The sequence below is a fragment of the Theobroma umbraticum genome, unplaced genomic scaffold (assembly GCF_002168275.2).
Source record: "Theobroma umbraticum cultivar Fairchild unplaced genomic scaffold, ASM216827v3 scaffold_56.0, whole genome shotgun sequence".
Taxonomy (NCBI): Eukaryota; Viridiplantae; Streptophyta; class Magnoliopsida; order Malvales; family Malvaceae; genus Theobroma; species Theobroma umbraticum.
In genome coordinates, this window is record NW_018397256.1 from 2,393,681 (window position 1) to 2,465,769 (window position 72,089).

Consider the following 72,089-nt stretch of genomic DNA (forward strand, 5'->3'; position numbering starts at 1 on the left):
AGTGAAATAGTGTGCAAGATAGAGAAGAATTAATCAATTAAGAAGTATGGTTAACCACCTAAAAGCTCACTGTCAAAAATTTGAATTTAAGCACAAGATAACAAAATAATCGCTAGAAACAACTAGTTTCTGTCTCCAACAGCCATAAGTGATTTTGCAAGTATTCAAAGCCTCTCCAATAGTCAATTAAATATAGAAAAGTTATCCAAAGTGATTTTGAGCTTAGAAGACCAAAAATCTTCTCTTTACACTTGTATTTCATTCTCATCATTTGGAAAAGTGTTTGAGCTTAATTTTATACATCTTAGATCAGCTAAGTGATCATTTGCACTTTATCTTTTCTTCATTTTTTTATTACTTAGAGTCTGCAAGATACTCTAAGGGGTTGATCAAGCTTAGGTTAGCTTGGTTGTTGTTCTAGTTTCTAACTTAGCCTTAGAAAAGTTAGTTTTGGATTTTGGTTGATCTCAGGAAAAATCATTGTTAAAGGTTGTAGCTGAGCTTGTGAAAAGCCATTGTAAAAGCTTGGTAGAAGCTTGAGAATTCCATTAATTTTAGTGCATTCGTTTGAAAATCCTTGATTAAGAGATCAAGGTAAAGGATATAGGTCAAGAGGACCGAACCATTATAAATCATTCTGTTTTGTCTACTTTCTTTTATTTGCTTCTTTTCTTAGCACTTAAATCATCTCTCCAACAAGCTTTAAACTTCTATTTTCAAATCCCTTTAATCAGCTCTTTACTTGGAGAGAATTTTCATGTTATTTCAAAAGTGCTATTCACCCCCCTTTTCACACGCTCTTTGGGACCAACAAAAAAGAGTAAAACAAACTCTAGATCTACCAACCAACTTCATAAAAAACTACAATGCTACAAGTAGAGGATTATATGCTTTTTGGAAGGTTTTGGGAATGGTTTTTTAAGTTTAGATTAGACCTAAGTTTTGGGCGGGTTTAGATGATGCAGCAAAGCAGAAAGGTGGGTTATTGGTAGCAATAGTACAGCGGCCTTACAGTGTTTCAGTTAAGGTTTTGCATTGAAAAAGAAAATTTTGAAAAAAGGAATGGTGGGTGAAAGAGAGGAAAAAGGAGAGAAAAGAAGGCTTAAATACTTAAGGATCCAAGCCTTGTGGGAGTAGGCAGTTGCTACCCATATCTTGGTTAGTCCATTTTTGTGTCTTGGCACATGTGGAAGAGAAAAGAGCCCGTTGAGCTCGTGTTTTCAAACCTTGGTGAGCCTAAGCGAGTATGATTTCATGGGTTTTCATTTTTATTACTTTGTTGGGGATTTAGTTTTAGAAATATGCATTAATTAAATGTGCTTTTAGTGTGGTTTTTTTAATAATAAAATTAATATATTTTACATATATGTGCATAACATATTACCATATTGTTGGCCTTGTTGGTGTGATAGAGGAGGGATGAATAGCTCTAAAAACTTTAAGGTTAGCCCTTTTTTGAATTGAAGATCAACTAATCAATTAATGGATGAAAGATGCAAAACTTATTGTAGTTAAAAGACACCAAGTAAAGATAGGTAGAGAGAAGTGGACAATGCATTAGGATTTATAGTGGTTTAGTTCTTTTGACCTATATCCATTACGTTGATCTCCTAATCAAGGATTTCAACCCAACTTCACAGTACTAGCGAAATTAACAGCTTCCAACAAGCTTTTACAAGGTGAGCTTCTAACCCAAGCTCTAATCCCTTACAATACTTTTTAGAATGCTTCCCATACTCCAAGTTCCCAAGAAAAGAAGAGAAAAAAGTACAGCTAGAAATCTTTACAAATATAAAACGATTACAAGCAAGCTCAAACACTTTTTCTGGAATAAAAGTGAAGAACAAGTGTTTTTGGTGAAGGTTTTTTGGCTTTTTACTCAAAATGGCTTTTCTGTGCTTCAATCTTCCTTCTTTGATCGTTGGAGCTTCAATTTATACTTGGGGAGTTAGATTTTGCTATTTAGGATAGCTTCTACCGTTAGAAACAACTATGATGCCATTCTAGCCATTATTTTGACTTTTAGTGTTTAAATTCAAATAGGCAGATAAAATTCAGCTAGCTAGTTACCGGCAAGCTTTAACCAATTACAACTTTTCTATCTTGCACTGTCTTGTGGCTATGTACACTGTGTTAATTGATTAGAGAAAACTCTAACTGATTACAAATTTTCTATTTTCATTTTCCTCCACATAGCAGTTTTTCTTTAATTGGTTAGCTTTTCCTTAATTGGTTAAGGCTTCACTTCATTCAACATTAACTGATAAAAATCAGATATAATCAATTAGAGAATCTTCAAATTTTGAACCTTTTCCCTTTTGGCTCCCTTCAATTATCAACTTTCTTTCAAATTTGATTTTTGTGCTTGAAAGTACTAGGGCCTTGTGTTCTAACCGATTAACCAAGCTCCTTAACCGATTAACATGACTTTGTTTTTAGCCTCCAGCACCTCTTTAATCAGGTAAGCCTAGCACTAATTCATTAAGAATCCTTTGTTTTGTTTTAATCCAGTGCTCAGTTATGCCTTAACTGGTTAAGGCTTCCCGTTAATCAATTACTAAAGTTTTGTCTTCACTAACCCTTTTCTTCTTTCTCACTTTAACTGATTAACTTTTCTTCAAACTAAGCAAGATCTTGCCTTGCCTTTAATTATCAATTTTGTTAAGGAAATTAAACTATATTTTGCACACTCAAATAATAAGATTGGCTATTAAGGAATAAGAAATGTTTTGTTATCGTCAAAAACATATGGAGTCAGCATTTTTTCCTTTTTTTGATGATGTCAAAACACTTCTAGATTAAAAGTGCAATGTTTATATAAGAAAATAGCTTTATGTGCAGATTTTGGGATTTCTCCCCCCAAATATATGCTCCCCTTAAATATGTGCATTAAGAAAAATAAAAATATTCAATATAAAAGCATGAAATATAAATGTATTCAATCATGAAAAGATATATGTATAAGCATTGTTCAACCATTCAACACAAGTTCAACATAAAAACATAAAACTCAATATAGCATCAAGCACATAAACATTGTTCAACATAAAACTCAACCATAGTTCCCCCTAGCCTATCCTTTTGTTTTCTCCCTTTTTTGTCATCATGCAAAAAAATGATCCTTCTAATTAGAATTAAAAGAAGACTCATTTAGTGAGGATTCATTAGTTCTTATGTGAACATTAAGAGGTTCAACATGGAAGGAATGAAGGGATTTAGGTTCAGAAATGAAGAGAAACCATAAGAGATAACTTAATGTGATGCAAGTTTGAGAGTTGGCTTGGCAATGTACTTGGTTATCCTGGCAGATTTTCTTCTTCTGAAGACCTTGGTTTTTGTGGCCATTGTTTCTTTTGCCCTTCTAGTTATTTTCTTTGCTATATGCCCAATGTCCGTTGCTTTTCCTTTATCTTGATTTACGTTTCGTCCAAATTATTCTTTGTCTTGTTAGATTGACTAAGCTTTTTATTCCATTTTTTCTTTTGTTTGGCCTGATCAGCTTTAGCTTCCTTGAAAATTTCTTTGATAAAGTTTGAGAGCAACATGCCTTTAGATTCTTCAGGGGGACTTTCATAAGTGTTTACAGTAGCTAAGTGTCCTTCATTCAAGTTTTCTTCCTCACCTCGAGTTTCCTTCTCCACTTCTCTTTCTTGATCATTTTCCTTTTTCATTTCTTCATCCCTTTTTTCTTTTTCAATTTCTTAGGTTGATTTTGCATTAGGAATTATGTCAGTATCCTTCTCTTTTTCATTATCTGACAAAAGGAGTAAATCAACCAAAGATGGAGTGAAGAAGCCATGATCATGCTTCCTATGCAACAGTCCATATTAGGTGAAGCATTGTCCAAAAAGGGTAAAGCTAGTGGCCATTTCTCAAAAGAAGGATGTCAAGACCCAAAGCCAAGAGCCATGACAAGTGCACGAGCCTAGTAGGCAAGCCCACTAGACCGAAGCAAGCCTCAAAGTCTAAAATCATATAACACAAGCCAAAGGATTTAATAATCAAATATTCATATTAAATTCAAACACAAATACATTATCCCAAGCACATAGTTTATACAAATTGTCAAAGGCCATACATTGACCAATCAAGGAGGTTTCGTACATAACAACCCTTATGCACAATATAACATGGCACTCAGTGCCTACAAACATTATCCATAGTGGAAGGCTTTAACCAACTTAATGGGATGACCAAAATGAAGAGCCTACTACATGCCAAAATTGGTCTATCACTGAACAACCTTTACCATATAGCTCTGTAGCCTATTTATCTGCACATGGTATATATATGGGTGAGTACTATAATAATCAATGAGTGGTGTAGATAAACAAAATCGTATGTCTTTATATAAAATACATATATAAAATATATGCACCTTCCATGCATCTAGATGTTCTAGCAAACATCTCCAAGTATAAGGCATATCATTCTCCCTAAATTTCCAATATAAGGGCATATCATCATCCTCAATGTCTCCAAAAATCATCACACATATTATTAGGCATATCCTTCAAACTAATCAAAATTATTCAAATCATTCTTCACGGTACACTTTAGTTGTCGGAGTATCACATCAAAATCATATCATATTTATCTAAGCCTTTCCATGGCTATCTGACATCATATACAAATCAAATCAACAAGTGGTCCTCCCTTGGACATAGTCCGATCATGCTCTGTGGCCAACTAGCGAAGAGACATATCATACACATGCTAAAGCAATGGGTGGAGATCTGCACATGCCAAAGCAACGGGCGGAGAATAGATCACACACAATGCCGAAGCAGCTGGTGGAGAACAAACCATCGACTCGGGTATTCTCCTAACTTCAGCATCACTAGAAGTAATCTTAAGGGATGGTATCAAAGCACTACAGGTGAAAATCACAAGTAGGATTAGTGCCACTGTCCTTGTTTACCACTATCCCTATAAGCACACAAATAGTCATAAAACAAGAGAAATCCACTTAACCTCAAATCAAATCAACATCCGAAGTTCATTCCTCACACAGAAACACAAATCTACAAATAAGGCCATTATGCCTTTGTCATTCACAATTTCCTTATCAAACCTCAATTCACATTTATCAAGCTTTAATCATCTTAAGCTTGATTAGGTTTTAAAAGCCTCTAAGTCTCCAAGGCATCATTCAATCAAATCATCTCAACATATCATTTACCTAGGGTAATCTACTCCTAGGGGTTTATCATAGCCTCTAGACATTCTAGTCTAGGCACACACAACATGGGCCACCCATGTGGCTCACATCACAACATAATCACACAAAATTCACATATATATATATACACACATTTATTGTTTTCTAGCCTAGATTCATTCATCTAGGCATACATATTTCATTCTAATACCAATATGGCGCATCTTTCATGTGTCATGCATTAAATGCATATTAAACTAAACCCACTCATAGTGACAATAGGAGACACTCCCAACCAAGTTCTGATCCTTAACCACAATCATTGTCTAGCTTGCCAATGAGTTAATATAACTCTGTTTCCCCCTTCAAATGCATCAGAACATCAAAAGATTAATTATTCCTAGCTTTCAAAAAATGCCAATGTGTCACACGATTAACTAAATCTTAGCAATCCAACTATTGAAGTTTAAATCCTTCATTAATGAGCTAAACACATACCTTCGAAGTCGAATTGCAGAAGTCTTAGCTCTAAATTCCCCAATCCAAGCCAAAGAGGAAAATCACCAGAATTGGAGAAAATAGAATTTCTTAGCATTTAACTGATTAAATTAGAAAATAATCAATAAAAACATTAAAATGGCTCTAGAATGGTTTTCCAAGCTCCAAATACCCTCAAATCACTTCAAAAATCCATTTAGGGCCTTAGGGTTTTGGGTTTCTAAAGAGAGAGAAAGAGAAAGAGGTGAGAGAAAAGGTTGGGCGAAATGGCTTGAAATCCCTTTTTATTTTTGTCTTTCCTCTATGATGTATTGATACATTTTAGCAATATATTGATACATTTGTCTTAAAATTTGAATGAATGTATCGATACATTGGGGCAATGTATCGATACATTTTGAAAAAAATGGCCTTGGGTGCTTTCTGTTTCAAATGTATCGATATATGTAGACAATGTATCAATACATTTGAAAATGTATCGATAAAACATTTTTGCTAGGTTTTTGTTGTTCATCCTGCCATGAATGTATCGATACAGACTTTCACCCCCGTAGGCAGTTTTAAGTTCCTAAAAACTCCAAAAGTTTAAATTTAACATTCCAATATTATTCTTGGTTGATATTACACCTCAAATCATCCATTTAAATTAAGCCCATGCACAAACTTATAAACATAACATCAAATCTTAATAAAAACCTCAAATTATGGGATTTATCATATATTTCCTCAAAGTTTTGCCTACGTGTCAATATGTACACTCTTATACACTAGGCATTAATATCCTATCATTAAAGTCCTTAAGACTCCACATATTTAATAAATCATTCTTAGTTTACATAAAAAAATTTAGAGTGTTACATTCTCCCTTCTTTATAAGAAATACGTCCTCAAATTTCAAATCATTTACCTCAAGGTAAATTACATATATCAAACTACAAAAAGGTGAAAATAGTTCTTTTGCATTTCCTCATCGAGTTCCCATGTGGCTTCCTTAATCGAATGGCTTTGCCATAATACTTTCACCATAGCAATGTCCTTAAAGCAAAGCTGTTTCACTTGCCAATCTAAGATGGCTACGAATTGTTCTTCATAAGTAAGTCTATCTCATAACTAGACTTCATCATGTTGTATCACATGCGAAGGATCCAGGACATACTTTCAACACATGAAAAATCAGATAAACATTAGACAAATCAAGCGATAACGCCAAATGATACGCAACTGCACCTTTGCGCCTTAATACCTCAAAAAGTTTGATGTATTCATGGCTTAACTTTCCCACTCTTTCCAAATCTTTTACCACTTTTAGTTAGCGAAATCGTCAAAAACACATAGTCACTAACTTCAAACTCTAAAGGCCTTCACCTACTATCTACATAAGATTTCTAGCGACTTTGAGCTAGTAGCATCCTATCTTTAATCACATGGATGTATCGCTCCGCTTCTTAGACCATCTCCAATCCTAAAGTTTTTGTTCTCCAACTTCAAGCCAACCAATAGGTGATCTACATCTTCACCCATACAAAGCCTCATATGAAGCCATACCAATCATGGCTTGATAGCTATTATTATAAGAAAACTCAGCCAAAACCAAATCATAGTTCCAGGAGACTCCAAAGCATAGCACAATCGCTCTCAACATATGCTTGAACATCTAAATGGTGCGCTTGGATTGACCATCCATCTATGGGTGGAAGGTTATACTAAAATCCAATCTCATGCCTATGGCTTCTTGTAATTTCCTTCAAAAGCAACTCATGAATTATGGTCCTTTATCGAACACTATCGTTATGGAACACCATGTAACTTCATAATCTCATTAATGTAAATTTAAGCATACCAAGCTACTCCATACTTAGTCTTGACCTGCAAAAAGTGAATTGACTTAGTTAGCTTATCAATTATCACCCAAATAGCAGTATAGCCACCTCTAGGTTGTGATAAGCCCGTCATAAAGTCCATTGGTACATGTTCTTATTTTCATTCGGGTATCGATAATGGTTGCAGCAGTCCCAATGGCCTCTAATGTTCAGCTTTCACTTGTTGACAAGTCATGATACATCTGGGTATCTCCAAGGTATATCACAGAGGCTGTTACATATGCCTCTTCCAAAATCTCAGTCTTCAAATTATCCATATTCGACATTTAGACTCAAAATTTATATCTCTTCAAACCATCTATGTCGTACACAAAGTCTCAAGTTCTATCCTCACTCTTGTCCCCAAATATTTTTACCAAATATTCATCTTAATCTTGGGCAACTTTAATTCGATCTAATATCATTGGTTAAACTCTAAAGCATGCCAACAAGGCGTTCAAGTGGTTAATCTCCAAATGCGCTTCCATATTTCCTAGATCATAAAAACTTTACACCAAAGATCGACTCTCTACTGTCACAATGCCAAACTCCCTATCAACTTCTAGCGTAAAGCATCCGCTACCACATTTGCCTTGCCAGGATGGTAAAGTATGGAAGAATCATAATCTTTCAAAAACTCTAACCACCTACGCTACCATAAATTCAAATCTCTCTACTGACATATATACTTCAAGCTCTTGTGGTCAGTATATATTTCACAAGGCTTTTTATACAAGTAATGTCTCTAATTCTTTAAGGAAAATATGATCGGTGCCATCTTTAGATCGTGCATAGAGTAATTTTGCTCATGCCTCTTTAATTATTGTCAAGCATATGCTATGACTTTCTAGTGTTGCATTAATACACAACTTAATCCAACTCGTGCTGCGTCATAGTACATGGTATAGCCTCCTGATCAACACGGCAGGCTTAAATAGGTGCAGAAGTGAGGTAGGCTTTAAGCCTTTGAAAACTAGCCTCACAAACATCAAACCAATCAAAGTTGACCCATTTTTGAGTCAATCTTGTCAAAAGGGGTGCGATCTTAGAGAAATCTTGCACAAATCATCTGTAATATCTAGCTAAGTATAGAAAACTTCAAACTTCAGTTACAAACGTCAGCCTTGGCTAATTTTTCACAACTTCCACCTTATTAAGATCCACTTGCACCCCTTGTTCAGACACAATGTGTCCCAAAGAACTGATCTTACTCAACCAAAACTCACATTTTGAAAACTTAGCATACAATCGATGCTCCCTAAAAGTATAAAGCACAATTCTTAAATGTAGTGCTTGTCTTTATGGGCTCTTAGAATACACTAATATATTGTCTATGAATACAACCACAAATTTATCTAAATACTCCCAAAAGACCTTGTTCATCAAATTCATTAACGTTGTAGGTGCATTAGTGAGTCCAAACAACATCATTAAAAATTCATGTTGTCCATATTGTGTGCAAAACACTACCTTGGGTATACCACATTCTCTTATTCTCATTTGGTGATACCTTGATCGTAAGTCAATCTTAAAAAATCACATGGCACCCTACAACTGATCAAACAAATCATCAATTCTAAGGAGTGGATATTTATTCTTCACTATGACCTTATTCAATTGGTCGTAGTTAATAAATAAAAGAAGGCTACCACCCTTCTTCTTTATGAATGGCATTGGAGCTCCCCCAGGTGAGACACTAGGATGAATAAAACCCTTACCAATAAATCCTCTAATGGCCCTTTAAATTCTCTTAGCTCAACTAATGCCATTCAATAAAGAGGCATCAAAATTGGTTGCATACCCAGAATCAAGTCAATACAAAATTCAATCTCCCTTTCAGGAGGCAATCCAAGCAATTTATCTGGAAATACATCCAGATACTCACCCACTATCGGTATGAAATCCACACTTTTTTTTTTCATCGAAGCATCTCTTGTCATCACTAGATATCCTTGTCCTTCTTGCCTTGTTATAGGTCTAGCGGCTACACCTGACACAACTTCCACAAACACTAGGCTATCCTACCCATGTATCACAAATTAGGATTCCCTTGAGAATTTAAACTTCACCAATTTACGATAACAATCTACCTTAGCAAAACCGGACACTAACCAATCCATGCCTAAAATCACATAAAAGTTCAAAGTTAACAGCAATACCAAATCTACTAACGTATCCTTGTCCCTTATGTGGAGTACATAGGATTTATACACATACTTCGCCAAAATGTCTCCTTTAAAGAATTAGTCACAATCAGAGGCTTTTCCATGTTATTACAAAATCGACATACTTTCAGCTCAAAATGCAAAGACACAAGGGAATGTATTGATTTGGGATCAAACAGAAGTAATGATTCGGTATCACATATAGGACGTGTACTTGTGACCACTGCAGTGGAAGTTTGAGCATCTTGCAGTGTCAAAGCAAATACACATAATTGACTTCCATTTTCATTACTTGGTTATGTTAATCTATCACAACATAATGAGGCCACACCCTTGCTTTTGTCACCTTTGACATTCCTCTCAGTCTGCGTCATTCTAGACAAGGTAGTCTCCATTTGTCTCACATAACTGTGGTCACCCTTTACAGAGTGCTTCTGCATTAGACAATCTCTCATTAAATGCCTAATCTAATCACATTTAAAGCATAATCCTACTACCTTATGGCACAGTCCACCATGCGCCTTACCATAAAAATTACACAAAACACCCCTATGCTTGCGCCCTAGATTAAATACTTCACTAGACTGCTCGCATCTAGATGGTGGACTAAATGAATCATTATTTCTTGGTGGCTAACATGTGGGAGTAGTCCTCTCATTACTCTGATGGCGTATAAATGTGGGACACCTAGTCACGTTAAAATCTCTTCCACTTTAATGGCCTTGTGTTTGAGCTCTTTGACCCTTACCTCTTTCCATTCTAGATTCTAATCTCCTGGTTTCAATCATTCTTGCCACATCCACCACTATTGCATAGTAGGTAAACCTCTAAGTGGCCAACACCTTAAATAACAGCTCAATTAATTCTCGAATAAATCTCTTGAAATTTTTCTATTCAATTAAGACCAAATCAGGAGCATATCTTGACAATTGAGTGAAATAGACATCTTGTTCCATCACTGACATGTTAAGGGTCTGTCAAGAGTCTTAAACTCTTGTGCCTTTAGGTCTCTCATGCTCTCAAACAAAAAAGGATCTAGAAAAGCTTGGATAAATTCCTCTATGTGATTGGAGATGACCCTGATGGTCTACTTCTCTTAAGCATGATAAACCAGATTCTAGCCACATTTTTAGTCTAAAACACACCAAATCCACTGATCGATGTGTGAAGCATCCCAAAGCTGAACAAATACATTTCATGTCTTTTAAAAATCTCTACGGATCTTCCTCCGCATCAAAACTAGCTTCAACTTCATAAAATCGATCAAAGTAACCTTAATAGTCTTTCTTTGGTGTTTACACTGAAGCACATAATCTGGATCTTGTGAACTAAAATCAACCCATTTCTCATATGTTACCTCACTTCTATTGCGAAACTCAGCAAATTCATGAGCCACACTTTGTAACTCCATTGCCAAATCCTCTAGGGCGACACCTCTTCTTGTAGGGTAGTCATCCCTAATTCCTATATTTTGCTCACTATTGTACATATAGCTTGGTTTCGTATTTCGAATGTGTTTCATTCCAATACTCCTACCACGGTTCTTTGACATGGACACTTGTGGTGATTCCATAAACTTATTCGAGGCATCTAGCTCTTCATTAGCCCTTGAGGTGGCTCTCATCTTAGGAGGCATCCTGTATTAAGACGAAGCAAAACCATGTTCATAGTCAAAATTCCAAAATCCAAAAAGTAGGCTTACTAAAACTTTGGGAGTTCATGCAACCTCTTGTTCATAATTAGTGTTGCAATCACCAACCATGAACAAAACTCTACACAAATCCCTAACACTTTGCTAACAGACACAATTTCACCTAGGACTTTTTAATTTAAATGCTCTAATACTAACTTTGTCACGACCCAAATCCGGGGCCCATGACCAACGCATGAGCCCAGTAGATAAGCCTACTAGAGCCAAGTAAGCCTCATAGTTCAAAATCATATAACGTAAGCCAACGGATTTAAGAATCAAATATTCATATTAAATTCAAACACAAACGCAAATACATTATTCCTGGCATATAGTTTATACAAATGGTTAAAGGCCATACACTGACCAATCAAGGAGGGTTCGTACATAACAACCCTTACGTATGGTATAACATGGTACTTAGTGCCTACACACATTATCTATAGCTAAAAGCTTTAACTGACTCAACGGAGTGACCAAAACGGAGAACCTACCAGATGCCAAAATCGGCCTATTGTTGGATGACCTTTACCACACAACTTTATAGCCTATTTATTTGCACCTGGTATACAAATGAGTGAGTATTATAATACTCAATGAGTGGTGCAGATAAACCAAATTATATGTGTTTATATAAAATATTGATATAAAATATATGCACCTTTTGTGCAACTAAATGTTCTAGCAAACATTTCCAAGTACAAAGCATATCACTATCCCTATATTTCCAACATCAAGGCATATCCTCATCCTCAATGTTTCCAAAAATCATCACATATATCATTAGGCTTACCCTCAAAGCTGAATAAAAATTATTCGAATCATTCTTCATAGCACACTCTAGTCACCAAAGTATCATATCATAATCATATTACATTTATCTAAGCTTTTCCATGGCTATGTTACATTATATACAAATCAAATCAACGAGTGGTCCTCCCTTGGACATAGTCAAACAAGCTTGATGGCCAACCGGTGGAGAAACATATTACTCACATGCTGAAGCAATAGTCAGAGAACAAATCACGCATGAGCTGAAGCAATAGGCGGAGAATAGATCACGCACAATGTCAAAGCAGTTGATGAAGAACAAATCATCGACCAAAGTAAACTCCTGACATCTACATCACCCGCAGTAATCTCAACGGATGGTATCAAAGTACTACAGGTAAGAATCACAGGTGAAATTAGTGCCACTGTCCCTACCTACCACCATCCCTTTAGGCACACAAATTGTCACAAGGGGGACAGAAATACATCAAATAAGATCAACGTCCAAAATTCAGTCCTCAGATAGAAACATAAATCCACAAGTAAAGCCATTATGCCTTTACCATTCACAATTTCCTTACCAAACCTCAGTTCACATTTCTTGAGCTTGAATCGTCTTAAGCTCGATTAGGTTCTAAGAGCCTCTAAGTCTCCAAGGCATCATTCAATCAAACCATTTCAACATATCATTCACCTAGGATAATATATTCCAAGGGTTCATCATAGCCTCTAAACGTCCTAGTCTAGACATAAACAACCCATGTGGCTCACATCATATGGCAATCACACACAATTCACATATACTTATAAATTGTTCTCTAGCCTAGATTCATTTCTCTAGGCATGCATATTTCATTCTAATACCAATGTAACGCATTTTTCATACGTCATGCATTACATGCAGATTAAACTAAACACATTCATAGTGACAATAGGAGGCACTCCCAGCCAAACTCCGATTCTTAACCTTTAATCGTCATCTAGCATGCCAATGAGTTAATTTAACTTTTTCCCCCTTCAAACACGTCAGAACATCAAAAGATTAATTATTCTTGACTTTCAAAAAATGCCAACTTTTCACCAATTAACTAAATCTTAGCAATCCAACTATTTAAGCTCAAATCCTTCATTAATGAGCTAAACCCATACCTTAGAAGTCAGAATGTATGAGTCTTAGCTCTAAATTACTCAATCCTAGCCAAAGAGGAAAATCACCAAATTTGGAGAAAATCGAATTTCTTAGCATTTAATTGATTAAAGTGGAAAATAATCGGTAGAAACTTTAACTCTTACCTCCAAAATAGTTTCCCAAGCTCTAAATACCCTTAAATCACTTCAAAAATCTGTTTAGGGCCTTAAGGCTTCAGGTCTCTAAAGACAAAAAAAGAGAGAAAGAGTTGAAAGAAAGGGTTAGGCGAAATGGCTCGAAATCCCCTTTTTATTTTTGTCGTTCCTCTTTGATGTATCAATACATTTTGGCAATGTGTCAATACATTTTCCCTAATTTCGAATGAATATATCGATACATTTCGAGAAGAATGGCTCTAGGTGTTTTCTACTTCAAATGTATTGATACATTTGGACTATGTATCTATACATGTTCATCTTTGGCCAAATCTATTGATACATTTTCAAATGTATCAATAGAATATTCTTCCTAGGGCCTTAGCTGCTTATCCTACCATAAATGTATCAATACATTTTAGTATGTATCAATACAGTCACCCATGTAGGCAGTTTTAAGTTTCCCAAAAACTGCAAAGTCCAAGTTTAACATTCCAATATTATTCTTGGTTGATATTACACCTTAAATCATCCATTTAAGTTAATCCCATCCACAAACTCATAAACATAACGTCAAATGTTAATAAAAACCTCAAATTATGGAATTTATCACATATTTCCTCAAAGTTTTGCTTAAGTGTCAATATGTACACTCTTAAACACTAGGCATTCATATCCTATCATCAAAGTCCTTAAGACTCTACATATTTCATAAATCATTCTTAATTTACATCAAAAAATTGAGAATGTTACAAAGGATGACCAAGATATGAAAGCTACAAAGCTTGGATTTGTGGTGTTAGGCACAATCAATGTTGTTAGCTTCACCTTGATTTTGAAATGACAAAATTGATTGATTTAAATATGCTTTGGAAATGCTAGAAAATGTTTTTAAACTTGAAGAAAACCCTTAGGAGTTTTGAATTTGTAAAGGTTGTACTTGATCCTTGAAAGGCAGTTGCTTGTAAAGGTTGTGCTTTAACCTATGTTGAAAGGTAGTTGATAGTGGATTCAAATTCCTTGTGCTATCAAAGGAGAAAATGTAAGCATCAAAGGGTTGAACCTCTATAAAACTTGGCTGAGTACTTTTTACTTTATGCAATTTCTTTGCTTGGCTGAGTGCTCCTTACTTTATGCATTTTCTTTGCTTAGTTTATAATCTACTTTGAGAATTCTGTTTTCAAATATTCATATTATTTTGCTTTAAAAAGGGATTTTATTTGATAACCAATTCAACCCCTTCCCCCCCCCCCCCCTAGTCAATTTCCTTTAAGCTTATTTATCTAACAAATACCTAATGATTAGCTCGAGTAAGGACTCATGTTCACTGACATAGTGGTAATTGTGAACAGATAGTGGAGGCTCTTGTTAACACTATGGCTTCAAATTTGCTCATGGTAGAGGGCACTGCCAAGAAACTAGCACATGGAGTGGTTTAGTCAAGTTTACTCCCAAATGAACTTTGTTGTGAACCCATAGGAGGTTGCATGCTGGCATAAACATGGGCATGTCTTGTAATAGAAGGCATTGTTTGGAGACATACACCTTGGGATGATTGTGCATGAAGCGAAGAAAATCTGAGCAGATATGGTAGTTCTTCTGTCAAACTTTTGTTTTATTATGGTTGGTGACTCTTTCGAGCGAGGGATTCTCCCATAACTCCCTTGATTTTGTTCACATTCATCATTAACTCGATCATCTTGGTCAATCGTTCTCTCATTTCCCTTTGAACTTTCTCCATTTTATCCACTAAAGTTGATTGATCATCATCATTTTGGCTCGTAAACGGGTGCTATATGAGTGATGAGTGGACTATACTTTGATTTTTTGGTGACTAAGCTATTTTTGGAGCCTTAGATTACCATAAATATCAATAGGATGTCCCATTATTACATGCATTACAAAATAGAAAGTTCTTAAAATCCTTCCAACACATTGACGAGGATTCAAGAGCCTTTCCATGATGATTTTTCACTAACAAATCTCTTCTCAATTGAATATGCACGAATGATTATGTTGTATGGACATGAAACAAAGAAAGCAAGTTAGTGGAAGCATAAATTTTTCTCTTTGCTCTTTAACAAAACAACATAGTTATGGGGCTTTAAGGGTTCCCCTGAAACAATGTCATTATGATTAATGCATAAAAAGCAATCCTTTTCCCTCTTTCCCTCATTTTTTTTGCCCTCTCTTTAACCGGGACCATTGCTTATGTTTGTGTTGACCACCACTCCACACTCATCAACATTATATTTTGCCAAAAATACACTAGTGTCTTCCTTTCTATCCCCCTTTTACTTTAATGGGAACCATTTTTTCAACAAAAACAAAAAGGCCTAAATCTCTCTAGATCTAACAAAACCAAAACACTCAAAAATTTCAAAATGAAAAAAGCTTGTTTTTTCCTTTGTACTGATTTCGTCAATTTTTCTTCGCTTTTCCTTTTGTTGTTCTCTGTCCTTGGGAGGGGGTTTTATGCCTTTTGAACTTGTAGATTTAGATAGAAAACTTTTAAGATGAATGTTGATCAAGATTAGGGGAGAAGAGGGACGGGTTTGAACCGGGTTAGAATGGGATAGAACTTCAACCTCAATTAGCAATTTAACCTACTAATCCAATTAAAGAATTGAGCCTCCAGCTCAATTAATGAAGTGGACTTCAAGCTCAATCAGTTAATTAAGCTTTAAGGCTCGAGTTAGAAATAATCCTAAATAAGGATAAGTTGGAAAAGTTAAAAATGAAAATCAATTGAGTTAAATTCTATGAGCTGCTTTGCTCTTTCAAGTTTTTTCTTTTTTTTTTTGAAAAGCAGTAATCTTTTGCAAATGAAATCACATTGGTACTGCAGAATTGAAGTCAAGTCTCACTGTTTTATCCAGGATAGATTTTAAAGTCAGCACGTTGTGATTTTTCCTTCCATGAAACCTAATAGCATACACTTGTTTCTATTCCTTGCAAACCAAGTTTATATAATTAGGTGGTCATGCCTTGAGACCCTTTTGAACATACAAAAATGTGTTTTATGCTTTTGCATTTGACTATTTTGGGAAGAAATCAACAATGTGAGTTGTTGACTTAATTTAATCTGATGAGAATTTATATTTTGATTTTTAATGTTTTTGTTTATTGTACTGAGCAAAATATGTTTTCCATTGCTTGATATCTTGGAAAGGCACTATATGACTTCATTGTCAACTTTTAGAAACCTTAAAAATTCAAATGTCTTGTTTAAAATATCAATTTTTCTACACTATACATATTTTACTCCACTAAGTAATTGTAATTATACAAAGCGGCATCCTTTTATCTGTGTTAATAACAAAGTTTGAATAAGATTATATACCATTACCTTAAAACAAATCGTCAAATAACCGAAAAACCCCGTAACCAAGCATGGGAAGCAGTCTAGGTCGCATTAATCACAAACAAAGATAGACCCCATATTTTGTCCCGTCTAGGTAACAATCTTGCTCAAATATCAATACAAATGCCAAATCATTGAGATAATGTTTGGTACAAAAGAAGTGAGAATGCATTCCTTACAATGTGCGTGATTAAATTATATTACAATATTTGTTTTGTAATAAATCACTGTAATGTAACTTTGCAATACAATCATGTTACAACCAATAAAGCTAATATAATTATAATTCAAAATCAATGCAATTAAATTACATTGTACTATGTGATATAATTAAACATTTTTACCTTTCAACTTTTATTATTCTGTTAAAAACATTTTATAATGCTATAATTTATTTTTTTATATAGATTTTGAAAATGTATTTTTATTATTCTCAATAGTCATAATTACTGTCAATAAAATTTATATTATCTTTTAAAAAATTAAAATAAAATATATAATATAAAAAATTATATTAAAAAATAAAATATATAAAATTAAATTAAAAATAAAAAATATATAATATTAAAAATATATTTAAAAATAATATTGTATAAAGATTAACAGTAAAAAATACAATTATATTAAACTTACATTTTAATAAATAAAACTAATTTTAAAAAATTAACATTACATTTCTAGTAAATACTTGTAAACTAAATACTGGAATGTTATTTTCTCTATATTTTAATTATTACTTTACTTATATAACAAACATTACAATGTTATCTTCCTTACACTCATATTGCTTACAATTATATTACTTATAATCACATTGCACAGTAAAATACCAAATACCATTTTAGTCCATGCCAACCCCATAAAACCATTCAATCTCAATTGGCTTTCCAATTAAAATTAGTAAAGTTCACTGGAATTCAACAAACTGTGTAAGCTAAACATAAAAATTCAACATGTTAAACCAGAGTAGGAAAAAATCAAATTAAACGACTGTAACTTTATAAATAAACAAAAATACCCAAATTAAGCATTACATTCAGTCCTTAAAATCCTTGGCATATACAATGGGAGTAGATCACAAGTTCTTCCTTGATACCAGCTTTCACCCTTACTACTCCCATCATGTTAATCTCGCCTTATTTCCTAAATTTGGACATGTTTGTTTTACAAATGGCAATCCCTAACCAACTTCTTTCATGCAATAGAAGTACTTAGTTGTCCTTAATATAATCAGCTTCTATATTTCTAAAGGTAATTGCCTTGATCTCTTACATAATCTTGTCATTTGTTATCTATTTATACACTACCACCATCCCCAAATTTTTCACCTACAACTCGATGTACAGCATTCATTGATTCCATTTCAAAATTGACCCATATCAACATTTCTATTGCTTTTTAGATTTACAATTACAATCCCTTGTTCATCCCCCACTACCATACTGTCCTGGCTCTCCTCTTGTCCACCTCCATGATCCTAAACATTTCAAGCCTCCTTTAACCTACCAGAAGCATTTAAATCATCTAATAATACAATCATCTAGCTATTAATACATTTCGGACAATCCAAATTAATTATAATTAAACAGAGCTCTCAACCAAGTACCATTCATTATTTAACCTTCCTCATCTCTAAGTCATCTTCATGGCTACATGGCACTCTCTGACTAAGTCCAAGTTTTCCAAAGGACAAAAGAAAACCAAGGAAGAAGCTCATACCATAACCCATAAAAATTTATCATCCCCAACATAATCATCCACTGCATCTTTGTTCTTCTTTCCAACAGGTTTGCATCATTCATTTACTCCTCAACACTAAATAACCTACACCATGAGAATTATTCCTCTACAATATCAACTGCTTCTACATCTCCTATTAACCCCCCTGCACAATTTGTACATTTTGATTAATCTAATAAAGAGATCTTGTACCTACACCCAAAAAGATGCCCAAGTCATATCAACATAGAAGGTTGCTCCCAACCCATCAACCCCTAGAGCACCAATAACTCTTTCAGCTCCATTGACCACCTTGTAGTCCCTTCCTTTATTTTCCCCAATTTGCATCCCGTCACCATCACCCAACCTCTTCTAATTGTTGTTTCCAGAACACCATGTTAACTTAATAGTGATCCCACCAAACAACTATCTTCTAGCAAAATTCATATTCATTACACATTCCTTCTTAACCTTCACTTTTCCACTTCATCCTCCATTTAAGTCAACTTTCTCCCTAGATCCACCAGTATTTCATCCAGCACAATCAATCTTGACACCATTCGTAATCTAAGAAAGCCCCAAGAAACGAGTAACATATTACTATATTGTGAGGAACTACCTCTTGCACCAAGCAAGGAACACTACCTCCACTAAACCCTTGGCTACAAGGAGGGAAGAAATGATTCTAGTGGAAAAATAGAATGCAAAATAATAAAAAGACAGACGATTAATTATAGTGAGCAACAATCTAATAATATGCTAATAAGCCCAAATGTCACATGGCTAATAATCAATGGTAAGCTAACTCAGGAAAAAGTCACACCGAAGCAAAACAGAAGCTGATTCCATCTAAAATCTAGCAAATTGGTGGAAAGAGTCCAACTGTTGATCATATAATACTAGGAATGCTAGTTCTCTAGTCAACACCGGAATGTAGTTGACAACTCCCCTTAAAGGATGACTATGCAATTTGTAAAATTATTGAAACATCCATGTTATCTTCATAAATGTGTGTATCAACCTGCTCCGACATCTTCATGTCCCAGACATATTTCAGCCAAGCAGATAAATCTGCACTTCAGTGCATACTTCCCCAGCAACAGATTGTGCAAAAGATATAATTAGAATGCTAGCGATCAACCACAAGTCAAAAAATCCAGTACAAATTAAATGATTAAAACTCAATTATATTAGACACGGCATATCGTGGCATGAGCAGTGCAACTCTGATAAACTTCACAAGGCATCACATATAAACTAAGAATTTATGTGGTCCTACACATAGAACTGTTTATTGGCACAGATGTATGTGTTCCTATGTTTCTAAAGATAGATCCTAGAAGGCCGTAGAACTGGTTATTGGCTGATGAGAGTTGACAGAATAAACCATCAGGGTTAGGTACTATTCTCATATCATGGATAAAATACTTGCCCGAAAGAAAGCAGAAAAGTCTGCTTAGTGAAAGTCTTCAGACCCAATAATGATTGGTATTGTCGTATCCAATAAATTATGTTTAGTGGAAAGAAATACACCCAATGGTGTACATGTCCACATCTATGAGATAAATCATGTTGCCAAAAGGTTTAATAAGCCATATATGACCCTTTAAGTCACCTAAAACTTCTATCAGTCAAGACTAATTGCATTTGCACCGATGGTTAATGTAAGTAAAATTAAGGGACAAAAGAACTAAGAATTATTCACTGATAACAGATTTGGTATTTCTACATAACAAAATGATCATAGCTCTAGTTCACATGATATGCAAGGCAGGTAACAGGAGTTCCACAATGCAAGGACTACAAACAAAGAGTGCATTAGTAGCTCACAAGTTTATAAGTACTTGCGACCAAAATTCAAGACAAAATTTACATTCAGAACAATGTTTACCATCACTTCATGAAATTCAATAAGAATTTCAGAAGTAAATCTTTATTACAGTTGTAATACATTTCTTACTATTATCAATGGAGACAAGGTTCCTACTCCAATTCAAGTAACTTTCTACCACAATTTTTCCAAGCAAAAATGAAGAAAAGAAAGAAAGAAAGAAAAATGGAACTATTTATATTAAAAAATGAACTACAAATTTAAAGCATCTATTAGTTCCTTTAGGCTCACTAGATTCACACCCATTACATTTGACATAATAATACAAAATGGCTATAGCACTTTTAAGGGAAAAATTATTTCCAAAAACTTTACATAATTTCTCATTTGGCACCCTGCCATCCTCACTTTTCTACAAACCAAGATGTTCCTTGAAGCCTTATTTCTTCCAGTAATACAGCTTGACTTCACATTAAAGCATACCATGTCAAAGTGATCCATGTCCATTGATTCCTTAAATGAACATGTACATAGATTTAACTTGTCACTACATAAATAAAAAATCATACAACAGTGAAACCAATAAAACAGGATAAAAAAAGACAATTTTGCAGCCTAATATATACACTAATCAAATGAGCAGAGGGGAATACATCCCTTCAACACCTCTCCATCTATTCATTCGAAAAATGGCAAGACAAAAATTGCAAAATGGGAATGAAAAAAAAGGGAATTGTCTAAATGCATGAGTCCAGCAACTAGTTAGGATAGGATGGGCCTTCAGCAGAAACTGAATGCAACAGCTTGAGGTAAGAAATAAGAACATAGGGTATAAGTAGTAGTAGTAGTAGCAGCAGTAGAAGACAGTAAGATTAGATAATTATATAATGTCATAAAACAACCAGCAAAAACAAGACTATTGGTCACAATTTTACTATGGAACAAATAACATACAAGCCAAGTTATTGTGGATACAGAAACAAGGAAAGAACGTTGAACACTGAACAGGGAACCCGAAACATTAAAGAGAAAGTAGAAAAATGAAAAAAGGTCTGTACATAGGGCGGAGCAGGAGAGTTCCTCTAGACAGGGGGAATGTTGGAGAAAGAGAAGCCTTTGTAGCCCTTATAAGCATAATATGCAATCCTTGTGTAATAGAAGCCTGGAATGAACAATATGCATCCCAATATTGCAAAGAAAAGCCCTGAGAAAGAATCATATCCCACAAATTAACTAATTGGTCTTAATCGAAATAAAAGCTTCTTTAATGTTTGTTTTGCAAGAAAGCAAAAGAAAAATACCATGGCCTCGGTCACCGCCGACTTTGTTGTAGGCCATGAAGGTACCCAAGATAATCCCAAGTGTACCAAAGACAAGAAGAGCAACAGCGAGGCCGATCTCCTTGAACGGAGGCCGATTGTTAACGGCGTATGATGTCTCCATCATGATGTCCTCGTCCGATATCGAGAAGGCATGGTCTACGTACGCCATCTGTAACCGCACAGCGTCAAGATCTCTGAAGAATTATTATTGCAGTCCACTCTGCTATGCAATTCCTCTCAGGAAATTGGAGGTTGAATTGATTTTTCTCGGAGGAGGTTGGGAGTTGTCAAAGAATTTTAACCTGAGAGGTGGCTCTCGCTACAAGCAAAGCTACGGTTAAAAGTCAAAATTGGGCTTCTGCCTTCTGATTTGTAGTTGCCACTAACCATCAATTTCCATGGGCTACTTCGCTGCTCATCTTGTCTACTATAATCTCTGATTTATAGTTATAATAATAATAATTTATATCAATATATCTATCTATTTATAACTTATCATTTTATTTTTTATCAATAATAATCATATTTATTTGTTATTTTAAATTATTATCCTAAATGTTTTATTATTAATAATATTAATAAAATTTTATCTAATTTGTAATATATTAAAATTCTAATTACCTTGAATGATTATGGTCATATTTGCTCATTATATTATTAAATTGTTATCTAAAATATTTAATAAGATTTATTCAACATTAATTCTCTTTTTTTATATAACTGTTTTTTATTTATAGTTAATTAATTATGTACTTAAAAATACTTTTATTTTATGTATAGCTATTATTTAAAAATAAATAAAAAACAAGTATTCATACAACACAAGTGATAATAAATATTAGTATTAATATCTATAAAAGTACATATGCTAAAAAGAAACTTCTTAACTGTAAAGGGGTTTTTGTGATAGGGAGAGAAAGTATTGCAAACAAATAAAAAGATGCGTTGAAGGCAACGCAAAGGAACATCAAAGCAATTCTTGAAGTATTGAGTGTCGTAATAAGTGAAAAAGAATAAGTAGAGAATGTAAAAGAGAATTAGAGACAGAAACTCTGGAAAGTGAAGATCTTTCAAATGAATTGTGAAGACTCTATATATATTGCTAAAAGTGAAGGTTAATTAGGAATAAGTTTTAACGCACGTAATAAATGACATTATTATGAAAACTTTTCATGTGAGTAACCACTACTATAACCTATTATGTGGACATTGAAATGGTGATTTTGTTACATAATGAGTAATAGTTAGAAAATCATTATATAACTGTTGAAGTAATTGGGTATAATAGGATTTATATAGAGTAAAAAGTAATAGAGAAGAAGTATAACTAAAAAGCTATATAAAAACAAGTTAATAGAAAAAGGTGCACTTGAATAGTTACAAAAAAACAAGGTAAAAGGAAAAAACACTTGTATTTCAGGAAAAGGTTCAAAAGAAGACCTTTTAATTAGTTTCATATTTGAGCCACCAAGCCAAACTCTCCTGAACATCTTAAGAAGAAAGTAACTTATGAACTTTATCACTTATTTGAAGTGTTTTCACTACTATCCGTGTGAAATGGTTATTTTATATGAAACCATTCTACTTGTATTAGTTGTTCCATTTGGAGTAAGACTCTATTTACTTCAGTTGTTATGCGTGAAATAATACTTCACTTGTTTTAGTTGTTTTTTATGAAGTAGTATGTTTCACTTGTTTTAATTGTTCTACATGAAGTATTGCTTCACTTATTTTTAATTGTTCTTACGTGAAGTAGTGCTTCATTTGTAAAGGTTGTTCTCATTATTATTTGTACAGCACTACATTGTAAAATAATTCTTTAGAAAATAGGTAGTAACCAAAATCAACTATCTATATTTTGCCTCCTGTATAAGAATTCTTATTTTAAAAAATAATTCTTATGCATTAATTTAGGAAAAATTTTATTTTGTCCTATAACGCATTGTACTGTAACACCTTGTGCTGCAACACCTTGGATGGCACCCCTTTAAACAGTGACACCCTAAATAGTAATGCCTTGGATAGTAACACCTTAGGCAATAATGCCTTAGGTAGTACCATGTTATTGTAAGGTGTGATGCCAATATCTTGTCTAATATTTGATTGATTGTGTGATAATATATTTTCTATATAAAATAAGATTTTCAAGATACAAATCATAAAAAGAAAGTTAATTTTTTTGACAAAAAACATTTATTCTATGTGCACTATAAATACGAAGCTATTAAGAACAATTTTCTTTATTCAAATTCAAAGTACAGCAAAATTCAAAACAAAACAAAATTCAAAGCAAAGTTGATTTTTTTGCGAATCTTTTTAGGCAAGTAACTTCTATTCTTTTTTTGATTTCTTACTTGTGTTTTTTCTCATTTGTTGCATCCTGAATGGATTTTCTTTAATTGAAATATGAAACAAGAAATTTTTCAGACATGAGATGAAAGTTTTTTTTGATTGAAAGAGAACTTTTTGTTAGTTCAATTGGCTTAAAGGATAAAGCTCAAGATAGAAGTTGAACTGAATATTTTAAAAATTCTTTCAATCCCCTTTACAAGTTAAAACACTTTTGCAATGTGAAGATTTAAAACCTTTAAGACCAACCAATAAAAAGTTATGAAAAGCCTTTGGTGAGTGATTTAACAAATATTTTGCAAGTTAAAGCACAAAGATAGGAATTTTAGCAAACACAAAGGAAACACGATATTTATAGAGGTTCGGCCTTAATGCCTATGTCCTCTCTCTTAGCTTATCAAGGAATTTGCAATCCAATATATATGAAAATTACTTTTTAAAGCTCAAGTATAATCTTTACAATAATACCTTTTTCTGGGCTCAAGCACAACCCATACAATGCTTGTTAACGGAAGCACACACAACCCTTTACAGTGCCTTTTCAAGAAGCAAGCACAACCTCTTTACCTTTTCATAGGCTAAAGTATAACCTATCAACACTACCCTTTTAAGGGTTAAGATATAACCACTCTAAGCACTCTACCTTTCAATGGCAAGGTAAAACCTTTACAAAGATTACAAAAATGATGAAGTTTAAGCTCACGAATGCCTCTAAGTAGGTTGAATATAATCAATGAATACAAAAAAAGATAAAGTTTTAACAAAGGAGTAGTAGAAATTTCAATGATTAAAGGATGAGAAACACTTGGCTTGAAAAGTAAAGAAGAAGCGATTTTCTCTTTGAAGCTTTAATCTTACTTTGAATATCTTCTCTATGTGTTATTTCTCATGAAAAATGAGTTACAGCCTTCCTTTTATATTTAAGAACTTTGTTCTAGCCGTTTAACCTTTTGAATTCAAAATTATGACATTTAAGTTTATCCTTTTACGACTTGTCTGATGTGAGGTCTCGATACTTACGATTTAGGTCTTGATACTTTGCTTCCAAAATCAACAAATGTCTCGATATTTCAGATGTCTATCTTGATACTTTTTTTCCTTGACGAAGCAGTGTCTCGATACTTCTATGGCCTGGTCTCGATACATAATAGCTTGGTCATTAGAAAATTATTTCTAGAGATATGATCTCAATACTTGACAGGCTAGTCTTGATAATTGTGCACTTGAAACTCTGGAATCTTTAAGCTCTAAAGACAAGGTTTCAATATTATGTCAATGGTGTTTTAATACCTTGACACATCGTCTTTAGAATTGAAGTCTGAAGGTGAAGTCTAGACACTTGGAAATTCAAGTCTCGATACTTTTGGACTTATTCTCTAAAATTTGAAGGTTGAAAGAAAAGTCTCAATACTTAAAGCTCGTGTCTCGATACATTAGGACTTACTTTTCGAAATTCTACTCTTCAGAGGAGATGTCTCGAAATAAACTATTCTGGTCTCAACACTTCAATACTTGCCCTTTAGATTTTGGTTTTTCAATGAATATAGTCTCAATACCCACCAGAGATGTCTTGATACACCTTTTTCCTTAAGCTGTTTCTTAAGGCATTAAAAGCTAAAAGTCTCGATACCCTTATACGATGTCTCAATACGTAAGGTTAGATTAAGCCTCTTTTAAAAACATTTTAATTTTAACATTTAGTTGATTTTCAAACATATGCTCAGGGGATTTGTAAAGTCTTAATGCACTTATAAACTCATATTTTGATCATTAACTTTTTTCATATTAAAACAAGGATCAATTATAAATCTAATACTTTTTTTATATCTATATGCTGAAACAGAAAAACAGATTGATTTTAGAAGAAGAACACAAAACAAACAAACAAAATAAAAAATATTAATTATTTTTTAAAAAAAGAAAAATGTCAAGACTTTTGTGTTTAACGTGCAACATCCTTTGTGCGTCGTTGAGTGCCATTAGTTGTTTTCCTTGTTGCTCATGGCACTTGTGCCGTGAACTTTTTTATTTGATAATCGCTACACTTTTGATGCGAGCTTGTTTATTTGTTACTCGCGACACTTATGTCGTGGGCTTTTTTGTAGTTTTTTTATGCTTAATAAATAAATGAAAAATTATTGTATATGTGTGCTTATCTCTTTTTCCATGATCATGTTTGTAGGCTTCTTTTTCCATATTCCTTAATACTTAAGATGTGTTTGATTCCAAAGATCCATTGTAGTGAACCTGAAAGGGTTGCAACAAGGAAAAAGATCATTATATATAAAAAGAAGAATATTTCTTCCAAAGTAGTTCCTCCTTAAAAAATTAGAGTATGAAAGACTAGTGAAATCCTTCAGTTCCTGAAAACTAAGAAGATGATGTTATTAAAGAAAAAGGGGAATAGCATTTTTGGGAGGAAGTCTATGCCAGACAGATTGATGAACATCCTTTTGAACCTAATAAATATGATTAGAATTGTCTATTCTCAAAAGCACATTTTCATAAAAGAATTGGTATGCCAGGACGATTAATTCAGAAGTTCAGGTTTGATTGTGGTGAATTTTCACTTTCTGCAACTAATCAAAGCTCCAATTCTCAATTTGTTAATAGTTGGGATGACTGGGTAAACAAGGTGTTGAAGAATCCTACTTATGTTAAACTTCTTTCAACTGTTGGAATACTTAATGTAGTACGTGTCACCTTGAAGCTCAACATTTGTAGAGAGAAAAATATGGATGTACGTCATGCTATTCTTGTAAGGTGGAGCACTTTCTCTCATTCTATGATTACAACATTAGGGGAATTTACCTCTATTCTAGAAAATGCATTTGTTCTCTTAGAACTTCTTTGTATGGGAAAAAACCCTTTCACTCTATCAAGCTTTCTAAAGAAGAGGTAAGTATTTGAGAATTGTTTCTTAATTTACTCAAGAGTTTAAACAATTCGAAGGTTGCACACTTCTTTAATTGGATAAGGGTATTTTACAAGAAGTTGAATGCTAAAGGAAGTGAGATTGGCCTTGAGTATCCAGACCGTCCTCATGAGTTAGTGGCTTTATTAATTTTTTGGTTGGCATGACATATACTTTTAAGGTATCTAAATGATGGTATATCTTCAACAATCACTTTTTTAGCAATAAAAATTGCCAAAAGGATACGTTTTCCCCTTTCTTTATTGTATTTAGGATCTTTGTATAAGAGGTTGGACTTGTACCAACTCAAGACTATTGAAGCAATTGGGCATTACAAAATTTTGACTTATGTGGATGCTTCCTTTATTTAGATGTGCTTATGGGAAAGGCTTGGTACTTGCACTCATGTGCCTAATGTATATTTGTTTGCATCTTTTTCTATGAATAACCCTTTATCCAAGAATAACTATAAAGTTTGGGCATGGCATGATCAAATCTTAAAAAGTAACATTCCTGAAGTGATAAATGTGACAACGGAATTCAATCCTAGACCTTATGTGTAGCCTAAAAATGGATTCAATGATCCTAGAATTTATTATGATCGCCACCCATTATAGTCTAGAAGAATGAGCTCACTAGGTATTAACATTTGTATATGGGTTCATAGTTTCTAATTGCCTTTTATGATTGAGAGTGTTAGTCCAAGTGGAGATATAAACTCATTCTCTGTAGAAATGCATTCTCCTTATAGAATGCCATGCCAATTTAGGGTTTGATCAGCCAACTCTGCTTGACTCTTATTCATCTATTAGTTTTTCTTCTTGTATTTCTTCATTCCTCATCGTAAGACTTCAACTCTGGTTAGATAAACTAAAAATTGTGTTGTTTTACTTTTGATAGAGTTGGTGTTCACACTTTTAGATCGTTTGCTTATTAGGGAAAATGTCTTGAAAAATCAAAATCTTTTGTTGTGCCATTAGTTAATCCCATAGCTCATATCTACATTCTTCATGTTAGTAATACCTATACATCCTTGTGCTTGATTCCTCTTAAAAGGAAGAAAAATGCACATGAAAAAGATGTTGCTTCTCACACTCCTTCTTATCAAACAAAACATGATCATCAAAAAGTAAGTTCACCCTTTGCTTTTTATTTTACTTTTTCCTTTAAAAATTTATTTCCTTATTTTATGTTGTTTTTTTAGAAAAAAAGAACTGTCAGAGTATAACTTAACTCAATTAAAGAGGAAAAAACTTCTGAAGTTGAGACTGAAAAGGAATCATGTGATTCTCAATGTAGTGATGAATCAAATGACAAACCTGTTGATGTTGATGATGTTGACATGAAGATGTTGGTACTTTTTTTAGAACACCAAATATATTATCAAGTCCTTTTAATGATTTTGTTGATTTGGATGCTTTATTTCCTTTTCATACTCAAAGTTCTAATATAAACCAAGTTAAAACATATTACTGTGCTATTCCAATCGATGTTGTTTCATTTTTTATCAAAACTAATATCATTCTTACTCCTCAAATTACTCAAGACAAGATTATTTTTAGCATTTAGGCTATTTCTGTTGTTGACATTGTTCTTGATGTCAGAGTTGATGCTAGAGGTACTCCAAATGTTGAGCTTATTCATGATGTTGGAGTTAATGCTAGAGCTATTTTGAGTATTGAGGTTGTTCATGATGTTAAAGCTACTACTGATGATGTTAAAGTTACTCTAATTAATCCTCATACTTTTTCCTTTATAATGCCAAAACATAGAGGTGCCAATAATGCTTTTGGTACCCAAGTAGTATGTATTGAGCAAGGTGGTAGAAAAGCCAACTTCCTTGGTTTTCAAGCTTCATCTAAGCATGTGGAATACTTAAAGCATATTTTAGTACATATATAGGGGAAATTTAGAATACCTCTCATTTAAAGAATGTAGATGCCATTTGTTTCATGATGGAGGTGTTGGGAAGAGCTTTAGTGATTTCCCATGCTCCATTAATGAGTTCTTTCCCAAAGAAATTGTAACTAATGTTACAATGTTTTGATGATGCCTATAATGTTGGATTCAAACTTGAATGCCTTAATGATTGTAAATCTAAAGCTAAAGCTTTTCTTGAGATGGAAGGTGACAAGTCTTCTTTAGAAAATGAGTTAGCAGACATTGCAACAAAGATAGCTTCACTAAGAAAGCGTGATGTTGAAGTGCAAGAAAACCTAGATGCTTTTTCCAATATTAAGGATAGTAACTCTACTTTATGGAGTATGTAGTTGGCTAGGCTTTTTCTTCTCTTTTTCTTTTTGAAAACTCCTTAAAGCTAGTACTTTGCTATTAGTATATTGTATCTCTTTTTTTCTTTTGTAGTAATAATAATGTTAAACTCATGTTGCCTATTTATTCAGATTTCATATTATTGTATGCAGTCAAAGAGAAACTCTCAATTTTACATCAAGGAGATTAACTTTAACTTGCAAGCAATATTTTGAGTCATAGGCTAAGGCCAAAAAATGAGCAATAAAGCTTACAGCCAATAGCATAACTTCATTATAGCCAAATTACAAGTGATAAAACTAGTGGCTTGATAACTCTATCACCTAAAGTTATCTTGCAATATTCTAGGTGGTAAAATAACTAAGTTCTCGAGTTTTAGGTGTAGTTTAGATTGTTTTAGTTACTTTTCTTAATGTAATAAAATCATATCAAGTTAATCAAATTTTAGTTATTTTAGTTCAATTATGTATTGAAATGTTTAATTTAGTTGCTAGTGATTTAACCCTGTGTTTTGAAGGTTTATGAATGAAGAAGGGCTAAAGTTGAAAGGAATTGTGCAAGGGTGGAGTGGTGTAGATGTATGTTGACCATGTTGTTGTCTTCTAAGCATAACGAGAGTTACTGATGCTCGATCACTATGATTTTTGAATCAATATAAAGCTAAGTTAAAGACCTAGAACTTTTGTGTTAATCACTTTGACTAGTTCTGATAAGAACATGGTCAAAATTACACGGGAAGTGACTAAATTGCAACAGGGGAAAGCATTGAAGCTAAAGAATTAGGGAATGAAATACCAAGCGTAGCGCTGCAACATAAGGCTCTTAATGTTGCAACACCGTCCAACACCACAGCAAGGCCTTAAGCTAGCTAGCATTGTCTTGGCCACGAAACTCCTCCAAAATAGTAAGCTCGGTGCCGTGATGCCGACATTAAATGAGAAAAAAAATTTTGACCCTCTAATCATTTAGATTAGAGGGCCATTAAGAAGGGTATAAAAAGGGGTCTTTTAGGGCAAAAAGGGGTCTGAGACAACAACAATAGAGTTTTAAAAGAGAGCAACTTTCTAAGGTAAAATAAAAAATGAAAGGTTTCAAAAAAGAGAAAAAAAGAAGAAATCTTGACGAGAAGCTTGACAAAGTTACATAAAAAATATTTTCTCTCACTAGCTTTTTTCTCTCTCTCTTTAAATCTCCTTGTGTAAATGCTTTATTTTGCTGAGATTTTATTGTGGGCTAAGAAAATGTTAGGCTAAACTTTCCTTTCTAGGATTATGGAGAAGATTAATGTATAGTTTGGATGCTTGATTGACTATTGTTTGCCTTTTTGTGGAATATTTAATGTTTCTTTAACTTTGAGTTTTTTTCCCATTTAATTGATTGATCACCATAGGATGTGTTTGGGTTTTAGATAAGACTTGATAAAGTTAGTCTAAAAAGACCATGGCTTGGGTAATATATGATCATTGCAATTAGGAATTAATTGTGTGATTTTTTAATAGGGTAGACATACACTATTAACCATATACAATCAATTATAAGACCCACACTTAAGGAACTTAGCTTAATTAATTAGCTATAGACATATAGAGAATGAAATTAAGTTTGGTCATTGTACGATATCTCGACAGAGAATCGTACATGCTTAAGGATCATAGGCTAGCATTAGTTTCCATAAAAGTAGCTAATTAGTCAATCTTAAGTGCAAATGAAGCATTAGTTAAAACCATAATCCTAGGTTTTCATCCATCGTTTCCAAATCAATATACTTGCATTTCTAGATTAATTTTAGTTGATTAGATTTCATTTTAATCATTTCTCAAAATTTGGTGCTTGGATAAAATTAACTTGTTTTAATTTTAATAATTAGCGGCAACTAGTAAATCAACTCCTCGAGTGATTGACAAACTCAACTTATCACTATATTAGTTGTTGCGATTGTATACACTTGCATGTAGTCTTTGCTTGCATTTTGCATTTAATTTTGAGCACATTTCCCATCACATAAGTAAAGCACACAACATAGTTGGAATATGAATAATGAATTATGGTCAAAGAATGAGTAATACAGCTTGTAACCAATAGAAAAAGATATCATTGCACCCAAAATATGAGTGACAAAGCTCACAACTAAAGTAAGAGTGACAAGTTGTGTCTAAAGAAAAGAGATACAGCTTACAAACTATAGTATAATGCCATTGCAGCCAAAGTATGAGTTGTAATGCTTGTAGCTTAATTAAGAGTGATGAACTATGGTTAAAGAATGAGCGATAAAGCTTGCAACCAATAGTATAATATAATTACAACCAAAATATAAGCAATAAAGTTAGCAGTTGAATATGAATTCCTTTTCTTGTCAAATGTCAAATGGCAGTTCATAAAACAATGAAGAGTCAAAGTCTTAAAAGTATTATATATGAGCAGAAAATGAGTTGTTCTTGACCCTGTTGTTCTTAATTAGTAACTTTCTTTTTAACGTCTTTTAATGGAATATTCTACGTAAGTCTCTACGTTCAAGAATTGAATAACCAACTATTTGGTGATAGCCACAATAGCTCATATTGGACTTGTCCTTTATTGTTGGTGGTTGTGTAACATAAGGCAAGTTCACTTTTCCATCCCTAATTCATTCATGGAAAAGCGCTTTCATTCTATATAATGGAACTGTCCATTTTTTTTGGTAAAACAAAGTATTTCTAATAAGCTTTTACCTAATACAATTACTTTTCTCTAACAGAGTCATCAAAACGTAAAAAAGGTTCTTGAGATAAGGAAAAGAAGCATTGCAAACAAGTAAAAGGAGGCATTCAAGGCAACGAAAAAGAAGATTGGAGTAGTTTCTGAAGTACTGAGTGTTGTGACAACCGAAAGAGAATAAAAAGAGAATAAGTAGAGAATGTAAAGGAGAATTAGAGAGAAAAGTTAAAGGGAGAAGCTCTGGAAAAGTGAAAATCCTTCAAATGAATTGTGAAGGCTTTATATGTAATGCCAGAAGTGGCAATTATTCATGAATAAACTGTAATGCAAGTAATGAATGACATTATTATGAAGAGCTTTAATGTGAGTAACTATTAGTATAGCCCATTATGTGGATATTAAAATGGTGATTTTATTGCATAATGAGTAATAGTTAGAAACTCATTATATAACCACTAAAGTAATTGGGTATAATAAGACTTGTTTTCGAGGAAAAGGTAACAGAGAAGATGTATAAGTGAAAAGCTATACGAGAACAAGTTAAGAGAAAAATGTGTACTTGAACAAATACAAAAGAACAAGGTAAGAAGGAAAAACACTTATAGTTTAGAAAAAAGTTAAGAGGAAGATCTTTTAACTACCTCCATATCTGAGCCACTAAGCCAAACTCTCTAAAACATCCCAAGATGAAAATAACACGTAAACTCTACCATTTATTCCGATTTACTTTCACTACTATCCATATGAAGTAGTTATTTTATGCAAACTTGTTCTTTTACTTGTATTAGTTGTTCCATATAAGGTAGTACTCTATTTATTTTAGTTCCTCTGCATGAAGTAATACTTTATTTGTTTAGTTGTTTTGCATGAAGTAATGCATTTTACTTACTTTAGTTGTTCAACGTGAAGCAATACTTCACTTGTAAAGGTTGTTCTCGTTATTCTTTATACAATATTATGATGTAAAACAATTCTTTAGAAAATAAGTAGTAACCAAAACCAACTATATACATTGGCCAAAAATTGTTATATTTATTTATTATAATTCTAAATTATTATTTTAAATTTTTTTATGATTAATATTAAAAAAATTTATTTAATATATATATAAATTCTAATTACATCAAATGATTTTTTTAAATATATTTATATTTTACACAACAAAGATTTCCTTAGAATAGCTAATCATTATATTTCTATAATGTTATAGTATTACATCTGTCATCATCTAAGAGAGGAAAAAAGTAGTAATAACTAGTGTGTTTCCAATGTGTTGCGTTGAGGTACATTTCTATGTTATCAATTTTGATTGATGCAGTGTAGAATAGTTTTATCGTTTAATGAACATCAAATATGAATAAGAAATGTGTAAACATAGAGGGAAACAATTGTAATAAAGTGAGTTTGTCATAGCCTATTAGAACAAACGTATGTACAAACAAAAGAGTTTTGTATAGTAACGAATCTAATCCACCAATTGTAAATATGTATACACTAGTGATTTATAAAAAATTTAAAAGTTTGTTTGAAGGCTACAACCAAATTTATTGATGCAATATATGGACATCAGTGTTAAAAAAAAATATTGTAAGAGGCTTGGTGACTTATGATTGTTTGTTTTAAAGTGCTACTTTTAGCCAAAAAAATTAAAGGCAACCTCAAAAAGTTAATGACAATCAATAGTGTATTATATCAACCACAACCAAAATATTCTATACAATGCTCTATTCAAAAACATCACCTAACAAAAATATTTGTGGCAATTTTGGCAAATCCTCAACATCTTTTCTTTAATATCATCTTATATTGTAATAAAAGAAAGAGTTATTACATTCGTTGTGATTTAATAGTAAAACAAATATTAAGGTAACGATCTTTCATACTTGGTTTTTATTCTCTTGGGTGGTGACTTTTCTCTTGGAACGAATGTTGCTAATTTCTAAGGTGTTGACTTCAGGAAAAACTCTCTTACAATTTGAGTGGCAATTTGTGATGCTGGGACTTGTTGTTCTGGTTCCTAGATCGTATTTATTTGAGTAGTCGACGATTTAGATGTAGTGGAAACTTGCAAAAAATGGCTCTTTTAAGCCCAAATCAATCCTACTTCTTCCATCAACCTCCAAGTCTTTTATTTATGGGTCCATAGGGGTAGCAATCAAAGAATTCAGGTTAACAAAAGCATTTGCTAAGCTCACCAAGTTCGTTATCTAATTTGTCCAAGTAATAAAAGTTAGGGGTTTTACACATTTATCACAACCTAATCTTGGGTTATGACTGGCACAAGGACTAAGTAAGTGAGGTCCACTTGATCTAAGCAAGCCTTATGAAGAAATAAGTTTAAACCTATCTCATGTTCTTATAGTATGAGAAATAATCTCAAACATTGCAAATGTATATATTCACATGTACATCCATACATACACATTCCTCCATAGTCATATATTTTTCTTAATATTCCAATATCAATTTAGTACAACCCACATTGGTATTCCAATACACATCCCATGTGTTCATCATTTTCATAATAACAAAATCAAATAACAAACCTTAAGTCTTGGTGTATGCCAACACTATCATTCCATAATAAATACTTAACAAGACAACCCTTGGCTAAAATATAAGGCGTTTCAAAACTTTACCAAAATACAAAAACACATCTAGATACAGATAGCGAAGTTGACACAAAATAAAGATAACGCCTACTGAATGCTTTAATCATAGCCTACTAAAGAAACAAACGAAGACCTCTAGGAGAGTATTGGTCAATGAGCTATGGATTTGGACACCAAAATATGAATTTGGAAATGCGAGCATAAAACTTAGTGAGCAAGGTAGGAGAGGAACAAGTTAACGCACAAAAGGTTTCATAAAACAATGGCTTTATTTAAGACCATGAAATTTATAATAAACCAAAATAATGCAAATAAAATTAACCTCTCAATTTGTATACAAATAGTTCAAAAATATTAACATCTTTGGAAACTTAGATTCCAAGTATCAAACAATGTTTCAAACAAACATTCTTAAAAACATACTATTTCACATACACATTGTAGAGACCAATAAACATTTTCAAGCACACCATTCCAACAATAGTTTATCTCAAATTCAATTTACAATTTCTTAACACGTTTCCCAAGTAATAAACATTCCTAAAGTGCATCATGTGAAAGCCAAATTAAGATATATAAACAAGATGTGATGAGGCACAAAACGAGACATGGTAAGGCATGTAATAAATAATAAGACACATAAAAAAACAAGCTAAGATATGTAATTTATAACAAGATGTGATGAGGCACGTAACTAGACATGCTAATGCATGTAGTATATACCAAGACGTGATGAAGCACGTAACAAGACATCCTAAAGAATGTAATCCATTATGACATTACAAAACATACTATGACACGTAATTGACATAATTGTATTTTATCAAAAGTCATTAACAAACATCTTTGAAGCTCAAGCATCATGAGCAACAATTCTTTCAAGGTTTCAACAACATAGTCAAATATCAATTTTTTATCATAGTCATACTTAATTCCAACATCAAGTTCAAGATTATGATCAATGTGACTAGTATAATTATTTCATCAAATCAACATTAAATGATCCATTAAAAACATAGGACACTTATTCCCATGCAAAACAATACTAGCATAAATGTTCGTGTGTGTGTGTGTATGTGTGTATAGCACATACTGAAATATCTTTGAAAAGCACAATTTAGAACATCAATTCAAAATCATAATTGGCTCATAAACACATGTTCAAAACCCACTCACAATTGTTGAAATTTCTCTTGGTCAACTCCAATTCACCACAATTAGTACTTCAAATTGATTTTTGGAGTCTTGATGGAACCTAATACATGCAATTTACATCACAACCAACTCAATTCAACTAAGATAATACCAATTATAATTTTCATAAAGCAATTCTACCTAATTTCTCAACCTAAGCTCCAATTTTAATCCAATTAATCAATCTAACACAAAATTCCTCAATTCCATAAAAATTACCAAGGCAATAAAATTCCAACTCCTGAATCTATCTTACAACTCAAATTCATAATCTCAACTAACTCAATTTTAAGTCAATTTACCTTAACCCACCCAATATTTCAACCTAGCCCCTAATTCCACCTAATTGGCCATTTTAGTGTAAAATCTGCAATTTTCATAATACCATAATCAATTCCACTAAAATCAATCCGTAATTCCACTTTTAAAACCCAAACCCACAATCTCAACTTCATTAATTTCAAGTCAATTTACCTTGGTGAGCTTGTAGGTGAACTCAATTTAAAATCCTACCATTAAATAAACAATTAATTGTTAGAAATTGATAAATTATTTAAATTAAATCCTAATTGGAAAATTAAAATCAGGCGTTTTCATTTGCCTTAATCAAACCTTGAAATTGAAACTAGAATATGTAAATTTGGTGGAAGAGAAAGACCTTTTACAAGAGAGACTAAGAAAATTGAAAAGAATGAGACTTTATCTCTCTACGAAGTTTGGCCAACACAAAAATGGGAGGGAGGCTTTTTCTTGAGGACATTTAGTGTGGAGATGAAGGAAGAAAAGAAAGCACGAAGAAAGAGCACATGAACATGACTTTTGGTGGAGAAATTATGGAGAAATGAAAATGGAAGAAAGGGATAGTGAGGAAGATGAAAGGGTTGCTATTAAAAGGAAAAGCCAAAGCAAAATGAAGAGTTTTAGGATTGCTGGAGTTTTCTAAAAGAATATGAAGGGTTATTGGAAATATTACAATTTTGTTTTTATCATAGAAATCCTCAAAATTTACACCTGTGCCATTAGTAGGACCTTTTAAAAAGATTTACCATGATGCCATTAGTGAGTAAAAGACATAAGATTTGTGAAATTGCCAATTTACTTTAATGGGGAAAAAATTACCATTTTGTCTTTTTTTTGGAAAAGAACCCCTGTTTTATGTATTCTCTCTTTCTAGCCTCCAGATACCTTTAATAAAGTATAATATAAGTTGTCTAAACATAAATTTTGAATATTTTGGATATGAAATATTCAATGAAGCTCATCAAGAAAAACGCAATTATATCTTTGAACCAAATTACCAATTTAACCTTATGTAAAAATTAGGACTTTACATTTTTAATGGGGTGATATAAAAAGCTAACTTTGTCACATCCCAATTTCGAGACATAATCGATGTAAGGGCTTACATGGGTATGGCCCATTAGACCCAAACAAGCTCTTTAAACATTAATCAAATTTACCTCATCAAACATTTCATTCATATAAACATGTAAATAATAATTTAATCAACATTGGCGCCATCGCACAATATGAAAAAATCATCATATGTTTGGAAATATGTTCTTTTAAACATCATCATTGTAAATCATGTAAACCATGTCTCATCTTACATGAACATGCACATGCACCCTAGGTGCTCATGTAAGCTCTTAAACTGTCACATAAAATCCAATTGTCAAACATATATCATATAATGCCATTCAATGGCTACACAATTAATAGAAATATCCACTAGTAATTTAAACAATCATAAGAGTGACTTGCTAACGAAACATGACTCGATCTTTTGGCTTCAAGTGAGCTACTAGAAACCTACCAAGAAAGAAAGACTGGGAGCTAATCTCCGTCACAATAGTGATAAGCTACTCATTGATCTATAAAAAAATTGAAAAACTAACATGTGAGTCACAAAAACTCTGTGAGTGAATATGAGAATGGGACAAGTCATAGAAAAGACTTTTGCATAAATCATTATTTGCATAGCAATGACATTTCACCAATTTCATATGTTTCCTTCAAACCTTTGGAAATGATGTTGTTCAAAGCCTTTCCATGAAAGATCAATCAAATATAAAGTTGCATAATCGTTTAGAGATAAATGGAGGTTGAAAACCATTGACAACTTTGTGAAAAGAAGATTGAAAACACTGTTTTGTATCTAAAGTATTGATACATTTTTGTAATAGATTGCTACTTTTGATCCAATATGCTTTTTGGGCTAAATGTATCGATACTTTTCTAGAAAGTATCAATACTTTCCACATGAATGCTTCCTAAGAATGCCTTCTACGTATTGATAATTGTTCTTCAAGTATCAATACTTCATTCTTAAAAAACCCAAATTTTGGGCACTTTCTATCTTAAATATGCTTTATGGCACTTCTAAAGATTCATTCTTTAATTCTAAGAAAATACCCAAGTGTACCTGGTCTAGTCATCAAAAATTATATATGCATATGACTTTCCTCTTAAGCTAGTTGTCCTAATAAGTCCAAATAAATCTATGTGTAAAATTGAGGTGAGCTAGTGGTTGTAACTTCATTTTTAAGTTTGAATGAGATTCTTCTATGCTTACCTTTTGCACATGCATCACACAATCTATCATTTTCATAATTAATCTTAGGCAACCCTTTTACTAAATCTAAATATGTCAATTTGGATATGGCATGCATGCTAGCATGTTCTAGCTTTTTGTTCCACAACCAACTATCCTCAATCTTCTTAGCCATGAAAAAACATCATTGGAAGATAAATCATCAAGATAAACAACATACACATTTCCTTTTCTATTTCTTATTAACAAAATTTTATTTGTCTTTATATCTACAACATAACAACATAAAGATTCAGATGTAACTCTAAGACCTCTATCACACAATTGACTTACACTTGGAAAATTATGTTTAAGATCTTTCATAAATGGCATACTTTTAGCATGAAAGGAAGAATTTTTACCAATAGTGTTTATTCCTTCTATATGACCCTTTTTGAATTGTCACCAAAGGTTACCTCTCCTCCTTGTTTAGGCTTTAAATGCTTGAAATCTTCTTTTTTTCTACTCATGTGCCTTGAGCAACCACTTTTTAAGTACCATATGCTTTTTTCTTGAGTATTAGACTTCAAGCACACATCTTTAACCTACAATAAGAGAATTCAAGTTCTTAATTTTGGCACCTATTAGTTCAATAAGCTCAATGCGAGGCATTCCAATATGGGGGTAAATTGGAATCATTTGAAAATTTTATTCTAATTTTAAGAAAATAAAAATTTTCTTAAACCAAGTTCTTTTTTTTAAGATAAGTAAGACAATAAATTTCTTGTGAAGTAAAAGAAGTTAAGAACATAAATAAACTTTAGAAGAATGAGAAGAAAATCAACACAATAGTTGTTATAGAGGTTCAGCCTCCTTGCTTACATCATTTCCCTTAGATTCATTAGGGCGTTTAACATCTACTATTAAAATGAAGTTCAATATAATGTTTTTTATGGATCAAGCATAACCTTAACAATAGTTTTTCAAGGATGAGATGATAATCTCTTTACCTTTTACTTGGGTTAAGTTATAACCACTCAAACTACCTTTTAACTTGGCTGCCACTCAAACTACCTTTTAATTTGGTTAAGGTATAACCACTCATAAAATTATAATAAATGAAATGGGTACAACTAGAATGACTCTTAAAGGTTGAGTAGCAGGTTAAGTACAATGTTTGATAAGGAAGAGAATAAGAAATAAAAGCTAAATAAATGATACAATTAAAGATTAAAATGTTTAAAGAAGAGAACAAAAAATATTGAATGATTGAAGATGACTTCTTCTCTTGGAATTGTGTTTTAAAGTATTCCAAATTTTGTAAATGTGGTGGAAGCTCATATTTCTACTTGTTGAAGCTTCTTGAGGTAGTTAGTGGTGTATTTAATGCAAAATAATCATTTTTCTCTTCAGTCTAGGTTCCAACGATCACCATCTATCAATAAATATGGAAATCTATCAATAGATTACCTTCTTTAATTTCAAACTTGCGCCTATCTATCGATAAATAGCAATATTTATTGATAGATACAAGTCAAGGGCTTTATGGAGTGCTCTCAGATTACTATCTATCGATAAATGCAAGTCATCTATCGATAAATGAGTTTGGTCTTTGAAATCCGGAAACTAGGATGAACAACTATCAATAGATGTTCTATCAAAAGATAAAAGGTAGAATCCTTTGAAAAAGAGCTCTTGAGTTGGTTTTGATTTAAAACAATTAGCTCTTTCATTTAAAACATTTCAAAGGTTTTTTAAACTTATTCGAACATGTGAAAAATTATTTTGATTACTTGTTTGCCATTTCAAAACTTGAAATCAAGTTGAAGCAATAAATCTAACAATCTCCCCTTTTTTGATTTGACAAAATAATGAGAAAATTTGTTTTTGTTTCTTTAAAATACTCTCCCTAATTTTATTCTCTGAGTGTTGAGAAAGGATGTGTGTTGAAAGATATAAGTACTCCCCCTCAATCTTTACATTTAAAATTTAAAATTTTCAATTTAAAAATTACACTTGTAAAAAAAATGAAAAACAAATTTTGACGTCTATATTTTTCCTTTTTTTTCTTTAATGTTGTGTGAATTCATTGTTTATATTCTGTTTTTTCTTCTTTTCTATGACATTTAATTTGATTTTTTGATTTGGCTTTGTTTTTTCCTTTATTTTTTGATTTTACCGAATTTTTTAGCCTTTGTGTTTTTTTACTGGTTTTTTCTTTTGCTAATTTAAATCGGTTTGGTTTTTTTGTTTTCTTTTCTTTTAGGGAGGCTTTAGATTTCCTACTGATTGTTGCCTTCTTTGTTCTTTTTATAGTGTTTTTTGACTTATATATATAATGTCATGTGAATTTGTTGTTTTGTATTCCCTCATTTGCTTTAGCTATTTTATGTCATAGTTGTCTCTATTTAATTTCTCTCTTTTTATTTTGATAACTTGTTTTGTTCTCACATTTTTTTACTGTCGTCTTTCAAGGGTGGAATTTCTTTTTTTATTATATTGTTTAAACTTTTTGGTTTGTTACATGTGAGTTAAGTTTTTTATTTTGAACATCTCATAATTTTGATACATTGAGCTTTTTAATGATGTAAATAATTTGTAGATAGATTTGATATTTGTAATATAACTTTTTTGTATAATTATGTATTAAATTTATTCCTAAATGAGCCAATCGGTTGATATCTATGTAGGAATAAAGCTGGTATTTTTTAAATTTCATAATAATGTTGTTTGCTTTTGACTAAATTTGAAGGACGAATATGCCTATTTATGTTACTTTCTCTTTCCAACATAATCTATGTTTTTTTTTTATTTCAAGGAGAAGTTAGGTCTATTAAGACCTTTTTGGCTTCTTTTTTGTTGTTGATTATTCCATTTTTTGTTCTTTTTGCAATGATTTATTCACTAATATATACAAAGTCATGTGAATTGGTTATTTTGTTTTTGTTGCTTTGATTTGGTTATTTTTGTTTTATATTTGTCTTCATCTAATTTTTTTCATCTTTTTGTGTTTGATAGGTTCTTTTATTGTTCTCCTTTTTGGTTGTCCTTCTTTGCAAGTTTGAGTTTCATTTTTATTTTATTAAAATTTTTTTCCGCTCTTACATATAAGTTGACACTTTTATTTTGAATTTTTTATACTTCTCAGAGATTGTAGTGTTTAATTATGTAAATGATTTGTAAATAAATTTCATATATACCCTCTATCTATAATCTATAACTGCATATTAAATCTACTTATAAATAGGGCAATTGGTTTAAACTTTACTGGGGATGGAATTGGTATTAGTCCATTGTTTGATGACTTCTCATTCTATTTTGTTTTCTCATGATGTTACACACACACACAACACACATGTATACATATTTTATGTTCCATGTTATGTTTTTTGAGTTTTAGTTACGTTAATATAAATGCTTTGCTATTACATTTAGTGTTTGCATGAATGTGTAATGCATGAAATTGCATAATAAAATCTCAATAAAATTTTTGTTTTGCATGATTTATTTAAGATAGTTTTTAAATATTGAAATGAGTCCAAGGTGTTATTCTTTTGTGTTGTTCAAGTCCTTTCTTGTCGTCCACTTCAACAAACTGGTAAATCAATTTTTAATTCTATTATTTTATGGTCCAATTGTTTGTTGAACGAAATCATTTTTACTATCAAAAGAGGAATCTCAAGAAGATTAATTTTTCAATCATCATTTATTAAACGCTTGACACTACAGCCACCAATTATTTTTCTTATTTTACATATAGTTCAAGCACTTATTTTCCTTGGTCTTATTTTGTTCTGCTTTTTATTCGATAAGTTGGTCTTTTCTTCTATTGTTATATTAGTAGAATTAGTCCTATATATATTATTTTGTGTAATGTGTAAACAATTATGGTTTACTGTTTATATGTAATGTCGTATAATCTAATGTCTGAAATTATGTAAGTTTGATTTTTCTTATTTTTGCTATTCTTATGATTGTTATATTCCATTATTTTGTTTCCTTTCTTCTTATGTTATTTTTTTATGTTTATTTTAATTCACATAATTGTTACTTTGATTATAGTTTTAATATATTCTATTCATTATATTATTCTACATATTTTGTTGTGTGTGTTTACAACTAATTTTTTTAAAAAAAGTTTCGTATCTTTTGACTAATAAAACTATTCGTATATTAGTATAGTTATTCTCTTTAATAATATTTTAACCATTTATAATACGTTTGGTTCACAAAATAGACGTGAATGAATTAGAATAGCAATTTCGTAGGAATAGAATAAAATAGTTGTCATGTTGTTTGGTATAATGAATAGAATAAGGTAGGAATTACTATTATAATTTATTGTAGTATTTGGTTGGTAAAAATAATCTTAGAATAAGAAAGGAATAGATGATAAAAAGATAAAAATATCTTTTATTATATTAGCATTTATTTTCATAGAAAGCAAAATTCTCCTTATTATAATTTAAATACATATTTATTCCAAAAGACAATTATCCATCATAATTATATTTTATCACATATTTATCCCAAATGCAAAAAATAATTATAATTTACTCATATTTTTACAAATGGATAAAATTATTCTAGAATATAATTTAATCACATTAATATCCTAAATGTCAATTGAATTTTATGTATAGATGTTTATTTTTAGTGAATTCTTCACATATTATGGACCATTTTTAAGATATTGGTTAGAGGAAATATTGAAGAAGAAATATTTGAGAAAAAGGAAAAACTAGTAGAAACAAAAAATCATATCTTTTGATATATTAAATAAAAAATTATATCTTTCAAATTAGAAAGATGGTCTTCCAATTTTTTTTCAAAAAGAAGTAAGTTATGTCTTTGGATATATTAAATAGCTAAAATATTAGTGAGCCTACTAAAATAACATTTAATCCAATGGTGGACATAAATAATTTGAAAAAAAAAAAAGAATCTCAATGAATATATAACATCCCCTTGAATTTCAATGCTATATTGATGAGTTTTTGTTTAAATGTATTCCATCAATCTTAGTTGAAGGTTGAGATTGGATTCTTATAAATGCAACTTTTCTTATTTTTCAGGTGAATGGGATGATTGGCCAGATGCTTAGTGCCAATGGTCAGCTTCCAATGTAAAACACCAACATCTTACATTTTGAATTATGTTTTACATGTAAGGCTTGGTCTGGGGAAAGATGGAGATTATAATATAACATATGTTTGTAAAGACTTTCCAAATCACATTTTTTTTCCAAATTACAATATTTGTGGGCAGTTTTTAATTTTTTGAAATACAATAAAGATTGTGGTTCTAAATCAGAAGCTCCATATGACTCTTATGCACAATGGTTCTAAAATTTTACTATATGAAGTATTGCTTTGTTTTGTTTGCAACCTCATTGGTCTAGATAGGGGAGGAGACTTGATTTATCTATTTTCATCAAGTTTAAATTAATTAACTGAGGTTAATTACCACGAATTAAAGCCTTATCCATTTAGAATTTACTTTTAAACTTATATTGTACAAGGGAAAATTTTCTACTACTTAGGAACTTCATGAACCCACTCAATTGGAAAGTTCTTATAACATGAGTTTCATCCTTAAAACTACCTATGCTTTATGATAATAGAACATGAAAAACTCCCTGATAATGATATTAATCTAAATTACATTTAACTAATCATTAATCAGTTGGTAGATATATAGGTGGATGATGGATAAGAAGATCTACTTGATGTCAAACTCAAAAATGAAAAGTTCAATCTTGTTATCATATTAAAATATAATGTCCAGCATGTGAAAAAAAAAAAGAACAGAGAACATACACCATAATTAAGGTATAAACGTTACAATTGCTTAGTGGTGCTAAGGAATCATAAATGCCAAAGAGAAAAATAATTTGTCTTTGGATTTGGATAAGCATTCCACTTCTGGTAATAGAATGACAATTTACAAGCAAAACTATGGCATATTAGCATGGAAAGAAAAAGAGAATGAAAAAGCCTCATCTCAAAAACCAAGGTATAGTTTACAAAAATACACTAGCGTTGGAAATGATGGATGAATATTCATCCTATTACATCAACTAATAGCATGCATAAAACCAATAAGATACCCACAATAACATCATCACTATACAACCATCAACACAACGATAAGCTCAAAAAGGTTCAAACTTGTCAATGAACCTCTTAATTAGCATCAACATGAACCATAAGTGTTAAAAAGTTACAATATCATGAACTTACTTTCACAAAAAGTGTTAGAGCTATTTGAGCTCAACAATCAACAAGAAATGTAGTAAACCACTCAAGTCTTCGATCAGGCACAATATTGAAAAACACAAATATAAGAGTTGAAGACTCAAAAAGTTTGATTGAAGAAACCTTTCCCTCGCTGTCAATCTGTCAACCTGACTACAAATCCCATCCAACTCTTGAGCCTTTTGTTGAATATTCACTTTAGCCCCAACATTCTTGTTGAACTCAATTTTAGCTTATTTTATGTTTTCACCCAATATAGTGGCAACAACAATAATTGATTTGAATGTAATGGGATCACCTATTTCATTTCCCTTTTCTTCTTTCTCACTGAAGTAGTTTCACTTTTAGGGGTCGATATTTAAGGTTGAATATTGGAGAAATTTTCATCGTTAAAACTATATCCAACTAGGTTTTCACCTTCAATTTCCTCATTATTGTATCATTACATTCCTACATTTCTTTAAGGATATCTGTTGCAATTTGTGCACATTTTCCTGTTGCACGATCTCTTGCATAAATATCACTAAACTTATTGAAGAAGTGAAAACTTTTTCTTCTAAAAAGGGCAACCTCCTTATAACTCTAATAAAACTATTAATTATATTATTATTAAGAAACTAAAAAGAAAATATTTAAACAAGTTCAAACCAAAAACTTACTTGTATATAAGATTCCCATACAGGATCATCAACAACAACCATGTTCCTTTGATCATCCCACCCAAATCCACTAGTATGTGCCCATTTTACCACACAATATATAACAATCCATTCTTTTTTCTAAGTCTTTATTCTAGACTCTATATGGTGTTTTGTCTTCAAGTTTGCATTTAGTAATTTTGTTGCAAGCATATTTTCAAGTTCTATTACATAACCCTTTTTGAAACAAATGTTAGCATTGTATATTCTTATATTGTACAAACCAATTGAAGCTTAAATGAGTGCAACATCATCATGATAATTCCATTTCCTTTTTTTTTTGTTCTTTTCAAATTTTGAGAAGCAAGAGCTTAAAATGCAAACATTTTTTTCTATTATATACCTAATATTTGATTATAAAAAAATAATTATAGTGCTAAAAAAAGATAAAGAGATATATCCAATTTAATAGATTAAAACTTGTTAAATTTTATTTAGAAGATACAAAGTACAACATAAACAACAATTACCAACAACAAATGAGAAAACATTAAGACACTAATAATAATTGAGAAAAGAGGACAACAACTCGCAATAACAAAAGAAAAGGAACTAAAATAGTTCTTCAATTAATAATACGCCTAACAAATGTCAGTTCTCATTTTGCTTAGATGCTTGTCATTCATTAAACATTTGATTTGCTAATTCCATTCTCCAATTACTCCAAATATTAGTAGGACCAATAGTACTTATTGAATTTTTATAAACTACTGCATTAGTTTGAATTTATTCCCTTAAATCAACTTCAATAGAATCAAAACTCATTTTTTTCCTAATAAAATTACGAAGCAAACAAAAAGTTATAATAATCCGACTATGTATCCTAATCGGATAAAATGATGGACTCCAAAGGATACCCCATCTCATTTTTAATAACTCGAAACACCTCTTTATAACATTACGAGTAACTGCATGTTTCATATTTAAAAATTCTTCAAGATTGCTTGGTTCGTGGCCTTAACGCCATTCATTTAAATGATATTGTTGACCCCTAAAGGTGCAAGAAAGCCATCATAATTTGTATAACCTGCATCAGCTAGGTAATAGCAACATATATAAAACAAACTAAACAGATTATTTATATCATATAACACATAATTTGAAATACCTTTTTATTATCATAAAAAGACTTACAATGAGGCACTTTAAGTCCACTTCTCCTCCTTAGTGTATCTCGAAGAACTCTATCATCAACTACAGACCTTTCCTAACTAGATAGGACAAAGACAAATTGCATGTTAGGTGTACATATACCTAATATATTTATTGCAATATACTCTTCACGAGTACAATATCTAGGTTTATCTGCACTTGGCACCTTAACCCTGATGTATGTCCCATCTAGAGCAATAAAACAATTCTATAAATCAAATATAATGAATTATTATAAGTAAACCTATTGATGTCTTGTATATATAGTTACAAAGGTAACAAGATCAATAATCTACCTTAAACCACTTCCACCTATTATTTGTAAAGTTTGTTAGAATAGGCTCAAGTTTTTCAAACAAATATTCTTGCAATTTCAGCACTGCATTTAAAATATTATGAAAGTGCCCATTGATTATCCCACCTAACCTTCTAAAATTTAAACTAATTACTCAATTCTTAACATGATGAGCAATAATATGTAAGAATATTGCTACTTTCTCATCTACAAGCATTTTCTTGTTGACTTCAACACTTTAATACTTTCTGACATTTCACATAATTTAAAAAAGGCATGCCTATTCATCCTAATTTGTAAAATACATGAAATATCATTATCATACACAAGTCATCTCACATACACTCGATTTGTAACAAAATTTGGTGCATAAGATCTAACTCTTGGCCTATAAGTACATAAAGTTGATGCTGTAGACAACAAAGTAAAGAACAAACTAACAGCACAATAAATCTCCATATAAAATTTAAATATAGCTAGTAGCCTTTTTCACCATTCAGCATCTCTTCTCAAACACAAACGAACCACGGCTATAAAAAATAAATGTTCTAATCTATTTTATTACATACAAAAAAATTGAAAACATATGGCATATAAAAAGTAAAAAAATAAAGCAAAATAAATAAATAAATATTATTAATTTATGACCGTGTTGTCTTTAATTTAATTATTATTTTGCAAAAGTTACTATTAATGTACATATTAAGGATGTAATGTGAAGAAATAGGTTCAAAGATTAACCAAAGATGAAGGAATCCTTGTGACAACATACGAAGGCATGCATTCACATCCCATCCAGAAATCTAATGGCAACTTTGAGCATATCTTGTGCCAGATACAAGTCTACACATCTTTTTAAATCAATAAGTAGTAGAGATAGACATTTATATACTCATAAATTACTTGTAAATTAAGAATTATGGATTGCATTGAATTAAACCTCAAAATAAAATGCATGTGCTGTCAATGACAAAATGTCTTTAAGAACATTACTCAATTGTTTCTCATTTAAAGATTCATAGTTATCCACAAAGAGAGAACTTGCATTGTAATGGCAAGTAAGAATAAGAAATATTCAATTTACAGTTAAAAAGAAATATTTATTTATTTACTTATTTTGGATTAATATGACCTAGGGCCATCAAATTGTTGAACATGAAGGAATATTACTGAAAGAAAGCTAGAGTTTGAGGTGAGACTTCTTTTCTCTTTTGCTTTAGTGGGACAGATTTTGTAACATCCCGAATCTTAGTAAGCTGCTTAATAGAGACCTCAAGGGTGAGGTAAAAGTCCATTAAGGTTAAATAAAATGTTTTGGAATATTGGAAGGTGACAAGAATATTTGGAAATAAAATAATATTTTTTAAATAAAATAACATTAAAATAACATAGATGCCAAATTGATTATGTCGCATGAAGAACATGTGAATTGTACACTAAGCTTAAGTAAGGGGGAAGGAAATTGAATTATTCATCATAGTGATTAAAATAATATTTTTATGGTCATGTAATATATTCTAGGTAATATTATATATAATTATATTTGAAATATGTGCAAATTAATATAATTGAGTATACTAAGTGAGATTGAATAGCATAATGGCACAAAGGCACCATAAGAGATGGAATTTGCATGTAAAATTTACTACTACATGTAGGAGTGAGCAACCGATTGGTTGCAACCGTGCAACTGATTGAAACTAACACCAATGGCCATAATCAGTTTAACTTTTCAGTATCGACTGTGATGTCGATTTTAACCGATGATTAAGAGAGTCAATCAACTTGATTGTTGGTGACACTTCCTCCCCACCCGAGCCGATCGAAAAATCAACCCATAAAAGGAAATTCCCTTCGTACCCTCATTAATCCCCCCTTTTTCTTCTTTCTCTTCCCCAATTTTAACATTTTCTCCGCAAATCAGCCCCTTTTGAAACCCTAAAAACTTTTTTCCTTACCTTGGTTATTTTGTTGCCAAGCCGTTAGTGTCGCTTGTTGTCTCAAATGATCGAGGCTACCACTTACATAAACCATCAATGACAAAGCCACAATAAGCCATGGCTTCAAAAATTCTGGTAAAGAATAAAACGTTTATAAAACTCTATAAACATACCAAAGTTTAGTAGATAAAATTATTCAAAGTTAACAACTTAAAAAGGTCTATAATTGAAAAAATGTCAAATTTCCCTTTCTTTTGTTGCTTTGAGTTGAAAAATGTGCATCAAAATCTAACTCAAATCTGGCATTTTTCACTTAAACTACTTTTTAATAGGCACTAAATTAACCCAAATCATAGCCACTAAGCACAATCCATAATACTGACAATGAGGCAAAGAAACAATGACAAACCAACTTGACCAACAAATAAAAAGTCAAGAAATGCACAAATAAGATAAAATCACATCAAATAAAAATTAATTCAACACTTGGGTCATTTCCACTTTCCACATAAAACAAGAGTTTAAGAAACATGTACCTAGACTATGGAAGAGAGCAATGTAGATAAAAAGGTGGACGAGAGAAAGGCGCTGGTGACTAGTGGAACAGGAAACAAGGGAAGAGAATAATGTAGTTGGAAAAGAAGGAAGGAGTGGAGGAAGAGAGAGAAATAATGATTTTCTATCGATAGGGTTATAATTTTCTAAATTTATAGGGTTACGAAAAGGGGTTTGGTTTAATTAAAAAAAGTTTTTGGTTAATTTTGAAAAATAGGTAAAACTTAAGAATGGTTATTTATTGCTAAATTGCCAACCAAACAAAGGTATAACAACTAGGAATAGAGGGGGAATAGCTTATCAATTAGCTATTCCCCATGCCAAACGTGCTGTTAGTATTAACACAATTAAAAAGTATTATATAATAATTTGGCATGAAAAGCAAAACATTTACAAGTGAAAGCCTTCTTTTTAATCCCTATCAAATTTAATAATTTACTATTTTTGTTTTAATAAGTTTGTTTGATTGACATAAGTCTAACATTATTTCATTCCCCCCCTTTTTTTAGCCTTTTTTGGCCTTATAAGGTTTTGAATAATTTGGTATATCACATTATGGAAAAAGGTGTACATTATCTTATATATCACATTTTACTACAGGTAAGAACCTTTTTTATTTAATTACGTTAAATTTAATGATATATTAAACTCTTTAATATATTGCATTCTCATTTTAACCTTGTATGCCAAAAAACAAATAATGATATTTGCTCAAACATTTGTTATGTAGTTTTTATCTTCATTGAAAACACTTGAACATCTACAGTATCAACTACTATTAATACATGTTGAACTACCAAACCAATTTCAAATTTTAACAAGAATCCATACAAGAAGCCTGGGACACTTAATCCACGCTAGAGAAAACATTTATGCAATAATGAACAATGTTTAGCTAGCACTTTTGATTTTAGCTTTGTATGAAAAAAAATGAAACTTCAATTGCTCCTTGAATTAATTCATAAGGTGTTCTTGAATTTAAAAGAGGTGTAAGCTCATGTTCTACAACAACTCAAGCTGGTGATCAAAATTTTTCCCATGATCACAAGCTGAAAATAAGTAACTCTTAACATCATTTTTTGGACATAGCTCCTGTATTACAAAACTTGATCTAATTTCTACAATTAGACCTCTTTTCACCATTACTAATGTCATGAGATTTATGCATCAAGATTCATATTGCCCTTTTTTATTATATCAAGGATGCGTTGAACTTACTATCATACATGTGCACAGTATTCTCTTTTTATACTATGTAGAATATTTACAAGAATGTAGTAAAGAAACCTAATTAACCAATTATGAATACCATTAGAATTTCTTTTTCCAACTTATGTTTTCAAGCCCATATATTTCAACCATATATTTGTATATATTTTTCAAAATATTATTACTTCCGTGTATATCCTACAAATTTCTTACAATTTTTTTAAAAATAAATTTTCATATAATATTTTGAATAATGCCCACAAAATAAAAATCTCCCAACGCTATGCACTGAAACCACTCTAGTATATATAGGCGATTAAATGTTAACCCATGTGCTATCATGTCTGCATGGTCGGGTTAGTTCCAAGCTTCTCCCTACATATAGCAACTTTCCCTTAAAAACCTTCCATATCTGAGATGAGATGCATGCTTTTGGACTAAGAGTTGAAACTAAAGTAAATAATATTACTATTGAATAAATTTTATTTGAACTGCTTACAAAACAAACATATATACAATTTTATACTATAAAATTGTAAACTAGTAAAAGAAATATCTACTAATGAATGGGAGTCATATATATTTATACTATATATATAAAGTAGCTCAACAAGCTACTATTTCAATTGCCTTTGATTGGGCTTGAAGTGTCATTCAATTGGAGGGTTATATCTTCTTTTTTTCTCCCTGTCTTGCAAAACGACGATGTTTTGCATGCTTAAAGTTTTTTTCCCTTTCTTGTTAGGTTGTTGGAAATGACATTGTTTTAACTTACCGTTTAGTTTGCCTGGGTAAGACTTGGTAAGTTTCGATGTCTCTTTTGTTTTCTCTCATTTGGTTCCTTTGCCATGACTTTTTTCTTACATAGTTTTAGTTGTTAAAAAGAAACGTGGAAGGAAGGGCTTTAGAGTTCCTTGTCTGAAAGGTGGCTATTGGGGTTGGATGGGAAAGAGCATGGTATTAAGGATTCTATTTATTTATCGAGGGACAAGTTTAGTTTTTTGTTGGACAAAATTGGTTGAGAGAAGGATGGAGGAAGGAGGATTAAGGATGATGGGTTATCAAGTTTGTCGAATAGGTTTTGGCTGTAAAAGTTACAGGGACAAGGCAATTTTTCTATTGATGGCTTTAAAGTTTTGTTTTAAGACTTGATTAAGGTGGTTAGTTTTTTACTGGTAGTTGATTTTCATTTTTTACTGAGGGAGTTGGTTGTAGGATTGATGGTTTTAGGGTTTGTTTACTATTTCAAAACGATGTCATTTTGCATATATGAATGTAAGAAAAAAAAAAGAAAATGTCAATGCTTTGTCTCTTGATTCGACTTTATGTTATGAGGAACTCTATTAATTGGTTGCTTGGGCTCATTGCATGACAACTAGACTTTTCTATTCCTCCTCTGGAAGAGTCTATTAAGTGATGCTTGCTTTCATTACTCAATGACTGATTTTTCCTATTCCTTTTCTGGAAGAGTTCAAAAGCATTTGTATATTAGCTTATAGAGTACACTTAGATGATTTAGGGTTTTCTTTCTTCTCTATTTTACGCTCTCTTTCTTGATTAGTTTACCAGGTGATATTTTCTTCTTTGATTATTATTTTTACCTTTTATTTTATCATTCTTTGATTTGGTGTTTTTTGGCTTTTTATGGTTTAGGGTATGCTACAGGGTTTAATGTAGCAGTGTTTTAGTATGTGTTGTAGGGTTTTGTTATTATTTCTTCTTTGTTATAGACTCTATTTGTTAATTAGTTTATTAATTGATATTTTCTCCTTATGAAAGCTTTTTATTTTCTTTTTACTTTATCATTCTCTGATTTGGTGTTTTTTATTTTTTTGTGGTTTAGGGTTTAATGTTGTAGTGTTTTAGTAAGTGTTTTAGGTTTGTCTTATCATTTGACTTTTCTATTCTCTTTTTAGCCGTATTTAGAAAACAATGATGTTTTCTGTTTTATTTTAAAATTTTGTGTTTGGTTTTACTATTCCGTTCTTTATTTTTATTTCAGTTTCTCTGATTTTAGTGTTTTGTTTTTTATTTTTATTTTAGTTTGGTTTAAAATTGTTTAATTGTCTGTTATTTTATTGTAATGCTTTCTTTTATTGTTTCAGATACTCAAATTTAGTCATTCAAGTTATTGAATTTTATACTTAGGGTTTTTAGTCATTTGAAATTAGATATATTTGTTTACCTATGAGTTTACAATATTTATAATAACTTCCCATTTTTTATATTTTTTTCTCTTTAGGTTTTTCATTATATTCTCATTGCTTTGTTACTTTGATAGAAATTTTATTGCTATACTTTTCCTTTGTGTATTTTGTTTGTGCAGACAAGTATGCATAATAAATCATTAAGATACTTATAGTTTATTTTGGTTTCTTGAAAAATAATTACTTTGTACTTAGATAGTAAGAATAGTTTTCTCTTTTAGTACCTACAAGTTAACTATTGAGTGTAAAGGATATTAAATTAATATATAAGTTTTGTAAGTTTAATTTGTGTATTGTGTATATTGTACAAATACAATGCCAAATGAAGGTACGAGGAAAAGAACAAGATGTATACAAACTGCTAATCATTCAAATTATAGTAATGTTTCTTCTAATGAGCTTTATGATGTTCTTCTTCTTGATTGTTTAGGATTGTCATTTTATATGGATTATTCTTCTGTAGTAAAATATAGGGATGTTATCGATAGTGCTAACTGTGAAACTATTTATTATGATTTGAACAGTCAAAGTTTAATCAATTGTGAGTATGTCGATAGAACATAAAATTTTGATTTTGAAAATTTATATGATGTTCCAATTGTACATAATCTGTCAGCAGAAACTATAGGAAGATGTAATTCTGATTTTGAAAGTCCATATGATGTGCTTATTATGGATCATCAATTTACAATGGACTTTGCTTCAACTAGTGGTACAAAGGCAAGAAACAACATTCAAGGTATATGTACAAATATTTATATGGCTGGCTTAAGATACACAATTGTTTGATAGTTGTTAAAAAAATGTTTAGTATGGTATTTGCCAATTTATGCTTTTTGTTTGTTTGCAAAACATAAAGGTAGTCATAGAAGCACTGAACAACTTCAAAGTCACATTGAAATGTCAAATGCATTTGAGTATAATAGACATACAAGTAAATGATGTTTAAATTTTAACAAATTTAAGTTAGAGCAATTAGGTCTACAATTTTTATGATTGGTAGTTTACTATTTTCTTTTACGACAATAGGAAGGTACACAGTCTTTAGCTTTGGAGGACCAAATTATATTTGTCCTTCTTATGTAGCTATAATGTAGTATGAAGAAAGAGTTGATACAACTTAGACTACAAGTTTTGTACATTTACATTATGCTATCAACAAACTACGATTTGATTCCTTTTGTTGAGATGTGCACTTGATTTTTTATACTCTTTGTAAAATTATTCAAGAGGGTACAAGAGTAGTCATTTTAGAGAAAATAGTAGCATTTAGATTCTTTGATTCAGTTTACATCCATAAAAGATAAGATAGATGATAGTGTAAACAATACTCTAGGTCTGTATATCTTTAAAATAAGTGCACAAAACCATCATTAGATTGGTTCCTTACTTCTTACATTAACCACATACCAAAATTTACACAACTGTATATATATGATACTGAAAAAGAGATTTCAAATAGAATGTCTGCTTTTAGACATGTAAATTCTAGTAATGTCATTGATAGATCTATAATAGAACGTTTAATTAAAATGCTTGATGAAGCTAATGGAATAGGTAGAATGATTAGAACAATAAGAGACAAGTTTAGAAAATCGGATAATACTTCTATTCGGCTAAAATTAATTGGATCTCGCAATGATTGTGACAAAACTTATGCAATTCCTAGTGCAACAGAAGTTGTTGCATTGATTGTTGGAGATATAAGACAACCAGATAGCCATCGCGATATTATTATTGAGCATAGAACTAATGGTGTTAAACAAATAAGTGAGTTATATCCCTTTTTTATGGCAATGCAGTATCCTTTGTTATTTCCTTATGAAGAGGATGGATATATGCTGGATATTAGTTATGTCGATTCCCCTATGAAGTAGAAATTGAAAAGGAAATAGGTCACAATGAGAGAATATTATGCTTATGTAATTCAACAACAAAATCCTACAGAGAGCACATCGTTGAGAGGTGGTAGATTGTGTTAACGATTTATTGTTTATGCTTTTTCTGCAATTGAGGAGATAAGGTTACAATTTATAAGGGATAATAAAAAAAAGTTGTAGGTATGAAGTTTATAAAGGGTTAAAGGATATTGTTTCGAAAGGTGATGTACAAAGTAATATAGTAGGGAAACAAGTTATTTTGCATACAATGTTTACTGGGAATGCTCGATATTTGTTCCAAAATTATTAGGATACAATGGCCATTTGTCGATATTATAATTGTTCAAATTTGTTCATCACATTTACCTATAATGTAAAATGGTTAGAAATTGATGAAGCTTTATCTATCATATTTGGTTAGTGAGCACAAGGTAGACCTAATATTGTTTCAAGAGTGTTTAAGCTTAAACTATGTTATTTTATGGAAGATTTGTTTAAGAAAAAACATTTTGGACCAATGTGTGGAGGTACATTTCTTTTATCTGTTTCGTCCATTAAATGTTCTTTTAATTATAAATATTATTATATTTTAATCATTATATATTACTAACAATCTTTTTTTTGTTTTTTATTTTCTATCCATATGAGGTAGTGACATATACCATTGAATTTCAGAATCGTGGCTTTCTACATGTTCACATACTACTTTGGTTAGATGCTGGTGAAAAGTGTAGAAATGGAAATGACGTGAACAAAATTATATTAGTTGAGATACCAAGTAAAAATGATGATCCCATTGGGTATGAAGCTATGACAAACTTCATGATTCATGGATCGTGCGACACTCTAAATCTTTCTTCTCCATGCATAGTCAAAGGTAAATGTTCTAAATCTTTTTCAAGAAGTATCAATCTAAAACTGTGGTTAATTAGGATGGATATGCTCTTTATAGGAGAAAAGAAACAATGGACAAGTCATTTGTTAATGTGAAAAATGGTGAGGAATTGGACAATGGGTTTGTTGTTCCTCATAATATAGGATTTGTTGTTAAATATCATGCTCATGTTAATGTGGAACTGTGCAGTAAGTCAAAGGCCATAAAATACTTATTTAAGTATATTAACAAGGGTCCAGATGGAGTAAACGCTATGATTCTTGATGGTAATTAAATATTGATAGACATGAGAAAGATGCAACTAGAAATTTTGATGAAGTTAAGACGCACTTAGATTGTCAGTATTTATCAACATACAAATCATGTTGGAGAATGTTTGCATTTGATATACGTCATCATCAACATACAGTGGAAAGATTAATCATTAATTTGCTAGAAGAACAGAATGTGTGTTTTAATGAGGCAGATGATTTGTCCAAAATGATGTAGAGACCAGATGTAAGAAAAACAACACTAACAGAGTGGTTCCAAACAAATCAACTATGTGAAAAAGCAAGAAGACTTATTTATGTTGACTTTTTGATAGAATGGGTTTAGTCAAAGTTTGAGACAATATGGAAAAAGCGAAAAAGAGTTAAATCAATTACAAAGACCATTTATATTCATCCAGCAGCAAGCAAACTCTATTGCATAAAAATGTTGTTAAATGTTATCAAAGGTCTAAAAAGTTTTGAAGAAATAAGGACAATAGAAGCTGTGGGATACCTTACATTTGAAGTAATGCATAAGGCATTAGGTCTTTTTGGGAATGATTGTGAATAGATTGATGTAATTGGACAAGCTTCAGAATGGGTAACAAATGAACGGCTACGAGAATTGTTCTTACAGCCATTATTTATTGTCAAGTTGGAGATCCATTGAAACTATGGGAATAGAGTTGAAAATTATTTAGTGAAAATATTGAATATAGATTAAAGCAAGCTTTTGGAGTTGATCGCTATGAAATTCCATATAGAGATCTCCAGAACTATACATTGGTAGCTCTAGAGTAAATTTCAATAGAAATTATAGTTCGCTTTCAGATTTTAACTTGCTAACACCTTCAGAAGGTTCAATGTTGTTATGGATAATAGACTAATTCATGAAGAGCTAAAATATGAGTTACATAAAATACAACAAGTGCTTTTATAGTACTTAGTGATCCTGAATTTGAAACAACTACATATATATGAAGTTGTTAAACGATCTGTAGAAAATAATGAGGGATAGATGCTATTTATGTATAGACATGGTGGAACAAGGAAGAAGTACTTATGGAACACAATAATTTCATAAATTAGACCTACAGGAAGAATTGTACTTGTTGTTGCTTCATTTAAAATAGCAACTCTATTATTGTCAGGATGAAAGATAACTTAGTAAAAAGATACCATTAAATATTGAAGAGTGTTTAACATGTCAAATAAAGTAACGTATACAAGTTGCTGACTTGATTGAGAATACCAATCTTATTGTTTGAGATGAAGCTCCTATGATGCATAGACATTCTTTTGAGGCTTTGGAAAAAAGTTACGAGATCTACTTAGTAACAATGATGATATTAATAGTGGTGACAAATTTTTGGTGAAAAGATAATATTGTTAAGAGAGATTTCAAATAAATTTTTCCTATAGTGGAAGTTGGAACAAGATCAGAAGTAGTTAATGGATCAATAAGCCAATCTCTATTATGGAAACATTATTGCATATATCGATTAAAAACAAACATGAGACTTTTACAATCAAATCTTGATGAAAAGACCAGGTTAGAAATTTCTACTTTTGTTCAATGATTATTAGATATAGGAGATGAGAAAATTGAGGCATCTTTCTATAAAGCTGAATAAGAGCCATCATGGATAAAGTTGCTTGAAGATTTATTATTACCTTTTAGTGAAAATCCAATAGAAACTATTGTCTTAATAATGTATGCTAATCTTCAAGATAATTTTACAAAAGTAGGTTATTTCAGACAAAGGTCAATCATTACTCCATATTATGAAATTGTTAATTTGATAAACTCATATGTGTTTATTTGATTCCAAGTACATTGAAGTAGTATAATAGCATTGATGAAATATCAAAAGCTTTCAATCGTTCTTCGAAATAAGAACTATTATATCCGATAGAATTGTTAAACTCACTTAATTTTCTTGGTATTCAAAATCATGAACTAAATTTGAAGGTATGTACAGTTGTGATGCTATTAAGAAACATAAACCAGAATTTTGATCTATGTAATGGAACTAAGATTTTGATAACCAAAATAAGTAGTAATCTCATAGAAGGAAAAATTATATCAAGAAGTTTTGCAAATAGTATAGTATTCATTCTGAGAATTGTCATGACAATCAAACAAAGAAAATGGCCTTTTGTATTTCACATGAAATAGTTTTCGGTTAGGCTATCTTATAGAATGACAATAAATAAAAGTTAGGGACAAACTTTAGATATTGTTAGTTCATATTTACCAAAACCTATGTTTACACAAGGTCAGTTATATGTAGCTTTATCAAGAGCAACATCACAACAACGGTTAAAGATCATTGTTTTGAATGACGATAAACAACAGTCAAATCATACAAAAAACATAGTTTACAGAGAAAGTTTTGATAATCTCCAAATAGATTATTGTGATTTCTTCCTTTGTTAGAAAAATTATTACTTTGTATTTTCTTACTTTTTCTTATTTCTTTTTTTCTGAACTAACTTCTTTTGTATTGTGCACTCATCATCGATACATTCTATTACTTAATTAAATGATGTTCTATTTTTCAGTCTTTCTCATTTTCTTTTGTTTCAATTGAATTCTTTTGTGCTTCACATTTTCTCTATTTATAATTCCCAAATCTACTTAATATTTGACATTTGACATTACAATATTTCTACACATTGAAATGCATAGACTTGCATGAATGAAGTCTTTTATTTTCTACAAACATTTAACATTTAATAAACCTAATTTTCCTCAATGTCTTTGGTCAGTTACAAATGAATCAGCAATATTTTATTGATTTGCAACTCTTCAAACCACCAAGTGTCATAAAAGTCAAGGTACTGAGGATATGGCAATCCACAACACCAGCTAATCCTCAGAATTTACCAAGCCTCAATGTTTTACTTACTGACAAAAAGGTAAATTGCCAAACAACTTTATTTTCATTATATTACAAATATTTGTATAATTATAAAATAATGTTAAACCAATTATAAGCTATTTTCTCAAATGACAGAAAAATATGATGCAAGCGATGATTAGAAGTTTAAATGCACCACACCTTGCACCAATACTGAAGGAAGGTGGTCTATGCTTGTTTGACAAGTTTCGAGTCATGAAACCAAAAACCAACGTCAATGTTCTGTCTAGAGAGCTAATGATACTTCTGTCAAGGATAATAGAAGTCAAAGAAATTCATGAAGATAACATTGTATATCCTTCCTACCACTTTAACTTTATAGATTACAAAGCTCTCCATGACAAGATATCCCAAAAGAAAGTGTTGATGGGTACTACTATTAAAAAACTCAATGATAAAATTGTATTCTATAATGTATTATCTAACTTGCATGCTCATGTTTATGTCTAATAATGTTGTAGATGTAATAGGAGTTCTTACAACAATGACTCATGTAACATATGTCTAGCTCAATAACATGAACACATCTATCCAAAAGTATGACATATATATTCAAGACTCAAAGGAAGAAAAGTAAATAAACAAATACTTAAAACACTTCAGTGTAACTTTTGTTCGTATGCATAACTGTCATATTTTATGACAATTTTTGACAGTTATGAGACTCTAAAAGTAGTGCTATATGAAGAGTTAGCATCACCCATAAAATAGGAACATCTTTTTTGCAAAAAACACAAATGTCATTCTTGCATTTACAAGACTAATGATCAAAACTTACCAACAAGAGTATAATTCCTACTACTTTTTTACAGGCTGTAATAATCATTGTACACACAAATTACATTCATCTTTAACTAGTCATTCATTATAGGATCCTTATGCACCTTATCCTGTTCAGCAACAATAATCCATATAGATCCAAATATTTTAGAGGTCCATGAACTTAAATCAAGGTAATGTATAGATCAACTCTAATATGTCATTTTACAATCAACAACAACTGTTAAAATATTGTAACAATATGCAATCTAATATTTACTATTAGGTAAGAAGAAAAAGCAAAACAACCACACTTGCAACCACTGGAGATAGAAACACAGTCACAATTAAGTCAGCAGACAAGTCTTTCAAAGGCAATAGTGGCATATTTATTAACTATCAATATAAAGCAAATGTTGGTAAGATTATTTATTTATAGTACTGTAACATTAATGACGATCAATATTCACATGTTGTTGACAAATGAAAAATAAAAAATTAACTATATAAAAATATTTCTATTATTTTCCATACCAAAGTGCCAAGTTTGAGGTAACGGTGACAATAGTCAGTGTTAAAGCAACAAATAAATGGTACTATAACACTTGCAATCGATGCACAACAAGTCTACGATTTTATGCTAGCAAATTTTGGTGCTCGAAACAAAATGAAAAGACATCGGCTCTTATGGAAGTAGCATAATACTTATTTATTACTAAATTTAGTAAAAAGTACATCCTTACAAAACAGAAAGTCTAACAGAATGTTTTAAAATATTTTACAAAATGATTTTGTAGTTAATGGTCCAAAATGAAACTAGTACCATTGAATTGCTGGCCATTGGACAACAAGCAAAAAAATTGATTGGAGCTACAATTGCAAAACTTACTACAATTAAAACACTAAACAGGATACTCTTCCATCTCCTATGAAAACACTAATCAACACCAAAAGAACATTAAGAGTAAGACTCATAGGAAAAGACATCAATCATGGATACACCGTTTTTAAAATCCTTGACTATAACAATGTCAAGCAGATTGTGGCTCCAATTACCACATTACAAGAGCTTACAAGTTTTGCAAGTCAAAAGAACCAACAATTTGTCATACTCCATCACTTACCATTGGACAATCTCAAATGGAAGTTCCACCATCTCCAACAAGTGTACAAGTTTCAAAGAAATTATTTTCAGAAAAGTCACTCAGAAAAAAATGAAAAATGAGTAGGTAAATTACACAAAATGATAGTATTTTTAATTTAAATCAGTATAAAGAAACTATTAGCTAACTTCACATCATACTTGATGATGTACAAATAGGAGATATAAGCATGTTACAAAGAAAGCAACAGTTCGTAGACAACTTCACTAGAAAGAAAATAGGTATCTTTTACCATAGAGGGAGCAAGTTTTTTGTAACTTAATGTATTACAGTTGCTATGGTAAAAATGTGCAAACAATGCAAAAATAATCAAATTTTGTACAACATAACTGATTGCTATGTTGTGTTAACTGTTGGACCAATATCATTTTAATATTTCGTTGTCCAAAAAATGTATGACCATCAATATGGATGTTGTTTTTGTACATTCAACTTTGAGTTTAAGTTGTTAATGAACAAAAATCTAAAACAATTTGCTTCCATAGAAAACATATATTAAATCATCTACACAATCTCTTTGTATCTTGACCTTAAAGAAATGTTACTACTTAATATTTTTGTTTCAGGTGTATGGAATTTTGCTTGTAACTCCATTTAAAATATATTGGCAATTAAACTGTCCCAAATACATTTTTAAAATTCTTTTGAATTTTCAATGGTTACATTTGCAATGTTAAATTTATTAAATACACAACATTATTAAAAACATACTACATCCAAACATTATAATATTATTTTTAGCATTCAATTTGCATCAATCGAACAACCCGCAACAATGCGCAGGTCTTCTACCTAGTATATATATAGAGTCAAATACTATAAAGTGTTAGAAACAATCTTAACTAAAAATTAGATTTGATTTTCAACCTGTTAAATTACAACTTCCACTAAGTTTATTATTTGATACTAATTACAAACTTTTGAATGGGTACGTATATAAAATTATTATTAAATATATGTAAAATGAATATGGTTAAATTTTCAAATCTATATTGGTTTTATTGGTTTTATAAGTTATCACACATAATGAGAAAAAATGATAACAATCAACAAAATTGAGTGTATATATAATGCTTATAATTTATATGTATGTATGTATGCATGTATGTATGTAAGAAATCAAACTTCGTTTATTAGTAGTAAAGCACTTATATAATACGAGAACCAAATTAATAACTTTAAGCTATAGAAAACAACATTATTAGTACATAAACTTTAATATTTGTATAATATTACAACTTAATAACAAATTTAGAAAGTGTAATTTTATAAATAATCTTGAAAATTGAAAGTAAAGTCAAAATACAAGGTTAGATTATGACGTAAAGTCAGAAAAGCTTTGTACACTTGCAAAATAATGTTCGAAATGCACAAGTATAGTTTGATGTTTAACCAAAGTACGAAAGTACAGTTGGTGACTTCATGTTCTACAAGTACTAAGAGTCACAGCTGAAATCATAAATTAACCCTTGTGGAAAAAAAAAAGAAAATCAACTTTCTAGATTATCTTCTCTTTTTTTTATACTTAATCAAGTCTCCTTTCAAAGAAGAATTCATAAAAAGGTTTACAGATTGGGTAATATTATTGGTGATCTTCTAAGATGCATTGCTGACAAAACTCACTCAATTCAAGAATGTGTTCGGATGAGTACATTTTGTCGATCTTTGCAAGCTTCACTTAAGGATGAAAAAAATCAATTTCCCTATTAGTTTGATTTTTGCAAAGAAAAAGAATTGTGATAAATTTCGTTTTAATATTAATGTAAAAGAAATCATTGTTTAGCTAGAATTGCTAAAGATATAAGGAAAGAAATGTTGGGGCACTCTTTTTAGTTGGTTGCCCACTTTCGGCCTCGATCTCGAAATTTAATAATTTAATTCCTTATTAAGAGCTAGTCTCTCCTTTTCTTCACAATGTACATAGCACATCTTTGATTATGACATCAACTATACCCCATAAGTTTTGCATTTATGTTTTATAAAGAAAGTCTTACTACTCTCAAGTCCAACATCCTTTTGATTGTATTATTATGGCAATTTGTGGAATGGCAATTAAAGATTAGTTAGCTTTTGCAAAGCCCGATGATCAAGCTTTGACTCAAATTTCTTTTACCTTTCTATTGGATGATGCCATATGTTTCAATGGTAAGCTCTTTACGATTCGTATTATAGGGCAACTTCTTGTAAGTGAGGACTTAAATGGACTATCTCCGAAATCCGTTAAATTCGTTACATCACCATTTACAATTCATCTTAATCATTAGAAATATATTATTGATTTAGGTGGCGATCTTTGTATAATTACATGCGGTGTCCGTTGATACAAGATTTATTATGATAATGGAGTAGTTGAAGAAATTAATTTAATGGAGGAGTTTGAGATTTTCAAACTTAACATGCACACAAAATTGGGAGAAAATATTGTCATTGAGTGATTGATCCTTGTTTCTTGTTCGAAATATTATATAAAAATTTATTTATAAAAAAATTATAATATATATGTGAAAGTATTAGTATTTTGGAAACTGTATACAAATATATTGTAGAAACATATGGACTTGAAAAAATAAGTTGACAAAAAAAATTTTAATGGTATTTGTAATTTTTTAATTAGGTTTCTTTTCTATGTTCTTATAAACATTCTAAGTAATATAAAAAGAGAATAATGTGCTTATGCATAATATTAAGCTCAACCCATCTTTAATACAACAAAAAAAAACAACATGAATCTTAATATATATATATATATATTTAGGAAATTAAAAAGCTATATAAATTTGACAGCAATAATGGTGTTAAAAGGTCTAATTGTAGAAACTAGATCAAATTTTTGTAATATAGGAGCTATGTCTAAAAAATGAAGTTAAAAATTATTTATTTTCAGCTTGTGATCTTGGGAAAAATTTTAATTTTTAGTTTAAGTTATTAAAAAACATGAATTTTATCTATTTTAAATTCAAAAACACTTTAAGGAATAATTCATGGAGCAATTAAAGTTTCTTTTTTTTTTCACACAAAGCCGAGATCAAAAGTACTAGCAAAACATTGTTCATACTCTTGTATGAATATTTTCTCCAACGTGGATTGAATGTCTTAAGCCTTTTGTATGGATTCCCACTAAAATTTGTAATTAGTTCTATAGTTCAACACTTTTTAATAATAGTTGATACTATTAATGTTCAAGTAATTTTAATCAAGATAAAAACTATGTAACAAACGTTTAAGCAAATTTCATTATTATTATTATTATTATTATTATTATTATTATAAAGTTAAAATGATTATGCAATATATTAAAGAGTTTTATATATAATTAAATTTAACGTAATTAAAAACAAATTCTTACTTGTAGCAAAATATGATATATAAGATAATTTACATCTTCTTCCACAAAATGATCCAAAATATTCAAAACTTTATAAAATAGAAAAAGCAAAAAACAATAAAAGAGAAAAAGAAAACCATGTTAAACTTATGTCAATCAAACAAACTTATTAGAACCAAAATAAATACATTAAATTTGATAAGGATTTGTACATGTTTTGTTCTTGATACTAAACTATTGTATAGAAATTTTTTATTGTTTTAATACTCAATAACTAAAGTGATGTTAAAGGGAATAATTAAATTAAATATAAGAACAATTTTAATAGTCAAAAGATACAAAACTTTTCTAAGTAAATTAAGTTGTAACAGCCAATTGCACTATAAAATAACAAAATTAAACATTAATTTATCAAATTATTGAAGAGGACAACAAAAAAGACTTGAACAACATAAAAGAATAACATAATGGATTCATTTTAATATTTAAAATCTATCTTAAATAAATAATACAAAATATAACTTTACTAAGATTTTATTACGCAATTTCAAGCGTTACATATTCACATAAACACTGTATGTAATAGTCAAGTATTTATATTAACATAACTAAAATTCAAAAAATATAACATCTAGCATAAAAAATTAGAACAAGAGCAAACTTTAAACATAAAACGTTATTGTCATTGTCGGACCTATATATATTTTCAACTTGATTGATATATCAATATTTAATTTTGTCATTTATGATTTAAGTGAGTAGAAAAAAAGATAATTTTTGCTTGCAATATGAGAATATACAAATATATATATATATATAGTATTCAAACATTATACATATACATAAGTGTGTGTATAACTTTGTATGTGTGTGTGCACATAAATATTCAAATATATCTGTCATCATGAGAAAACAAAATCAAAATAAGATATCCTTAAAAAATGAATTATGATCAATTCTTTTTCGAGCTTGGTGTAAACCAATTGCCTCATTTATAAATAAATTTAATATACAATTATAGGTTATAAATAAGGGGTATAATATAAAATTTATTTACAAATCATCAAAATCATTAAACACCATAATCTCTGAAAAATATTAAAAATTCAAAATATAAGTGTCAACTTCATGCCAAAAAGGAAAAAAATTTAAAGAATGCATTGGAAAAACAAATTTAAACCTACATAGAAGAACAATCAAAAATGAGAAGAATGAAAGAACCTGTCACAAAAAAATGAAAACGATTAAATGAAGACAAAAATATATGTATATATAAAACACAACCAAAGCAAAGCAATAAAAACAAAATAACCAATTAAACAGACATTATATAAAGTAGTCAAGATATTATTGCAAAAAAAACAAAGAATGAATAATCAGCAACAAATGAAAAGCCAAAAAGGTCTAAAAAGACCTAACTTTTCTTTAAAAGAAAAAAAAACACAAAAATTGTTTTGAAAAGTGAAAGTAAAGTGACTAGGCATATTTATCCTTCAAATTTAGTCAAAAGAAAAAAACATCATTAAGGAATTTAATAATACCAATCGTATCCATATATAGATATCAATCAATTGCTCTATGTAAGAACAAATTTTAAAATATAATTGTAGACAGAAGTACAAATATCAAATCTATCTACAAATTATGTACATTATTTAAAAACGCAATCTATTAGAAATATAAGACATATAAAATAAAAATATCATCTAACGTGTAACAAATAAAAAAGTTTCAACAATACAATGAGAAAAAAAAATTCAAATCTTGACACATGACAGTTATAAGAAGAAAGAATGAAGTAACTTGTCAAAACAAAAGGAGGCAAAAAATTAATTGGAGGCAAATATGACACAGAACAATCAAAGCAAACATGGGAAATGAAACAACAAATTCACATGACATTATATATCAATCCAAAAACACTGTCAAAAGAACAAAAAAAATAGCAATCAGTAAGAAATCAAAAGCCCCTCAAGAAAAGAAAATAAAAAATTCAAATAGATTTATACAAGTAAAAGAAAAAAACTGGTCAAAAACATAAAGGTTAAAAAATTCACTGAAATCAAAAAATGAAATAAAAAACAAAATCGAAACACAAATCAAATTAAACATCACAAAAAAGAAAAAAATAAAATAAAAGCAACGAACTCACATAACATTAAAGAAAAAAAAACTCCGAAACTTATTCCAAACGTAACTAAATTTTAAATATGAAGATAACAACCTCAAGAATAATTGAAATGACAATAAGATCAAAGAACTAATAGTATGTTTGGTTCACAAGAAAGAATAGAGTGGGACTAGAATAGCCATTCAGTGAGAATAAAAAAGTTATTCTGTGGAAATAAAATAAGGGAAGATTAGTTATTATGTAGATTGGTTTACGGGAATGGAATGAGATAAAAATTGTTATTATGACTTATTTCATTGTTTGATTGGTAGCAATAATTTTAGGAATAGCTAAGGAATAAGTGATCAATGACAAAAATACCCTTCAATAAAATTTAAGATATTTTGAATAAAAATAAAAATACCTAAATAATAAATGATGAGACAAAAATACTCTTTATTGTAAATAAGGAATATTTTTACCATTCAAGATATCATTTTTGATAATATTAACTACCTTCTTAAATACATATTATGTTATGTGATCTAAAAAAGTTCTTACAACACATGCAGGTGCCACTTTTCCTCACTCATATATACCTTTCTAAAGTAGAAGAAAAAAAATTTAAAATGATTTAAATTGTATTCAATTGAGCCACTAATTTTTATTTGATTGTAATTAGCCTTAAAATTCTATTTCTAAAATAAAATAAACTTCTATTATATTTGAAAAATAATTATTACCATATTTGAATTTAATGAGATGCTGCCTATATGAGTAATTGAAATATAGCAAACAAAACGCTATCACACAATGAAAAAATTAATTCCAAACAAAAGGAGAAAGGGCAAAAGAAAGTTATCTATGTATAATAGCAACTATATATATATATATATTTCAAATTCACCAACCTTAAGAATCAATCACATCACATAACATTCACCTTTAGTCTGCAAATAAAAACATAAAAGAAAGAATTCCACTTATATTCACATAGCAAATTTTGAAATGAACAACCGTGAATGGCACGCTCATAAAAACTAAGCCTGCACTGATCACTTTAACTAAGACCAAACATTCATTCATAATAATATTCAAGAACATAGACATCCATAATAATATTGTTGTCCTTGAAGAACAAACCAACTAACAACAAGTTTTTAAGTTCTCACTGTTGACTCCATATATTTTTTATGATAACAAAATATTTCTCATTCATTAATGTCTAACTTGACTATTTAAGTGTGTAAGATTTAATTTAATACCCCTAATAAAGCTGTTAATTAAAAGCATGTCAAGGAGCTTGCTAAGTTTAATGAAAAGTTAATCCTTTAAAAGGGAAAAAGCAAGTAATGAACAAAGATAGAACCTTTGTAATTAGGGGTGTGCATGGGTCGGTTTTTCGTCAAAACCAATCAAAAATTTTTGGGATATAACAGACCGAATCGCAATGATATAAAGTCGATTTCGGTCGGTTTTTTAGAAAGTCGGTTTCGGTCGTTTTTGATGATGAGATCAATGGGTTGACTTAAGTTGACTTGGGCAGGGGGAATCGAGACTCGTGGGAGGGGGGCAGGGGGAATCGGGACTCGTGGGAAGGGGGTCAAGGGGAATCGGTAAGAGTGGGAGGGGGGCGAGGGGAATCAAGTCTGGTCCGTCGGGGGGAGGGCCTGGGAGCCTGGGAGGGGGGCCGGCCGGCAGGGGAAATCAACACAACAATCAGGAGTTCAGGATCGAGTCGGGGGGAAATAGTAGGGGGAGGGCCATGGGTAGCCGGGGTAGCCGGGCGGGGGTAGCTGGGGGGCTCGGTTTTTTCGATCGGTTCTGGGGAAAGGATTCCCCCCGATGACCAAGCCGATCAGCCGACGAGGCCGATCGGCACAACCGACGGTTGCAAAAACAACCGTCGGTTACAATAACCGACGGCTGCGGTCGGTTGGACGGTTCCAACCGACCGTTGCCCACTCCTATTTGTAATTGACTATCAAGGGACCCTAATCAGTCAAGGTATGGTTGTGTGATAAGCTGAACTAAAACAAAAATATGTTAATCGATTAAAGGGTCTAGTTAATTAGTTAGAGCACAAGGTCCTTAGTATTTTCAAGTGCCAAAAACAAGTTTGAAAATACTGTTGACTGTTGAAGGGAGCCAAAATGGAGAAGTTCAAAATTCGAAATCTTCTAGTTGATTAAAGGTGATTTTATTTAGTTCTGGTTGAAAGAAGTAAAGCTTTAATCAGCTAAGGAAAAAGCTAACCAATTGTTGCATAAAGAAATGAAAACAGAAAATTCGTAATCAGTTAAAGCCTGTCATAACCAGTTAAAGGCAATTTGCTAAAAAAGAAAAGTTTGAAGATAGAGAACTCTTAATCTGTTAGAGTCTATTGTAATTGATTAGAGCAGAAAACATAGTATTAGGACAGTGCAAGGTAGAGAAGCTATAATTGGTGAGAGCTACTTGTAATCGGTTCGCTAAAGTTTGTTTGTCTTTTTGAATTTAAATGCTAGAGGACCAAATAACAACTAGAAGTGCATCAGAATTGTTTTTCACAGCTAGAAACTATCTTCAATAGAAAAATCTCACTCTCCAAATATAAAAGAAAGCTCCAACGATCAAAGAAAAAAAATTCAAAGCAAAAAAAGCTACTTTGAGCAAAAAACCAAATATTCTTCACTAAAAACACTTGTTCTTCATTTCAAATCCAAAAAATATGTTTGAGCTTTATTGCAATCTATTTAAACTTATAAAGGTACTTAGTTCTACTTCTTTTTTTCTTTTTCTTGAAAAATTAGAGGGTAAAAAGTACTTTAAAGATCGCTGTAAGATATTAGAGCTTGTGTTAAAAGCTTACCTTGTAAAAACCTGGTGGAAACTATTAATTTCACTAGTTTAGTGAAGTTGGGTTAAAAATTCTTGATTTGGAGATCAAAGTAATGGATGTAGGTCAAAGAAGACTGAACCACTATAAATACACTTGCATTGTCCATTTCTTTTTACCCTTCTTTACTTGGTGTCTTGTAATTCTAAGAGTTCTAATCCTTCCCTTCATCTAGTTGATTAAGTGCTCTTCAAGCTCTAAAAGGATGAACACAAAATTTTTTAACGCTATTCATCTTCCCTCTAGCACTCAAAAGCACCAACCAATGGTATCAAAGCCATACCCTTAAAATTAAGACTTAACATCTTTAGGGAAAAACCACATAGCTTAGCAAAAGTCAGTTGTTGCTAAGTGTCAATCCATAAATAGACCTCCTCTATTTGATGGAGTAAATTATGCATATTGGAGCATTCAGATGTCTATATACATTAAAGCCTTTGACTATAAAATATGGGATGCTATTACGGAAGGATCTTATATTCTTACTTCACCTCGTTTTGTTACTTGTGAGAAAATGTCTAAGCCTAGAGCTAGGTAGATTAAGGTTAAAGTGAAAAATTCTAAACAAATTTTAAAGCCATCAATACCCTTTATTGTGCACGTACTCCTTTAAAATTCAACAAAATTTCTAGCTATACAATAGCCAAAAAGATTTGGAAAAAACTTAAAGTCATTCATGAGGGGACTTCACAAATAAAGGAGTCCAAAATTGTCTTACTCACCCATAATTATGAAATGTTTAAAATGAAATTAGATGAAAATGTCACTACCATATTTGATAAGTTTACCATTATTACAAACAAGTTCAATCAACTTGGTAAACTATTCCTAAACATGAACTAGTAAAAAGATAACTTAGATGTCTTTTCAAGTGTTGGAAACTCAGAGTCACAACTATCCATGAGGCCAAAGATCTTAATGTGGTCATACTTGATGAAATTTGTAGCTCACTCCTTACACATGAACTTGAAATGAAAGAAAAAGAAAAAGAAAAATGGAAAGAAGCCAATTTATACAGATGGCAGGAGAAAAAGAATTAAGGTAACTTTTAATTCATTTGATATTTTTCATGATTACTTGAAAGATGAATATGACTACTGATATGTTGAATTTGAAAGCTTGCCTTGAAATATAAAACTATGTGGAAAAAGACTATTGCATTGAATGAAGAATTAGAAAAATTAAGGATAAGTACAACTCTATTTTTGAACAAAGAAACATGCTTTAAACTACACTTGAATAATCCAAAACTAATTTTGATCTTTGAAGCTTGAATTGGAAAGGAAGAATTTAGAATTACAAAGAGTTGTTGATGAGAATGTTGCACTTAAAGTTGACAGAAAAGAAAGATCAAAATTGAAACAAAAAGATGAAAAAGAATTTGAAAAGAAAACAAGCCTTAGAAAGAGAATGAATGCTATCTCATATCATTGTTATATATGTGATAAAAAAAGGACCTTTGTCTTATGATTGCTTCTCTTATTATAGAACTTGTCTAAAAACCAAGATAGTTTAGGTTCTTAAAGGATCCCATGTGATTGCTAACCTTTAAGGACCTATCAAAGTATGGGTACCTTTAAAAAAAATTTAAAATCTATTTTGTAGGTTGAGCAAGGACAAAAGGATCACTGTTTTAGTGCTCAACCAAAGGAAAGACAGCCTTGGTTCTTGGATAGTGGTTGCTCAAGGCACATGACTGATAATGAAAACTTGTTTACCAAGCTTGATGTAAATAAGAGTGGTAGTGTTTCCTTTGGTGATGACTCGAAGGGTGTTATTTAAGGAATTAGAACCATTGGTAACATATCTCAAACTTAAATCAAACATGTTCTATTTGTCAAAGGCCTAAAACATAACTTGCTAAGTATTAGTCAACTTGGTAATAAAGACTTTAGAGTATGCTTTGATTCTCAAGGATGTCAAGTAATTAATGTTAACACTGACAAAGTACCATTCATTAATAAAAGAATTAAGAACATGCAAGTTATTTTTCTTGTTGAAATTAAGTCTTGTGAATCTTGCTTTATTACCAATGATGTATGTGATAGTTGGTTATGGCATAGAAGATTAGGACATGCTAGCATGCATACCATTTCTAAGCTTTTGAGAAAAAACTTAGTCATTAGACTTCCAAAGATATCATTTGAAAATGACAAGCTTTGTGATGCATGTCAATTTGGTAAACAAGTTAGAAGTTCTTTTAAATCTAAGAAAGTTATGTCAATTTCTAAGCCAATTAATCTATTATATGTTGACTTGTTTGGACCAATCACTATTACTAGTCTAGAAGGTAAGTCATATAGCTTTATTATTGTTGATGATTACTCTAGATATACATAAGTATATTTTCTTGCTCATAAAGATGATGCATTGCCAATTTTTATTAAACATTGTAAAAGAGTTTCAAAATGAAAAAGGCCTCACCATTGTTAGAGTTAGAAGTAATCATGGTGGCGAATTTGAAAGTGATAATTTTGAAATTTTTTGCAATGAAAATGGTTTTGATAACAATTTTTTTGCTCCTAGAACTCCACAACAAAATAAAGTTATTGAAAGAAAAAATAATACCTTGAAAGAAATAGTAAGAACAATGCTCTGTGAAAACAACTTGCAAAAATACTTTTAGGCTGAAGCACTGAGTACTACAACTTACATTTGGAACAGAGTTTTCATTAGAGCCATGATTTCTAAAACCCATTATGAGCTTTACAAAGGAAAAAAATTCAAATATTTCTCATCTGAGGAGTTTTGGATGCAAGTGTTTTGTCTTAAAGAATGGAAAACACACCTTGGAAAAGTTTGATGTTAAGAATGATGAGGCAATTTTCTTAGGCTATACATTGAATTCTAAAGCATATAAAGTGTTTAACGAAAAAACTCTAGTTATAGAAGAGTCAATTTATATAATTTTTTATGGGACTAATGCTGCACAAAGAAAGGTAGTGCTTGATGATGATGATGCAGATGACATTGAGAAGAAAATAAAGAACATGAGCTTAGACAATAAAGAAAATGATAAAGGAAGCTCAAAGGAGAAAAAGGATAATGAACCACCACTAGAAGACTTGTAAAGAATTGAAGAACGGCACAACGATCTTCCTAGAAGATAAAGATTTGTAAGGAATCATCCTCAAGAACTCATCATTGGTGATCCCTCGAATGGTGTCAAAACTAAAAAGGGATTAAAAGAAGCTTGTGAGTATCTAGCATTCATATCACAAGTGGAACCAAGGAACTTTGAGGAAGCTAAAAAGGAAGAAAGTTGGATGATTGCAATGCAAGAAGAATTAGTGCAATTTGAAAATAACATGATGTGGACCTTAGTTCCAAGGCAAACTAACCATCTAATTGTTGGAACAA

At 31.0% G+C, this 72,089-nt stretch overlaps 1 protein-coding gene across 3 annotated transcripts; it reads right to left on the minus strand.

The window, feature by feature from the left end:
* Positions 1-20,455: 20,455 nt before the first annotated feature.
* On the minus strand, positions 20,456-22,084 carry LOC110411195 (uncharacterized). Of its 3 annotated transcripts, none has more exons than XM_021421244.2 (3): positions 21,644-22,084; positions 21,401-21,546; positions 20,456-20,889 (listed from the first exon to the last, which is right to left on the minus strand). In XM_021421244.2, exons 1-2 carry the CDS (start codon positions 21,831-21,833, stop codon positions 21,425-21,427), a joined length of 312 nt encoding a protein of 103 aa, XP_021276919.1. In that variant the 5' UTR covers positions 21,834-22,084; the 3' UTR covers positions 20,456-20,889; positions 21,401-21,424. The 3 variants fall into 3 exon arrangements, with proteins under 3 accessions (XP_021276919.1, XP_021276918.1, XP_021276917.1); XM_021421243.2 differs by having other exon boundaries at positions 20,464-20,855; XM_021421242.2 differs by lacking the exon at positions 20,456-20,889 and having other exon boundaries at positions 21,200-21,546; positions 21,644-22,082.
* Between the last annotated feature and the right edge of the window lie 50,005 nt (positions 22,085-72,089).

Excerpts from the sequence above, each read along its gene's own strand:
- LOC110411195 (XM_021421244.2), bottom strand. The coding sequence starts at position 21,833 with ATGGCGTACGTAGACCATGCCTTCTCGATATCGGACGAGGACATCATG. Across the intron at positions 21,547-21,643 it reads CGGCGGTGACCGAGGCCATG|GGCTTTTCTTTGCAATATTG; the intron begins GTATTTTTCTTT and ends ATTCTTTCTCAG.